This window comes from Trichosurus vulpecula, chromosome 2 (genome assembly GCF_011100635.1).
Source record: "Trichosurus vulpecula isolate mTriVul1 chromosome 2, mTriVul1.pri, whole genome shotgun sequence".
Classification (NCBI taxonomy): Eukaryota; Metazoa; Chordata; class Mammalia; order Diprotodontia; family Phalangeridae; genus Trichosurus; species Trichosurus vulpecula.
Window position 1 is genome coordinate 103,169,892 of NC_050574.1, and position 70,204 is coordinate 103,240,095.

At 40.2% G+C, this 70,204-nt stretch overlaps 2 protein-coding genes across 2 annotated transcripts; one reads left to right on the forward strand and one right to left on the reverse strand.

Moving 5' to 3' along the window:
- The first annotated feature begins 4,447 nt into the window (after window positions 1–4,447).
- On the forward strand, window positions 4,448–14,093 carry LOC118836704 (tripartite motif-containing protein 64-like). The gene is made up of 7 exons (XM_036743914.1): window positions 4,448–4,485; window positions 6,613–6,967; window positions 7,258–7,365; window positions 10,307–10,606; window positions 11,640–11,662; window positions 12,190–12,365; window positions 13,858–14,093. The coding sequence occupies exons 1-7, from the start codon at window positions 4,448–4,450 to the stop codon at window positions 14,091–14,093; spliced, it is 1,236 nt and encodes a 411-aa protein (XP_036599809.1).
- A 38,192-nt stretch (window positions 14,094–52,285) lies between these two features.
- On the reverse strand, window positions 52,286–58,325 carry LOC118835935 (E3 ubiquitin-protein ligase TRIM11-like). The gene is made up of 5 exons (XM_036743230.1): window positions 57,903–58,325; window positions 57,086–57,181; window positions 54,715–54,737; window positions 54,479–54,576; window positions 52,286–52,818 (listed from the first exon to the last, which is right to left on the reverse strand). The coding sequence occupies exons 1-5, from the start codon at window positions 58,323–58,325 to the stop codon at window positions 52,286–52,288; spliced, it is 1,173 nt and encodes a 390-aa protein (XP_036599125.1).
- Between the last annotated feature and the right edge of the window lie 11,879 nt (window positions 58,326–70,204).

Below are 70,204 nucleotides of genomic sequence, written 5' to 3' on the forward strand. Positions count from 1 at the left end.
GGTCACCACCGTGGCCAGGTCTAGGCTGAGGCCTACAATAACAGGTTCCAAAGTCTGCAAAGCACTGTGTGATCTCATTTGAGAGAGACCCTGTAGCTAAGACACAGTGGGTCCTTTTTTGGGGAAGAAAATGGAACCTTGGATTCTATCAGTCCTCCAAGACTATGTGAGGCAGTGAGAGGAGTAGGGTAGCAGGAATGGGAAACACCAAGGTTGGTGGAGGGGGGGGAGCCAGACAGGTTCAAGGAGGTCCCAGGTCCATCTACCTCCTGGGTCAGGGCATGTCCCAGGCACTCCATCAGCCTGCAACCTGGCCCTTCTGCTGCTGGGGGCACCACAACCTAGCCAGAAGCTGGGAAAAGACCACCCATCTGGGCTGGCAGAAGAGGCACAGAGCCAAGAAGTAAGGTCAGAAGTGGGCACCCTGGAAACCACCACCCAGGCCTTTGCTCACTAACCACCAGTGCTAGACTGGGATCAGACCAGGGCAGGACACATGGTGAATGAATTATCACAGACCCTTTGAGGGAGGAGGACCTGCAGTGCCCCCAGTCCCAGGGGCCTTGTGACTGGCTCAAAGGCAGAATTCAGGGGGGACACTTAGGTTATGAGCACACAGCAGAAGAGCTGGGGGCAAGGGGTTGGGGGGCAGCATTAGGCTCCCACCTCTTTCTATGAGACCCCCACAGGCCAAGGACTCTCCTTGGCAGATCACCATCCTCTTTCCCAAGGGGTGTGTGTGAGCTGGCAGGTACTTTAGAGTCCCTCTAAGCAAGCTCCCAGATTACAGCTCAAGTGACTGGACCACAGTCACGCACTAACAGCCAGAGGTAAAATCTGAAGGCAGGTCCTGCTCTTTTCCTTACAGTATCTAGCTCAGCTTCTAACAGCCATGGAAATGGACAGCCCTAGGTCTGTGCTCAGCCGTAGTGGGCAGATGTAACTGTATTGTATTCCAGCCCCAGAGAGTCCATTTGAAACAAGAAAAGCCCCTTGGTCTGTACACTCACCACATCTGACTACCAGCTTTTTAAAAAAACGACATCCCCAAAAAGATGGGGGGTGGGGGGGGGAGGGAGGAGAGAGAGGAAGGGAGATTGAGAGAGAGACACCACACACAAGCCCAGCACACACACTCCGGGGTGGGGTGGGGGTGGGGGGCTGTGGTGGTAGCACAGAGAATACTCAAGGAGGGTTTTCTGTGTTGTTTCGTTTAATGACTGGCACCTCCCTGCAGAAGAGGAAGCAGGCAACTAGGTGGTAGCAGGGAGGATGTTCACTTGAAGATCTTGCCCTGACTGGAGGGTAAAAACTATTTTTGAAAGGCTAATTTGTGTCCCAACATTCCATAAATAATTTGGAAACATTAGAGAAGTTTCATTTTGGCCATTTGCCAAATGTCCGGTGACAGAATTTGCCTGAATTGAACAATATATTATGTCAGCACAGTACCTGCTTTAATAAGTAGGCATTTATTAAATATTTTTGACCAGTTGCTTTCTGCATGTCAGCACCTGCTATAAACATGACTCATGAATCTGTGTCAAATAGCCTTCAGCTTATAAGGCCTTGAATCTTTAAAAGTGTAAGAGCAATGGTATGACTGACTTAACGACTTCCATAAGGTACTATATTGGTCTAGAAGCCCCTTCTAGGTATAGACCTATGGCCATTTTAGAGATGAGAAAGCTGAAGATGAAAGAAGGTAAAAGATTTGACCAGAATCACACAACTACTTACTCGACTAGTGGTAGATCTGAGACTAGGACTGGGGCCACCCCTAATTTCTAGCTCAGATCTTTTTAAACTCTATGAATAGAGAGGTAGTATGATATATAATCACTTGCATTATGTTTTTTAAGGGATTAATAATCCAGGTGTAGTCTAGAAGGTAATTTTTTTCTTAATCAAAGGTTTAATAAGCATCATTTTTTTTTCTTATTTTGAACTGATCTTGAAGACTTTCACTTCCTTGACACTGGCTCTGATACCAGAGGAAAGGCCACAGAATAGTCTCCTCCCCTTTCAAAGCAATTAGCCGGAAGTTTGCATAGTCCTCCTGAAGGCACCTGAGATAATAACCCCCAAGCATGTTATTTTTGGGGGGGATGAAAGTTTAGGAGAAAATAAAGGGTCCACCCTAAAGACAGAGGGAATGTAGAGACTAGGAAACATATTTCTCCCACTTTAAAATTGTGGTTTCTATGGGAACAGGATAGAAGAAGTGAGAACAAGAAGTGTCTGGGATGTAAGTTCTTAGAACAAGGTCTGGAAAAAGTACTTAGATAGAGAGAAGCCTTATTTAAAACATAACTGGAATCTCAGGGATCTTAGGAATCTCAGGGAGGAGCTCAAGGCAAATGACCATTGCATGGTGAAGGAGAAATAAAATATAACAAACAATGGAAGGACATGGAATAGCAGATGGTCGCATCTATAGCTGTAAAAACTATTTACCATCCTTGGAAAAGAGACACTTGCAGCTTTGTCTCATTTCTGCTCTTCCCAATCAAAAGGATTTTATGACAGTTAAAGTTTTTCATCACCTCCTCTTTTCTTTTCCCCTGAATAGGGATGGTTTTCTCATTTGGACAACAAACCCAATAAAAATTCCCTCAGATATTCTCATTTTTATCTTTGCCTGATCCTCCCATCCTCTACCTCACCTTCTTGTGAAATGCTTTACTTAACGATCCTAAGTTGTACCAAAATGCTGCTGATTGAGGCTGTACTATGAGCAGGTCTGAAAATCCATCAAAATCAAGGCTAGGCCCTAAGAGCCAAAGCTGCTGTCAGTGAGCAATCCTTCTTTGCTTGCTAATCAATCTTTTTCTTTTTGGTTTGGATTCTGAAGTTATTTGACACACACCCCCTCCACCAGTTACCCAGATCTAACTATTGAGTAAGATTTTCCTTGTCCTTTGCAGGAATTCAGATGGAAAAATTGCCCAAAGATGGTATTCAGATTTGAAATGGTCACAGTTTTATTTTCAGATACAACTCCACACTTCCTCACATTCATTCTTCCAAGGGCCACAAGCTTATTCCCCTAAACTACATCTTAAAGATTGCCTTGGCAACGAAGCCTGCAGCAGTAGTGCATCAGTGCAAGCTTAATTTTGTCCCTCCAGTATACTCATTATCCTTAGATGCCAAGGCCACATTGCATGCCACCTTCCCCTGATGATATAAGCAGAAACTAGGGACCAAAGGTATCCTTACTTACCCAATGTCAAGTGTCAGAACCATGAAGAACCCAGGCATTCTGATCCTAGATCCAGCAGTCTTTCCATAACACCATGGTAAGAACAACAACAAGAAGAAAAGATAAGCTTGTGACTAAACTTTACTTGAGCACTGGGGTTCTGGTGGCTGGCCTGCTGGCACTGAGTGAATTTCTGATAAAAATCATTCTTTATACCTATATGAACTGATGCAAAGTGAAGTGAGCAGAACCAAGAAAACATGGCAACTAGTGACAACAATACTGTATGGTCATCAACTGTGAATGACTTAGTTATTCCCAGCAATACAATGATGGAAGATGATTCCAAAGGACCCTTGATAAAAAACGCCATTCAAGTCTAGAGAAAGAATGGATGGAGCCTGAATGCAGATCCAAGCATAGTATTTTGCACTTTCTATATTTTTTTGTGTTTTTCCTCCTTTAGATCTGTATCTTCTTTCACAATGAGGGTAATATGGTAGTATGTTTTGCATGACTGAACATGAATAAGCTCTATTCAATTACTAATTTGAAGACAGAAGAGGTGAAGGAAGGAGAGAGAAGATTTGGAAGTTTTGGAAAATTTGGAAATTTTTTCAAATGAATGTTAAAAGTTGTCTTTCCATGTGAATGGGAGAAAATAAAATCTTTTTTAAAATTGCTGTTTTGAAGCCCAGAGCTTCTAAATGTTGTCTAAGGGCCTTACTCTTACTAGGTGCTAAGGAGGTATGTGTTGGAGTCAATTTTGTTCTTGTTTTCTAGAAACAAATTCCAACTTTTGCCAAAGGCCTTTGCCAGCTCCTCTCCTGCTCAACCCTCACTCTCAAGTACCCTTTCCTCAGACATATTATAAGTCCATATTTATTTTCAGATTGTCTCTCTCATTAGAATGTGAGCTCCTTGAGGGGCAGAATCCTGTTTTTGTTTTGATTTATGTTACAAGGTTTAACACCAAGTTCAGCTCTTAGTTATCACTTAAGAAATAGTAGTTGATTGAGTGAGGAGTTAACACCTTCATTGGAATAAGGTGCTAAGAGAGGTTGGGGAGGCTGAAAAGATATAAAAGGGCTTTCCTGGTTGGAAAAGTAGCTTGTGCTTCTGTAATTGCCTCGGCCTAGTGCTTCTTGAAGTAGAGAGTATTTATTGGAGAGGGGACGTGCCTGGGAAACAGAACAGCCAAGCCCCAAGTCATTTTGGTGGTGTTTCCTCCTCTGAGCTAAGATGCTCCACCCACCTGAATTCCTGAGGCAGTACCAAAGGTAAGTTTCCTTCTGGGGAAAGTTCACTTGGTGGAGAAAACCAAGGATTTAGAGCTGGCCGGGAACTTTAGGAATCATCTAGTCTACCACTTCATTTTACCTATGGAGGAGGTGAGACCAAAAGACATTTAAGTGACTTAAGTGTCCAGTGTCACACAAATAGAAAGTTCTGGAGCTAGGATTTGAGCCTAGGCACTCTGAGTCCAAATTCCATGGCATTTCTTTTAAAACACACTTTGGTTTGTTCTCAGAATGTGGAACATTGAGGGAGAGGCTGGTTTAGTGAAAACAGCCAATGCTGTATATGATAGAGTTGTGTAACTTTGGACAAGCTAGTTAACCTCTCTGAGCTTCAGTTTCTCTATCTACAAAATATGAATAATCAATAGTAAGCTACTATATTATTTCACAGAATTAATGGTTAGTAACACTTCATTGTACACACACACACACACACACACACACACACACACACACACACACACTGATGCTTTGTGATCAGCCAATGAGTACTTATCAAGTGCTTGCTTTGTGTTAGCCATTGTGAATCCAGAATAAATACTTGTGATTGCACCTGTTAATAAAAATGAGAGGTATAAACCCAAAAAGAGACAGCAAAGAGCCTTCTTAGTTTGGAGAGTTTGATCGTCAATCTATATTTTTTTAAAGCTCTAGGGGCTTCACACCCAACCAACCTATGTCAGGAAGTTGGGGCTCTTCGGGTGCAAGAGTGAGGAAGTGTATAGTAAAGCTGAGTCAGACATTCTACTTTTAAAAGTTAATGCCAGCAAATGTATCTCTTATTATTGTTAAAAATCTGAATGCACTCAGTGTTTGTTGTTTGGACTTAAGACTTCATCTATGGAGGGAGCTCCAGGGGAAGAAACAAGTTCTCTAACATATACCAATGAAGAGTAGAAACCGACCTGCAATTTATAGTTTTACTGTTTCCTGGGGTAGCTGGATGGATGGCCCAGTGGACAGAGCACTGGGCTGGAAGTCAGGAAGACTCATCTTCATGAGTTCAAATCTGACTTCAGACACTTATCAGCTCTGTGTCCCTGGGATGGTCACTTGTCCAAACTCTGTTAGCTTCAGGTCCTCTTGTGTAAAATGGACTGGAGAAGTTAATGACAAACTAGTATTCTTGCCAAGAAAATCCCAAATGGAGTCACACTAGTGAAATGCCTCAATACTAACTGTTTCCTGCAGTGGAGAGAGACAAAGGGCTTTGCACTCAGGGCAGAAGCGTCCATCTTGGCTGGCTCTACGGATACCAGTGAGAAGTGCTAGGTGGCCTCTCAGTGCTATGATAATAGAGAGCAAGCTTTGGAATTAGGAAGATCTGGGCTGGAATCCTACTTCAGATTAAATGTCTGCCCTGGACAAGTGGCCAAACCTCTCATTCTAATTTTCCTCAATTATAATGCAGATAATAGTAGTACCTCCTTCATAGGGGGTTTGTGTGCTTTGGTAACTATTTGATATGAGCAGAGTGTAAATCCTGGGATTAGGAAGATCAGAGTTCATCCTCATGGCTGATTCTACCTCAGTGCTGAGTAAAATACAGCCCTTGGAGCATACAAAAACAGGTGGCTGGTTGTTGGCCATGGATTGCTGACTAGCTATCTGATTTTGGGTGAGTAACTTAACCTGAGACCGATTTTCCCCATCCCATCTAGGAATATTTCTGTGTGCATCAAACAAGATACTCTATGTAAAGTACCTTAAAGTGCTCTCAGTCTCACTCTCTCTCTCTCTTTCTCTTTCTCTCTCTCTCTCTCTCTCTCTCTCTCTTTGTCTCTCTCTCTCTCTCTCTCTCTCTCTCTCTCTCTCACACACACACACACACACACACTGTCTCTCTCTCTTATTATTGTTATAACATACATTTATTATACATATATACATACATATATATGTTGTTTTTATGATGTATGCCCTAATTGTGCCCATTTTTCCTCTGAATGATATCTACATTTGTGGAAGAGGGGGCCCCAAGTTTATCGGGAAAATTGGTTGTGACTTTGCTTACTATGCTGTTTCATGAAATGTATTTGTTTTGAGCTAAAAAACAAAATGGGAATAGAAGAAACTCCCTCACTGTCTCTCATTGTCTCTCCTCAGGATGTTTGGAGATGAAATTGAAGAAGAGGAAGAGAATTTTTGTTCTGTCTGCTGGTATTTCGTCTCAAAAACAATCACCATTGACTGTGGACATCAAGCTTGCTTGTCTTGTCTCCAGGAAAATAACTTTCTGCCTTTCTGTTGTCCCACATGCTGGGAATACTCCCACCTGAGAACTCTTCAGGCTGACATTGCCATGCACTCTGAAGGAGAAGGCATGTGTGAGCTGCACCGGGAAGACCAGAAGCTGTTCTGTGAGAGTGACAGCATGCTGCTCTGTTTGACCTGCTCTAAATCAGAGGATCATGAGGATCACATCCATTGGCCCATTGCAGTGGCTGCTCTGGGCTATAGGGTGAGTCATGCAAGAGTCAAGGAAATCCTCTAGGTAGCTTGAGGTGTTCATTTGTAGTGACCCCACCATGGCCATTTTGGTTGTTCCTACTTTAATCTTTCCTTTGGAACTATTGCCTGAGTACCCAATTATCCACTGGAGGTCAGATAGATGTTCTTCTTCCTGCTGTGACTCTCCCCTGTAGAGCATTCAAGTAGGACTGGCCTTTCAAGAGTACATGAATTTCTAAGCCCTTCACATTTTATGGGCCTCAGGCCTCCTGATAATATTTATTTCTGTTTCTTTTACAGAAGATGATCCAGACAGATGTGGGAATCTTGGGCTGGCAAATAAAAGAAATTCAGGAACTTCAATTTCATGAGAAGGAGAGACCCTTGGCATGGGCTGTGGTGTGGACTGTAAGTATCTGATTCTGTCTCTTTAAGTAATACTTTGCATGTATTTAATCAATCAAGAAACATCTATATCAAGTACCTACTATGTTCTAAGGCACTGTGCTAAGTGCTGGGATCCAGAAAGAAGCAAAAGATGGACTCTGCCCTCAAGGAGTTTACAACTTAAGGAGGGTGAGGTGAGGGGAGGACAGGACTGGGGACATGTTGCAAACAGATATATGCAAAGCAAGCTATACAGAGGATAAATAGGAACTAATTAACAGAGGGAAAGCATGAGAACTAAGAGGAGTTGAGAATGTTAGCTTTTCAGGAAAAGATGAGGTTTTAGTTGGACTTAAAGGAAGTCCTGGAGGTCAGTAGTGAAGCAGAGGAGGGAGAGCATTCCAGGCATGAGATAGGGCCAGAGAAGAAGACCAGAGCCAACAAATGGAGTGTTTTGTTCATGGAACACTCAGTCTGATGGATTGTACAAGAAGCTTCTCATTATTAACCATAGTTGATGAGGAAATTTAAGGTTCATAAACATTGTGTCACTTGCCCTGGTTCTTGTCTCAAGTGAGTATAGGAACTTTAAATCAAACCCATGTCTCCTAAGCTGAAATTCAATAATGTGTGGCTGTTTTAGCTGGCTTCCCTCTCTACTTTGTTGCATCAGTTTTCTGATTTGTGGTGCTCAGGCTTGAACCCTTCCACCCACCGAAGCAGAGAAGTATGCACTTGAGGTGAGAGGGGTAGGGGAAGAGTGATTAACCAGATACCAGATTTACTTGGCAAATAAGCTTTGAGAAATGAGGACCTTTGTTAATTAAACTGTATGTCCTGGTATGAAAGCTGACCTTAGAACAAAGGTTTGGATTATCTTTCTCCCATTATCATGTTTAATAATCAGTCGATGAGCATTGATTAAGCTCCTACGGTGTTCCAGGCCCTTTACAAACTTATGGGGATCCAAGGAAAGGCAAAATAACAGTCCCTCCTCCCATGGATCCCACAGTTTAATGGGAGACACAACCTACAAATAACTATGTAGAACCCAGAAATATTCTTGACCTTGGCACTTGACTTCTAGTTCAAAGATGTGACATACATAATCAGAGACTAATAGGATGACTAGTGCAAATAAAATGTCTTTGAGGTTTCTGAAGTTCAGGAAGCTTGAGTTGCCCACTGCAGGGAGTCTTCCTGAAGAGTGGTGTTAATGCTGTGTGGGATGGATTTTTCGAATCCAAGAATTAAAACAGAGGCATCTCAAGGCGAAAGTAGAAAGGAAAGTTTTTTATGATCCCGGGAAAGGGCCACTCGGACACCGAAAGTCTCTCAGTGTCAGAGCGCACTGGACACAGAAAATTGGGGTGTTTATATAGGTCCCTAACCGTAATTCCCCCTCCCAACCTCCTTCCTCTCAGCTTGCAGATGTAAGCTTTGAGGGTACAATCAGGACACGATAAATCTACCCAGGGACAATGGCAAGGAACAAACAGTATGGTTATTTTTGACAAGCAGGTGACAGACATAACCTTCCCACTATTCTTATCCCATTCTCCAATTAATCTGAAGTGATAAATCTATCTTAATGACAATAACAATGAACAAATAGTTTGGTTATCTGTGACAGGCAGAAGCCAGTTGTTGGTTACCTCATCTTCACATCTGTGGCCTTTCCCATCACCCATACATCTGTGACGGATATCCCCAGCACCCTTACACCTTGTCTCCCATCATTCATACCTAACTGGTCTTGCACATCTACATTGCACCTGGCTTTCTGGCTTTTCATCCATTTTTCTGCTGAGCTGAGGGTCCCTTATCCTGGGGTCAATGCACAGGGGGTGAGCATCCAGTGTCCTATCCTTACTTTCAGAGAATTTTATGGCTGCTGACTTACTCACCTCAACCCTTCTTTCTTTCAGGCCTCTCACCATTAGGTAAATACACAGGATGTGAGCATCCTGTGTCCTGTTCTTAACCTCGGGGGCCTTATGGCCACTAGCTAAGCTTGTGGAGGGGAAAACATCTAAGTAGAGAAATGGCTTTACAGAAAGGAAAATATCTAAGTAGAGAAATGGGACTCACTATCCTACTTATTTCTATTTATCTAATTTGTTCCCTTTTATGAGAGGTCTTCATTCGTCCCACACAATGCAGTCATTAGGGATTAACATGACCAATGGTATAGAGGGAGAGAAACTGGATGATTACAGAGATAGCCTGAATATGAAAGCAGCTTCTACAAATGTAGGCTGGCATCAGGTTGGGAAGGGCTTCATATTCTTGTCAAAGAAGTGTTAACTATCCTTAACAGGAAAGAGGGAAGCATGACAAGATATTGAAGACAGGTGTGGCTGGACAAGTTCTGAGTAGAAAATATGCCCAAAGCCAATAGATTTGAAAAAGGAGTCATAATCAAGTTTAAATTCAGATGATTTCATGGATTTTAAGAAAACTTAATTACTTGGGAAGCAGAAAAGTAAGCAAAGAAGAGAATGTTGGAAATGATGGAAAATTTTCTGAGTTTGGGAGTTTCAGGGGTTTACTTAGAAATTGAGAAACCAAGTTTGGAAAAAAAAATGGAGGTGAGACTCCAATGTAGTGCAATGGTAGGCAGCAAAGCTTCAATTAGACTGGGTGGAAGACAGCTCTTTTAGCACTAGAAAGGTAGAGGTTAGATAGAGAAAGATAGGTTGGAGTAGGTTGTTTGATTGTCTTAAGTTAGAGCTGGAAGAGCCCATTCACATCTATATATATTGTTGCTGATTTTAGAGCAGAAAAGTGAAGCCAGAGAGCTTCTCCAAGGTCACTCAGGTGGCTGGGACTGGAATCCTGGGCTCTTGACTCCTACTTACCCAAATGTTCTTTTGAATTTACAGCACACTGAGCAGGCAGGGATGGGGTGAGGCCATGAGTACCTTTATGTATATCATTGGAATAACATCCTTCTTTACAGGACCGTGAAGATATATCCATTAAAAATTTTTTGGAAAAAATTCCAGTAATATGGGAATACCTGAAGAAGAAAGAGACGACTGAGACAGCAGAAGTAGAGGAACTCATAATGGGGACAGGCAAGGAGAAGTTGATCAAGCTCTACCAGAGGCTGAAGAAGATGGAGGCTGTTCAGCAACATGACATAATGGAGCAAAAGAAGGAGTGGGAGGCCAGGATGTCCAGACAAAGCAGGTTTCTAACAGACAAAATGAGAGAATTGGAGGAAAAGAGCCAGAAATCGAATGTGGAACTTCTCCAGGTGAGATTAGTGGATCCTCCTCAGGGCCAGCTGTATGTGGGGAGAGGAAATCGATGATATCTTCTTTCATTTCCCTTTCCTAGACTTTTTTTTTTGAGGCAATTGGGATTAAGTGACTTGGCCAGGGTAACACAGTTAGTGAGTGTGTGAGGCCAGATGTGAACTGAGGCCTTCCTGACTCCAGGTCCAGTGTTCTAACCACTGTGTCACCTAGCTGCCCCTCCCTGATTTTCTTTTGTGACTTACTCTTGCATTCTGCTGAGTGTGACTTGTGCTTCCTAGGGGAAAAAAGGACAGGAGTCACTCGTGAGTTTGCCTAGAGGATCTGGCCTAGAGCAATGGGAAGGGCTCTGTGTGCTGATGCTGGGTAGAATGAGTTCATGTGCAAGAATCCTGACCTTTCAGTTTGGCTTAGTCAGCTATGCAGGCAGCAAAAGCTGTAGTGAGAGGCACAAAAATCAATAAGCGTTTATTAAGTGCCTACTCCATGCCAGGCAATGTGCTATGAGCTCAAATGCTGGAAGCATTCAGAGTCCTAAGGAGCTGACTCTAGCAGAATCCCATTCATTCTTATGAAGATTCAACCTTATGAAGAGTCTCAGTAACTCTTGTCTCTTTTCATTGTGATGGAAAATGCCTGAATGGTTCTTATCACACAAGGAGACAACACTGGGACTGCCAAAGCATCAACTCAAAGATATACATGGGGAGACCTGGAGACCTCTTGCTTGACCCCCTTTTGTCTAGCACAACACTGGGAATGCCCAAGCATCTCCTCATATCTTAGAAAGTTGTGTCAAAGTCTAATTTTTTGAGGTTGGGGTTTAGTAAGGGAGTGAGGGAGAGAAAAGGACTGGGGAGAGAGGAGAGACAGAGGAAAAAGAAAAATAGAAAAGAGCAATGAAAGTCCCTAGGGAAGGGCAAGGGGAGGGAGGGGAAAGGGATTCTATGCGCTTCTAGGTGTCTCACAGACAGTCTCAGTGGAATCGATTTATGAATTTCACTGACCTTAATCTTTCTTTTTCCCCCATAGGATGTGAGCATTATGTTTGAAAGGTATGTAACTAGATAATTGCAGAAATTTAGGTCATGGGGCCATGGGGTTGGAGAAGAATGAGTTTGTGTGTTTGGTCACAATGATGAGGGTTTGCGGTGAGAGGTGCTCGACACCCCAAAGTACCAACACACCGGGTCCTGCCGAAAGAATTCGAATCAAGCTTTCTCAGCCAAGGGAAAAGATAAGATTTATTAAGAGTTAGCCAAATAGGCCTGCCCCGAGAGATCCTAACCCTTGCTAAGCCTGTAAGGAAAGTGGGCCAGACCAATCTGAGCTAGATTGGATCTAAGAATGATTAAGGATGGGAAACAGGATTAAGAGTGGGAAACAGCTGGACAATAGAGGACTGGGCAAGGTAGGCATTTGGGCTTAATGGTTATAGCCTCAGGCCAAGGCCAGGTTGAGTGGGAAGATTCAAGGAGAGTTCAAGGGTTCAAGGGGTTCCCAGAGACTGTGCCCTCATCAACAACAGAGGCAGGCAGTTTGGCTTTTAGTATCATAATAACTGATTTCCTTTTTTTCGTAGGACTTACATAGAAATGAATTTGAAACCTTTCATTCCTCGTATGAATACTTATTATCTCCACATGGCAGCCGAGTTTCTAAAACTCTTTCATAGTAAGTGTCAGCCTTTTGACTATGAATCTCTATTTCAGCTTTCTTCTCAGCAGTACCAGGAGGCCCACAGGCTACCTGTCATAAGTGTGGTCTTGAATATCTCTGTTTTATTCACTCTGAAGTCCTTATGTCCTTAACTTGTGAAAGCCTCCCAGTGTGTAGACAGGGCCATTTTATTGGACTATTTCAGAAACTAGAATAGTGTTCCTGGCCAAGGTAGAGTGTTGAAACCCAGCCCCCACTGTGTGAACAGAAACCAGATGAGGGGCCATCCTGAAATTTCACTGGGGTGCATTTTTGCTCAGAGGCAGAAGTAAGACCTGTAGGAACAGAGATCTGTTTCTGTGGTGAGTTGGGGGTACAGGATAGCTGAGCATGGTTCTTTGACATAGAGTAAATGGTTAATAAGGGCTTTTTCATTCATTCAAGAAGGTTGGAAGAAAACTGGAAATGAGGCTAAGAAGGGATTTCTTAGGGTCCAGGCCAATGAAGATTTTACTAAGGAGTCAATCATGTCCCACCTTCCTGAAATATGCAAGATAAAGAAGAAGGCCCAGGCATCTGAAGATTAAGAGTAATTTCAGAGGAAAGAAATCCCTGGGTTGGGAGTGTAAACAATTGTGCTATTCTTGGCACCTGCTATGTCCCTTTTACAATTTCATTTCCATTTATTGCTAAATTCCCTCCTTACTGCCTGGGGGTAGAAAGTTGTTTACTAAATTCTATAAGATCCCTTCCAAATCTATGATCTTATATCTTTTGGAAGTGAAATCCAAATTAAGAATCCTGAGACTAGCACAGTTATCCAAATGGCTCCTTTCCTACTGAGGCTACACTCTACATTTGGCACAAAGAGGAAAGAGATGATTTTGTTTGATTCTCAGACATTGAAACCATAGGAACCGATGAAATTCCTCAGGAAGATCTATGTTTATATGCCTTCATGTGTGTAGGGGGTGCTCACTTGTACATTAAGGACTCATAGCTCCAGTCAACAGACAGATAAATTAGGCCAAAATTATCTTGCAAACTTTCTCCTCTGTGAGATTAACTGATGGGTTGAAGGAATTTGGGGAACTACAGGCTGGGGACCTTGTTTGTCCAATTACTTTGAGATAGCTGGAAAATGTAACTACTGTACCATTTCTTGACTATATTGTTCCTTTAATTAATTACCAGTTATTTAGACCTACGATAACTTGTATTTAAGTAGAAATAGACTTTTCATTAGCCATCCAAACCAGGATAGATGGAGGAATCTAGGCAGGTTATCTTAAAGCCCAGGAGAGTAATTTTTGGCTAAAAAGCGAAGGGGTCATTTACCAGTGAGCAAATATAGGATGTGGAGGTGTCTTAGAGTAAAAAGGAAATGCCTGAAAGTCTGATTCTTAGCTAGAAAAGTATACTGTCTCCTTTCATAAGTATAGTATAGTATACACAAGCTATTCTTCCTGTGGTCACCTGAGATTTTCTTCAGGCCAAGGAGAAATCAGTATACAGCCTATAGAAGGCCTCTTTGGCACTCAAGACCTTATAATTCTATTGTTTTGGACTAATACTTTTTTCTTCTCCATAGCCTCTGGACTGTCAGAGACCTGTAATTCCTACAACTTTTCTGAAGAAAAAAGGAGCGCTATCACTTTTCTACCAGACTCCTCAGGAAAGACATATGCTGTTTACACTAGTGGCAATCTTCAAGGTGACTCCGTTAGAGCGAGAGAATTCTTACTGAAGACTTCACCTCCAGATGGAATTCTTGAAGAAGGAGAATGGACAAGAAGCATCACTATTTTGTGGACTGACAAGTTTTGAAGGATAAATCATCTTCCAATCCTCTTTGCCTCAATTAGAAAAGCAGTATATGAAAATGCCAGTGAACACAGGTTGGAGGATTTGTGAATGGTTCTGAAAATATTTTATCTCATAATCTTTTCATCTTGTCAAATACTCATGTTTATCCCATTCATATGTGGTCATTCATGGAATGACAAACCTAGAGAAAGAGTTCTTTAATCTTGCATATATAGATCCCTCCCCCTCCCACAAAAGTTCAGTGTATAGATATTCAATCTGTGAACTTGAAAAAGAAATAAATAGCATTTTAATTTCAAAATAATTAGTGTTTTTTTTTGAAATAATTGCATCTACTTACATTAATCTGTGAAACTGTCTTCAGGCATCACCAGAGGGTCAGGAGTTTATGACAAACACAAAGATTAATGGCTTCTCTAAATCCTTAAACCTTGGGAAAACATTTGTAAGCTGGTGGAAATTAACAATAATTTGTAGTATTTATGAGAATTGATTCAATATCAGTTTTGTGTTTGTCCACAACACTTGCTTCACTAAATGAGATCTCAGATTATTTTATCTGATATAAAAGGATGCCTTAGTCCAACCTGGAAACCATTCCTGATTTTCTACAAAGGTCACCTCTTCAAATTCTTTCCATTAGCAGTTGGAAGTTATTTTCAAAGTAGGAATGACTTGATGACTGGCACTGTTGGAGAATTCATCTTCATGGAGAAACATATTGATGTATAGGATAACTGAATATTAATGCCTCTAATTTGCAAAGATTTTATTTGGTCCCAGCGAAGTGTTACTAGTTAGGCCACTAGGTCCCTCTGTGGATAGGGCTTTGTATTTGGATTCAGGAAATCTTGAGCTGAAATCCTTACCTCAGACACTCATTCACTTAAAATTCTGGGTACATTATTTAATTTCAGTCAGACTCAGTCTCCTCATTGGTAAAATGGGGTAATAGCATTCTACCTTGTAAAGATGTTATAAAGATAGATAACCTGTAAACCACTTTGGAAACCTTAAATTGCTACACAAATGTTATAAACTATTAGCTGATATTATTAATTCACTCCAGATCAGCATTTGAACTTACCCATTAGAAAGATGCCAACTATTTGAAGCAGTCTTTTGTTAAGAAATGGAGACCTAAACTTGGAGCTGAAAGGTCTGAATCTAACCCGTAAAGCCAATATTGTGTAGATTGTATAAACCAGGCTCTGATATTCTGCGCTTATATTTCTGCGAAGGGAAAGACATTATTCTCCATCTCCTGCATTACCTTGCCTATAATAGGAAATACACCTGAGGTGACAAAACTCTTTGACTTGAAAATGGAGATGGCATCCCCTTCCTGACTGCTTCAGAGGGCTGTAGTGAGGAAACAGCCATACTGAACCCATGAAAGGTAGCTTAATATTTGTTTCTGAGATCTTAATGTGGTAGAGAAGTGAGAAGATCAAAGGTTCTTCTACTTTTATTCAATTTACTAATCAATGTCATCTATGTAGAATGACAATTAAATAATTCCTGCACATGTTTGTTCTCTGTGTCATGCTTTGTGTTGTCCCAGGCTCCTGCTCCCCTCCCTTATGCTCTCGGTTAGGAACAATATAACTATCCCAAATGAAGCAACAACAATCAAACTTATCTTCAACTTTAATAGCTTTTGGGGATGGGGAAGTGTTGCCATATTACTTTATCCTCCTCAAAGCTTTGCAGAAGAAAATAAGATGGGTCAAGTCATACCCCAGTCATCAATCTCACAGCCCCAGGCTAGAGATGAGACAATATTTATCTCTTCTCCATTCACCCAGAACCAGTCCAAATTGTTCTCTCTTCTTCAATCGCTGCTTTCCAGAATCTACCCTAAATCCCATGCTTCTCTGGTAGTCCATACTGAACATTTTGGTAACTGGAAAAGTTGAGGACCTTATTACATTCCAGCTTTGGGTGCTTAGGAACCAAATGACATCAGTATGTTAGAGTCAAGTTGCAGCGTGTCCAATTGTGATTGATCAAACCAATATGAAGTTGGGATGCTCTGCCACAGGCACAAATAGTCCATGTGAACATTTGGGGTAGATTTTCTAAATTTGTGTGTCTTGCATTTCTTTTGAGCTACTTCAATTCTGCTGTAAGGAACACAGCACCTTCTTTGAGGGCAAGCCATCGTGGGCAGTCCTGTGCCTATGTCTTCCATCTCTCACAATCAATTCCCAATTTCTTCAGAGAGACCTTGAGTATATCCTTGCATCACTTCTTCTCACTTCCACATGAGAACTTCCCTTGTGTGATTCCTTCATAAAATAGTCTTTTAGGCCAACATGTTTTTGGCGTTGAAATGACATGGCTATCCCATCAGAGTTGTGTTCTCTGCAGTAGAGTTTGAATGCTTGGCAGTTCAGCCCAAGAAAGGACAACATCATCTGGTACCTTATGCTGTCAGATGGTCTGCAGAATCTTTTTAAAGACAATTTCAATGGAATGAATTCAATTTTCTGGCATCATGCTGGTATACTGTCCATGTATCATAGGCATTACAATAATGAGGTGAGTACCAAGGCTCTGTAGTTTTGTAATCAGTGTAATACCTCTTTTTTTCCCACACTTTCTTTTGGAGCCTCCCAAACACTGAGCTAGCTCTGGCAATGTGTACATCAACTTCATTATCAGTTTGTTCATCCCTGGAAAGTATACTCCCAAAGTAAATGAACTTATCCGCAGTATTTAAAAAATACTTTTTTTTAAGTATTTAAGTATTTTAAGTATAAAGTATTTAAAAATACTTTAAAAAAGTATTTAAGTATTTTAAGTATAAAGTATTTAAAAAATACTTTAAAAAAGAGTTTCATGTACAGATGTCGTGGTGCACTTGTGTTTTCCTGGTGTTAATTTAGGCCAAAAAATGAGCATAAGCAGCAGAGAATTGATCCATACTTTGTTACATCTCACCTTCAAATCATACACCAACTCTCCCTCCACTTTAGTCTTGTCTTGTAGCCTTTTCAAGTTAACCAATTTACCATCAGTGTGGTAGTTGAGCTTGATGCTGTGTTCATCCTCATTGAAAGCAATTGACAGCATTGCTGAAAACATCATGCTAAAAAGCATGAGAGTAGGCACACACCCTTGCTTCACTGCCTTGGTGACTGGGAAGGCACAAGAGGGTCGCCCATTATCCAGAACACATGCAAGCTGCCGTCATGAAACTGACATACAATTCTGATGAACTTTTCTGTGTAACCATATTTTGACATCATTTCCAAAATCTCTCACAACTGACAGTGTCAAAAGCCTTGGCTTTTTATTTAAAAGAGATAAACAGGGAAACTACGTTATGCTAAAAGGTACCACAGACCAAGAAAGAATATCTTTAATAATTACAGAATTCCTCTGATAAAGACATCATTTCTCACATATACACCAAGTATAGAAGTGAGTCAAATTTATAAAAACAAGAGCCATTTCCAAAGTGGTCAATGATCAAAAGGTAGTTTTTAGAATTAGAAATTCAAGCTATGTATAGGCATATTTAAAATGTATAATTCACCAATGATTAGAGAAAAGAAAATTAAAACAACTGTGAAGAACCGTTACCTCACACCTTTCAGAAATAATAAATGCTGAAGGGGATGAGGGAAAAATATGAACAGTAATGAGTGGAGTAGTGAAGTGGTCCAACAATTCTGGAGAACATTTGGAACTAGGTTAAAAGGGTTATACAATTGTGCATACTCTTTGATCCAGCAGTACCACTACTAGGTCTGAAGCCCAAAGAAATTAAAGAAACAGGACCTATATCGATATCTACAAAAATATTTTTAGAGCTCTTTTGTCGTAGCAAAGAATTGAAAATTGTAGGTATGCCTACTAATTGGGGAATGGCTTAACAAGTTATAACATATGATTGTTATAGAGTACTATTGTGTTACAAGAAATCATGAGGGGAGAGGTATCAGAAAAAATGGCAAGAAGTATGTGAACTGATGCAAAGTGAAGTGAGATTAATGAAGAGTTCACTGTGCACAATATCAGCAATGTTGTAGTAAAAGATATGGCTACTTTGATCAATAAAATAATGCAAGATAATTCCAAAAACTCATTATGAGAAAATACCATCCACTTTCAGAGACAGAACTGATTAATTCTTGGTTCATAATCAAGTAAAACTTGCTCCCTTTATCTTTCTTACTTTTTTTTTTGAAACATGGCTAATATGGAAATGTGTTTTGCATGACTTCATAACATTTCTATGTGTGCAGGAGGGTGGAAGAGAATTGGAAACTCAAATTTTAAAAAGGAAAGAATATTAAAAATAATATAAATAAAAATCAAATTACATGTAAGTATGTTTATTTCATGATTCTTAAAATATTTTTTATTTTCTTTTTTAAGCTTAGCAGAGCTTGGTTTTGCATTGAATTATAAAATTTATGTTTAAGTTTTATCTTTCTGATTTATTTTATATGTCCATTTAAATTAATTTATTTTCTTTGTACCTTTTTTTTTCTGACACATGTTTCTCTCTATGGACTGCTTTGTTTTTCATCCAAAATTTTTGCCTGCTATCTCATTGTTGGCATGTTCTTTGAGAATTTACTTATTCTGTTATTTTTCTTTAGCTTCTTATTGCTTTTGGCTTATAATATTTAGTCTTTATTTGAGGCTGAATCTTGAGTGCAAACTATCCTCGATCATCATTATTACTGCTTCACAGTCAATAGATTGAATTTTGGGTTAATGAGTTTTTTATTTGGTTAGAAGCACTTTAAGGCTTAGTATGTGGCTCGTCTGTTTGTTTTTTAAGTGTGTTTAAAGTTGAAAAACCTGTATCTTTTTTGTGAATCCCACCTAGGTATCAGTAGATGTCAAATATATAGTCCCATAAAATTCTTGTCATCCTTCCTTTCTAAGTATTTATCATTCTATTATATTTGTCCAAGTCTTAATGGGCCACATTGAGTTCTCCCAGCTTCAAGTTCCCTCCCAACTTAATACTTGTCATCCATTTTTTCCTATGAGTAATTGAGAGCATTCAATTCAATTTGGCAAGCATTTATTAAGCCCCAGTGATGTCCTAGGTACTAAGGATACAGAGAACAAAATGAAACAACCATATACAAACAAAATATAACTTACATTCTACTGGGATCAAGGGAAAATATATACAAAGATAAAATAGGAAAAGCTACCATGTGTAGCAGGACAAGTAGGTATAATTATTTTCATATAACTGAACACATGCATCCATTTGGCCAATAAGTATACATTCCTTAAACTCCAGAGTGATGTCCACTGTGGAGAGAGGAAGATTTATTCAATCGATGGTAATAGCAGAGTTGTATTTATTACTGGGGATAGGTGACAGGTGTTTAGACCAGGAAGCGGCAATCTATGTACCACAGTGATATTCAAAGAAGTAACTTGGAAGGGTCAGTAAAGCTCCACAGCATAAGGAACAGAATGGTCTTTGGCTTGTCCAGTAGCTGAGATATTGTGTTAGATGCTTATTTTCAATGTCTGGTTCTTTCTGCTCACCTCTTTCTCTGATTCATAAAAAAAATATGACAAGGGCTATAATATATCATATTGGTGATTTTAGATGTGAAATTGGAGTCATCATATGGTGGCTGATTGGTGGACTGTTTGAAGGCTGCACAAAAGGGAGGTAAAGATGAGGAAATTCCCCACATATTTCTTTTCTTTTTTTCTTTCCTTTTTCTTTCTCCTTTTGTCCATTTCCCTCCTCATTTTTCTATCTCTGTCTGTGCCTGGGTCTTGTGTGTGTCCATCCTTTCCTCCTCCTCCCCCTCCTCCTCCTCCTCCCCACCCCCTCTTCCTCCTCCTCCTCCTCCTCCTCCTCCTCCTCCTCCTCTTCCTCCTCCTCCTCCTCCTCTTCCTCCTCCTCCTCCTCCTCCTCCTCCTCCTCCTCCTTCTCCTCCTCTTCCTCCTCCTCCTCCTCCTCCTCCTCCTCCTCCTCCTCCTCCTCCTCCTCCTCCTCCTCCTCCTCCTCCTCCTCCTCCTCCTCCTCCTCCTCCTCCTCCTCCTCCTCCTCCTCTTCTTCTTCTTGTTCTTCTCCTTCTCCTTCTCATTCTTCTTCTTCTTCTTCTTCTTCTTGTTCTTCTTCTTCTTCTTCTTCTTCTTCTTCTTCTTCTTCTTTTTCTTCTTCTTCTTCTCAAACCTATGCAAACCAGGCTTTCCCTTGAGGCAAGGAGGTCATCAAAGACTCCTGATGTAATCAAAAAAACAAAGCCCAGTGTCTTCAAGGGGACCTGATTAAATAAATGCTAAAAGAAAAAACAGCAAAAGAAAGTCCCATCTAATTACTGATACAGAGAAGAATTTCTTTCATTCTGTCAGCTGGTCCATCTCACCCTCCTCCTTGGCCCTAAGCATATTCTTTCTAAGTATGAAAGAACAAACCATTTGAAGTTACCTTCTCCACAATATTTCTCCAGGTAATAAGGAACAGGCTACATTGTGTAAATTATTCAGATTAAGTAACTGGAACCTAATTCTAAGTGAGATGATCTTTAACTCATATTGACTATCCAAATCCCAGAAGATACTCAGGGCCAAAGCTGGGGGCATCTCCTAAGCCAATTTAACCACTTCTCAGCACAGCTTTCAAAAAAGAGAATGCAAAGGAAATTAGCCAGAAGGGGGCCAAGGTGTCCTGTATGTCACTGGGGCAGAAATGATGGAAACCACGGTGGGGTGTGATCCCCTAGCTCCAGATCCCCCAGTTCTAGAGTACACGATAGAAGAAAGGAAATGCAGTCATAGATTCACAGTGGACTTTAGATTTGGAGAAAGTAGATTTTAAAGAGTTCAGGCAAAGAATAGGGGGATCCAATGGCTTGAAGCGCTACAGGAGGAATGGGAGATCCTCAAGACTGAAAGTTTCAACAACGAAAAATAAAACACTGAAAGGTTCCCCATTAGTGAAGAATGATCAAGAATTTAGCTTGAGCTTTAAAATTGTCTCCCCTACACTAACAATATTTGAGGGAACAGGTAAATATCTCTACCCTGGTAATCCCTGTCTGTGAGATGAATAGCCCCTTGTGCCAACCTCCTACTTTCCCTTCTAACAGAAATTAAAGTCTGTTTAAAAAAAAATAAAAGGGGTAAATGTAGGTGATTTTAAAATAGCAAAAATACCCCAATAAAGCTTTTTTTTTGCTAGTGCCTTTATTTATTGGTGTTTGTGCCCCCCACCCCTACTGAGAGCCAGGCTGTCATCCAGTGAGTGTTTAATAAATGCTTATTAATTGAATGACCCTGCCCTCCAGGAGCTTCCAGCCTTTTAGGGAGGCTCTCCTACCCCCACCCAAACACCAGAGCTTTGTCCCCAATTCAGTTTCGAGGAAAGTACCTCAGTCTCCCAGTCACATACATCCACAAGGTACCCAAGGCTCTCCCTTTAACAGGAGCAGTTATGTAGTGCCTACACTCATCTGCCACTGAGGCAACATTTAGGCAGAGAATACATGCATGTGGTTTTCCATCAACATCTGTTCCAGGGCAGGGCCCAGTTTTTTGGCCTTAACCCTAAGCCAGGACTTCTAACAGAACAGACCCAGGACTTAATACAAACTTGTTGGCTGATGGAATTGCCATAGAAATGGGAATTATCAGAATTATTCACAATATTAGAAGCTCCTTCATAAGGCTTCTAAAACAGGGCCAGGTTGAGGGGTTTTTATCATCCACAGCCAATCCCACAATACGGATCAGAAAGTAGAGTGTTCAGCGAACCCAAATTCAGATCCTGCCTCAGAAACCTGAGACTGGAAGGTGTGCACTGGAATGTAGCAGTGAGATGAACTCAGGTCCTGCTTAGAGGCTGCTGGGGAAGCTGACAGGAGGGGTGTACCTGGGGTCAACCTGCCAACTTGAAAGGAGCTGATTAAGGGGAGAAATCAGGGAGGGCTTTTAGCAGCTGGACTAAACCTTCATGGAAGCTGGGGATCTGAAGAGATGTGGGTGAGCACCCCACCTGCCGGTCACCACCGTGGCCGGGTCTAGGCTGAGGTCTACAATAACAGTCTCCAAAGTGTGCAAAGCACTGTGTGATCTCATTTGAGAGAGACCCTGTAGCTAAGACATAGTGGTCCTTTTTTGGGGAAGAAAATGGAACCTTGAATTCTATCAACCCTCCACGACTATGTGAGGCAGTGAGAGGAGTAGGGTAGCTGGAATGGGAAACACGGAGGCTGTAGCAGGGAGCCAGACAGGTTCAAGGAGGTCCCAGGTCCATCTACCTCCTGGGTCAGGGCATGTCCCAGGCACTCCATCAGCCTGAAACCTGGCCCTTCTGCTGCTGGGGGCACCACAATGTAGCCTGAAGCTGGGAAAAGACCACTCATCTGGGCTGGCAGAAGAGGCATGGAGCCAAGAAGTAAGGTCAGAAGTGGGCACTCTGGAAGTCACTACCCAGGCCTTTGCTCACTTACCACCAGTGCTAGACTGGGATCAGACCAGGGCAGGATCCACGGTGAAAGAGTAATCACAGACCCTTTGAGGCAGGAGGACCTGCGGTGCCCCCAGGACCAGGGGCCTTGTGACTGGCCCAAAGGCAGAATTCAGGGGGGACACTTAGGCTATGAGCACACAGCAGAAAAACTGGGGGTGGGAGGGTGGGGTGGGAGGCATTAGGCCCCTCCCCCTCTTTCCATGAGACCCCCACAGGCCAAGGACTCTCCTTGGCAGATCACCATCCTCTTTCCCAAGGGGTGTGTGTGAGCTGGCAGGTACTTTAGAATCTCTCTAAGCAAGCTCCCAGATTACAGCTCAAGTGACTGGACCACAGTCACACACTAACAGCCAGAGGTAGAATCTGAAGGCAGATCCTGCTCTTTTCCATACAGTATCTTGCTCAACCTCTAACAGCCATTGCAATCGACAGCCGTCAGTCTGTGCCCAGCCGTAGTGGGCAGATGTAACCGTATTGTATTCTAGCCGCAGAGAGTCAATTTGAAACAAGAAAAGCCCCTTGGTCTGTACACTCACCACATCTGACTACCAGCTGTTTAAGAAATGACATCCCAAGAAAGGTGGGGGACAAGAGGGGGGAGGGAGGAGAGAGAGGAAGGGAGACTGAGAGAGAGACACCAGGCACCAGCCTAGCACACACACTGTAGGGCGGGGCCGGGGGCAGTAGCACAGAGGCGCTGGTTCCCTAAATGATTTGAGACACTGGAGGAGGGTTTTCTGTGTTGTTTTGTTTAATGACTGGCACCTCCCTGCAGAAGAGGAAGCAGGCAACTAGGTGGTAGCAGGGAGGATGTTCACTTGAAGATCTTGCCCTGACTGAAGGGTGAAACCTATTTTTGAAAGGCTAATATAGCATAAAAAGATAGTGTCCCAACATTCCATAAATAATTCGGAAACATTAGAGAAGTGTCATTTTGGCCATTTGCCAATTGTCCAGTGACAGAATTTGCCTGAATTGAACAATATATTATGTCAGCACAGTACCTGCTTTAATAAGTAGGCATTTATTAAATATTTTTGACCAGTTGCTTTCTGCATGTCACCATCTGCTATAAACATGACTCATGAATCTCTGTGTCAAATAGCCTTCATCTTATAAGGCCTTGAATCTTTAAAAGTGTAAGAGCAATGGTATGACTGACTTAACGACTTCCATAAGGTACTATATTGGTCTAGAAGCCCCTTCTAGGTATAGACCTATGGCCATTTTAGAGATGAGAAAGCTGAAGATGAAAGAAGGTAAAAGATTTGACCAGAATCACACAACTACTTACTCGACTAGTGGTAGATCTGAGACTAGGACTGGGGCCACCCCTAATTTCTAGCTCAGATCTTTTTTAACTCTATGAATAGAGTGCTAGTATGATATTTAATCACCTGCATTATGGTTTTTAAGGGATTAATAATCCAGGTGTAGTCTAGAAGGCAATTTTTTCTTAATCAAAGGTTTAATAAGCATCATTTTTTTCTATTTTCAATTTATCTTGAAGACTTTCACTTCTTTGATACTGGCTCTGATACCAGAGTAAAGGCCACAGAATAGTCTCCTCCCCTTTCAAAGCAATTAGCCTGCAGTTTGCATAGTCTTCCTGAAGGCACCTGAGATAATAACCCCCAAGCATATTATTTTGGGGGGGGGGATGAAAGTTTAGGAGAAAATAAAGGGTCCACCCTAAAGACAGAGGGAATGTAGAGACTAGGGAACACATTTCTCCCACTTTAAAATTGTGGTCTCTATGGGAAGAGGGTAGAAGAAATGAGAACACCAAGAAGTGTCTGGGATGCAAGTTCTTAGAACAAGGTCAGGAAAAAGTACTTAGATAGAGATAAGCCTTATTTAACACATAACTGGAATCTCCAGGATCTTAGGAATCTCATGGAGAGGCTCAAGGCAAATGACCATTGCACAGTGAAGGAGAAATAAAATAAAACAAACAATGGAAGGACATGGAATGGCAGATGGTCGCATCTATAGCTGTAAAAACTATTTACCATCCTTGGAAAAGAGACACTTGCAGCTTTGTCTCATTTCTGCTCTTCCCAATCAAAAGTATATTGTGACAGTTAAAGTTTTTCATCACCTCCTCTTTTCTTTTCCCCTGAATAGGGATGGTTTTCTCATTTGGACAACAAACCCAATAAAAATTCCCTCAGATATTCTCATTTTTATCTTTGCCTGATCCTCCCATCCTCTACCTCACCTTCTTGTGAAATGCTTTACTTAACGATCCTAAGTTGTACCAAAATGTTGCTGATTGAGGCTGTACTATGAGAAGGTCTGAAAATCCATCAAAATCAAGGCTAGGCCCTAAGAGCCAAAGCTGCTGTCAGTGAGCAATCCTTCTTTGCTTGCTAATCAATCTTTTTCTTTTTGGTTTGGATTCTGAAGTTATTTGACACACACCCCCTCCACCCAGTTATCCAAATCTCACTATTGGGTAAGATCTTCCTTGTCCTTTGCAGGAATCCAGGCAGAAGAATTGTCCAAAGATGGCATTCAGAATTGAAATGGTCACAGTTTTAGTTTCAGATACAATTCCACACTTCCTCACATTCATTCTTCCAAGGGCCACAAGCTTACTCCCCTAAACTACATCTTAAAGCTTGCCTTGGCAACCAAGGCTGGAGCAGTAGTGTATCAGTGCAAGCTTATTTCTGTACCTCCAGTATACTCATTATCCTTAGATGCCAAGGCCACATTGCATGCCACCTTCCCCTGATGATATAAGCAGAAACTAGGGCCCAAATGTATCCTCACTTACCCAATGTCAAGTGTCAGAACCATGAAGAACCCAGGCATTCTGATCCTAGATCCAGCAGTCTTTCCATAACACCATGGTGAGAACAACAACAAGAAAAGATAAGCTTGTGACTAAACTTTACATGAGCACTGGGGTTCTGGTGGCTGGCCTGCTGGCACTGAGTGAATTTCTGATAAAAATCTTTCTTTATACTTATATGAACTGATGCAAAGTGAAGTGAGCAGAACCAAGAAAACAAGGCACCAATGACAACAATACTGTATGGTCATGAACTGTGAATGACTTAGTTATTCCCAGCAATACAATGATGGAAGATGATTCCAAAGGACCCTTGATAAAAAACGCCATTCAAGTCTAGAGAAAGAATGGATGGAGCCTGAATGCAGATCCAAGCATAGTATTTTGCACTTTCTGTATTTTTTTGTGTTCTTCACCCTTTAGATCTGTGTCTTCTTTCACAATGAGGGTAATATGGTAATATGTTTTGCATGATTGAACATGTATAAGCTCCATTCAGTTACTAACTCAAAGACAGATGAGTTGAGAGAAGGAGAGAGAAAATTTGGAACTCTAAAATTTTTTCAAATGAATGTTAAAAATTGTCTTTCCATGTGAATGGGAGGAAATAAAATCTTTTTGAAAATCACTATTTTGAAGCGCAGAGCTTCTAAGTGTTGTCTAAGGGTCTTACTCTTAATAGGTGCTAAGGAGGTAAGTGTTGATTAATTGGTCAGATGAGTCAATTCTCTTCTTGTTTTCTCGAAACAGTTTTCAGCTCAAATTCCAACTTTTGCCAAAGGCCTTTGCCAGCTTCTCTCCTGTTCAACCCTCACTCTCAAGTACCCTTCCCTCAGACATTTTATAAGTCCATATTTATTTTCAGATTGTCTCTCTCATTAGAATGTGAGCTCCTTGAGGGGCAGAATCCTGTTTTTGTTTTGATTTATATTACAAGGTTTAACACCAAGTTCAGCTCTTAGTTATCACTTAAGAAATAGTAGCTGATTGAGTGAGGAGTTAACACCTTCATTGGAATAAGGTGCTAAGAGAGGTTGGGGAGGCTGAAAAGATATAAAAGGGCTTTCCTGGTTGGAAAAGTAGCTTGTGCTTCTGTAATTGCCTCGGCCTAGTGCTTCTCCAAGTGGAGAGTATTTATTGGAGAGGGGACGTGCCTGGGAAACAGAACAGCCAAGCCCCAAGTCATTTTGGTGGTGTTTCCTCCTCTGAGCTAAGATGCTCCACCAACCTGAATTCCTGAGGCAGTACCAAAGGTAAGTTTCCTTCTGGGGAAAGTTCATTTGGTGGAGAAGACCAAGGATTTAGAGCTGGCTGGGAACTTTAGGAATCATCTAGTCTACCACTTCATTTTACCTATGGAGGAGCTGAGACCAAAAGACATTTAAGAGACTTAGGTGTCCAATGTCAGACAAATAGAAAGTTCTGGAGCTAGGATTTGAGCACTCTGAGTCCAATTAGGAGCTAGGCACTCTGAGTCCAAATTCCATGGCATTTCTTTTAAAACACACTTTGGTTTGTTCTCAAAATTTGGAACATTGAGGGAGATGCTGGTTTAGTGAAAAGAGCCATGCTGTGTATGATACTGAGTTGTGTGAGTTTGGACAAGCTAGTTAACCTCTCTGAGTTTCAGTTTCTCTGTCTACAAAATAGGAATAATCAATAGTAAGCCACTACATTATTTCACACAATTAATGGTTAGTAACATGTGGCATTGTGTACACACATACACACATATACACACACACACACACAGACACACACACACACACACACAGACACACACACATACCAGTGAAGACTGTAAACTGACCTGCAATTTATAGTTTTACTGTTTCCTGAGGTAGCTGGATGGATGGTCCAGTGGACAGAGCACTGGGCTGGAAGTCAGGAAGACTCATCTTCGTGAGTTCAAATCTGGCTTCAGACACTTAGTAGCTCTGTGTCCCTGGGATAGTCACTTTTCCAAACCCTGTTAGCTTCAATTCCTCATCTGTAAAATAGACTGGGGTCACACTAGTGAAATGACTCAACAATAACTGTTTCCTGCAGTGAAGAGAGACAAAGGGATTGACAATCAGGGCAGAGGCCTCCATCTTGGCTGGCTTTTCGGATACAAGTGAGAAGTGCTAGGTGGCCTCTCAGTGCTATGATAATAGAGAGCAAGCTCTGGAATTAGGAAGATCTGGGTTGGGATCCTACTTCAGACTAAATGTCTGCCCTGGACAAGTGGCCAAACCTCTCACCCCAATTTTCCTCAATCATAATGCAGATAACAGTAGTACCTCCTTCACAGGGGGTTTGTGTGTTATTTTGTCACTATTTGATATGAGCAGAGTGTAAATCCTGGGATTAGGAAGATCAGAGTTCATCCTCATGGCTGATTCTACCTCAGTGCTGAGTAAAATACAGCCCTTGGACCACATAAAAACAGGTGGCTGGTTGTTGGCCATAGGTTGCTGACTAGCTATCTGATTTTGGGTGAGTAATTTAACCTGAGACACATTTTCCCCATCCCATCTAGGAATATTTCTGTGTGCATAAAACAAGATACTCTATGTAAAGCACCTTAAAGTGCTCTCACTCTCACTCTCTCTCTCTCTCTCTCTCTCTCTCTCTCTCTCTCATACACACACACACACTCTCTCTCTCTCTCTCTTATTATTGTTATAACATACATTCATTATACACATATACACATACATATATATGTTGTTTTTATGCTGTATGCCCTAGTTGTGCCCATCTTTCCTCTGAATGATGTCTACATTTGTGGAAGAGGGGGCCCCAAGTTTATCGGGAAAATTGGTTGTGACTTTGCTTCCTATGCTGTTTCATGAAATGTATTTCCTTTGAACTAAAAAACAAAATGAAACTACCTCACTGTCTCTCATTGTCTCTCCTCAGGATGTTTGGAGATGAAGTTGAAGAAGAAGAAGACAGTCTTTGTGCTGTCTGCTGGAATTTGGTCTCAAAAACAATCACCATTGAGTGTGGACATCAAGCTTGCTTGTCTTGTCTCAGGAAAAAAAACTTTCTGCTTTTCTGTTGTCCCACATGCTGGGAATACTCCCACCTGAGAACTCTTCAGGCTGACATTGCCATGCACCCTGAAGGAGAAGGCATGTGTGAGCTGCACCGGGAAGATCAGAAGCTGTTCTGTGAGAGTGACAAGATGCTGCTCTGTTTGACCTGCTCTAAATCAGAGGATCATGAGGATCATATCCATTGGCCCATTGCAGTGGCTGCTCTGGGCTATAGGGTGAGTTATACAAGAGTCAGTGGAAATCCTCTGGGTAGCTTGAGGTGTTCATTTGTAGTGACCCCACCTTGGCCATTTTGGTTGTTCCTACTTTAATCTTTCCCTTGGAACTATTGCCTGAGTACACAATTATCCACTGGAGGTCAGATAGATGTTCTTCTTCCTGCTGTGACTCTCCCCTGTAGAGCATTCAAGTAGGACTGGCCTTTCAAGAGTACATGAATTTCTAAGCCCTTCACATTTTATGGGCCTTAGTCCTCCTGATAATATTTATTTCTGTTTCTCTTACAGAAGATGATCCAAAAATATTTGGGAATCTTTGGCGGCCAAGCAAAAAAAATTCAGGAACTTCAATTTCATGAGAAGGAGAGACCCTTGGCATGGGCTGTGGTGTGGACTGTAAGTATCTGATAATATTTTGCACGTATTGAATCAATCAAGTACCTCCTATTTTTAAAGGCACTGTGCTAAGTGGTGGGATCCAAAAAGAAGCAAAATATGGACTCTGCCCTCAAGGAGTTTAAAACTGAAGGAGGGGGAGGCAAGGGGAGGACAGGACTGGGGACATGTTGCAAACAGATATATGCAAAGCAAGCTATACAGAGGATAAATAGGAACTAAATACCAGAGGGAAAGCATGAGAACTAAGAAGAGTTGAGAAGGTTAGCTTTTCAGGAAAAGATGATCTTTCAGTTGGACTTAAAGGAAGTCCTGGAGGTCAGTAGTGAAGCAGAGGAGGGAGAGCATTCCAGGCATGAGATAGGGCTAGAGAAGAAGACCAGAGCCAACAAATGGAGTGTTTTGTTCATGGAACACTCAGTCTCTGATGGATTTCATAAGAAGCTTCTCATTATTAGCCATAGTTGATGAGGAAATTTAAGGTTTATAAACAATTGTGTCACTTGCCCTGGTTCTTGTCCCAAGTGAGTATTCCAACTTTAAATCAAACTCATGTCTCCTAACCTGAAATTTAGTAATATGTGGCCATTTTAGCTGGCTTCCATCTCTGCTTTGTTGCTTCAGTTTTCTGATTTGTGGTGCTCAGGCTTGAACCCTTCCTCCCACCAAAGCAGAGAAGTATGCACTTGAGGTGAGAGGGGTAGTGGAAGGGTGATTAACCAGATAGGAGATTTACTTGGCAAATAAGCTTTGAGAAATGAGGACCTTTGTTAATTAAACTGTATGACCTGGTATGAAATCTGACCTTAGAACAAATGGTTGGATTATATTTCTACCATTATCATACTTAATAAATCAGTCTGTGAGCATTGATTAAGCACCTACTATGTTCCAGGCCCTTTACAAACTTATGGGGATCCAAGGAGAGGCAAAATAACAGTCCATCCTCCCATGGAGCCCACAGTTTAATGGGAGACACAACCTACAAATAAGTATGTACAACCCAGAAATATAAAGGATAAATTGGAGATAATGAACCCTGGGAAGGGACTAGCCTGAAGGGAGATTCCTAAAAGCTTTGGATTTTTGCTGGGATTGGAGGGAGTACAGGAAGGCAGCAGGCAGAAATGGGGAGGGAGAGAGATGCAGGCAAAGGGGAAAGCCAATGAAAATGCTTGGAGTACATGGACGTATAGAGTATCTTGTTTGAGGAACAGCAAGCAGGTTAGTGTCAGTGGGTCCTTGAGTCCATGGGGGGCAATATGTTTAGGAAGTTTAATAAAATTTAAGAAGACTGGAAAGCTAGGAGCACATTTCCATAGCATTTTTCATGTTTGCATTGGCTAACTCAGTCAGGGAGCTATGCTAGTATCATCTTCATGAAGAAGAGGAAAGGTACAGGTCTCCGTGTGTGTGGATTAAAATTGCCCAAAGTACAAAAAAGCAGAACTCTGAGCCAATGACACTTTCTTAAAGAGTCCATGGTCCCGTCTGATGAAGTAGACCTCAGATTTTCCTCATAAACTGAAATACCTCCTTCTTCTCAGGACCTTGTTTTTACAGGGTTTGATACCCAGATATGCAAAAGAGGCATGGTGAAATACAGAATCTTATTGGATGATAGACCTTGCTTTTGATGGCCAAAAATGACATGTCAGTGGGGTGTCCACCAATTGGGTGAAGCATGAGGCATCTCAACTGACTAAGTGGTCATAAAGTGGTCCCTCGCTCAGGTTGGACAAGAGAAGGAGGTCTGGAGGTCCAAAAATAAATTGGGGGACTTTTCATGTCTAGACATCCCACCCATGCTGGGTTTGAACATGGAATTTGAGCAAAACAGGATGCAGATATCTTGGTCAGCAATCTTGTGGCTGCACAAGTGAACCTCATGACTTGGTAAAGAAGTAGTGAATACTACATTTGAGTTTGAGGCCCACTATAAGAACCTATCTATCTCTGTATGATTTATGTAGAATATCCACCTGACTGGAGTAGACTAACGGTCCAAATAAACTGTTTCTCACTCCTGAGCAGTTTGGGAATCAGTGTTTAGGATTTCTAGCCAGGGAATTAATATGACAATAGCAGCAGTTATACAAAATGGATGGGTTGAATAAGGAAGTCAGAAATAACATTGAAGGGAAGAATTTCTCTAGAATTTAGCTAGCTTATTGAGTAACATGAAGGAGTTGGAGATTATGTTTTCTTCAATATGGCCTGAAGAATGCAGTCAATTCAATGATCTATGGTGTTGAGTGAGAGCCTGTGCCAAATTTTAGAGGAAATAAAAGCAAATTTTCAGAAGACACAGTGCTTGACCTTGGCACTTGACTTCGAGTTCAAAGATGTGACATACATAACCAAGAGTGATAGGATGACTAGTGCAAATAAAATGTCTTTGAGGTTTCTGAAGGTCAGGAAGTCTCAGTTGCCCACTGGTGGGAGGCTTCCTGAAGAGTGGTGTTGCATGCAGGCATTAGGGATTAACATGACCAATGGCATAGAGGGAGAGAAACTGGATGATTACAGAGATAGCCTGAATATGAAAGAAGCTTCTGTAAATGTAGGCTGGCATCAGGTTGGGAAGGGCTTCATATTCTTGTCAAAGAAGTGTTAATTATACTTAACAGGAAAGAGGGAAGCATGACAAGATATTGAAGACAGGGATGGCTGGACAAGTTCTGAGTAGAAAATATGCCCAAAGCCAATAGATTTGAAAAAGGAGTCATAATCAAGTTTAAATTAAGTTGATTTCATGGATTTTAAGAAAACTTAATTACTTGGGAAGTAGAAAAGTAGGCAAAGAAGAGAATGTTGGAAATGATGGAAAACTTTCTGAGTTTGGGAGTTTCAGGGGTTTACTTAGAAATTGAGAAACCAAGTTTGGAAAAAAAAAATGGAGGTGAGACTCCGATGTAGTGCAATGGTAGGCAGCAAACCTTCAATTAGACTGGGTGGAAGACAGCTCTTTTAGCACTAGAAAGGTAGAGGTTAGATAGAGAAAGATAGGTTGGAGTAGGTTGTTTGATTGTCTTAAGTTAGAGCTGGAAGAGCCCATTCACATCTCTACATATTGTTGCTGATTTTAGAGCAGAAAAGTGAAGCCAGAGAGGTTCTCCAAGGTCACACAGGTGGCTGGGACTGGAATACTGGGCTCTTGACCCCTACTTAGCCCAATGTTTTTTGAATTTACAGCACACTGAGCAGGCAGGGATGGGGTGAGGCCATGAGTACCTTTATGTATATCATTGGAATAACATCCTTCTTTACAGGACCATGAAGATATATCCATTAAAAATTTTTCGGAAAAAATTCCAGTAATATGGGAATACCTGAAGAAGAAAGAGACGACTGAGACAGCAGAAGTAGAGGAAGTCATAATGGGGACAGGCGAGGAGAAGTTGATCAACCTCTACCAGAAGCTGAAGAAGATGGAGGCTGCTCAACAACATTACATAATGGAGCAAAAGAAGGAGTGGGAGGCCAGGATGTCCAGACAAAGCAGGTTTCTAACAGACAAATTGAGAGAATTGGAGGAAAAGAGCCAGAAATCGAATGTGGAACTTCTTCAGGTGAGATTAGTGGATCCTCCTCAGGGCCAGCTGTATGTGGGGAGAGGAAATTGATGACATCTTCTTTCATTGCCCTTTCCTAGACTTTTTTTTTTTTGAGGCAATTGGGATTAAGTGACCTAGCCAGGGTAACACAGCTAGTGAGTGTCTGAGGCCAGATGTGAACTGAGGCCTTCCTGACTCCAGGTCCAGTGTTCTATCCACTGTGCCACCTAGCTGCCCCTCCCTGATATTCTTTTGTGATTTACTCTTGCATTCTGCTGTGTGTGACTTGTGCTTCCTAGGGGAAAAAGGACAGGAGTCACTCGTGAGTTTGCCTAAAGGATCTGGCCTAGAGCATTGGGATGGGCTCTGTGTGCTGATGCTGGGTAGAATGAGTTCAAGTGCAAGAATCCTGACATTTCCGTTTGGCTTAGTCACCTATGCAGGCAGCAAGAGCTGTAGTGAGAGGCACGAAAATCAATAAGCGTTTATTAAGTGCCTACTCCATGCCAGGCAATGTGCTATGAGCTCAAATGCTGGAAGCACTCAGTGTCCTATGGAGCCTAGCAGAACCGCATTCATTCTCATGAAGATTCAACCTTATGAAGAGTCTCAGTAACACTTGTCTCTTTTTATTGTGATGGAAAATGCCTGAATTGTTCTTATCACACAAGGAGACAACACTGGGACTGTCAAAGCATCAACTCAAATCTTAGAAAGTTGTGTCAAAGTCTAGTTTTCTGAAGTTGAGGTTTAGTAAGAGAGAGAAGAAGAGAAAAGGAGTGGGGAGAGAGGAGAGATGGAGGAAAAAGAAAAATAGAAAACAGCAATGAAAGTCCCTAGGGAAAGGCAAGGGAATGGAGGGGAAAGGGATTCTATGTGCTTCTAGGTGTCTCACAGACAGCCTCAGTGGAATCGATTTATGAACTTCACTGACCTTATTCTTTCTTTTTTCCCCATAGGATGCGAGCATTATATTTGAAAGGTATGTAAGTAGAGAGTAGATAATTGCAGAAATTTAGGTCATGGGGCCATGGGGTTGGAGAAGAATGAGTTTGTGTATTTGGTCACAACAGAGGCAGGCAGTTTGGCTTTTAGTATCATAATTGATTTCCTTTTTTTTTTTTGTAGGACTTATATAGAAACGAATTTGAAACCTTTCATTCCTCGTATGAATACTTTTTATCTCCACGTGGCAGCCGAGTTTCTAAAACTCTTTCATAGTAAGTGTCAGGCTTTTGACTATGAATCTCTATTTCATCTTTCTTCTCAGCAGTACCAGGAGGCCCACAGGCTATGGTCTTGAATATCTCTGTTTTTTTGACTCTGAAGTCCTCAGGTCCTGAACTTGTGAAAGCCTCCCAGTGTGTAGATAGGGCCATTTTATTGGACTATTTCAGAAACTAGAATAGTGTTCCTGGCCAAGGTAGAGTGTTGAAACCCAGCCCCCACTGTGTAAACTGAAACCAGGTGAGGGGAAGAAGGAAACTCAAGGAGATTTCCTGTCCTACTGTCTGTCCTACTGATGCTCCCTGCATTAGATTAGTCAGGTCTCTAACTGGGCCATCCTGAAATTTCACTGGGGTGCATTTTTGCTCAGAGGCAGAAGTAAGACCTGTAGGAACAGAGATCTGTTTCTGTGGTGAGTTGGGGGTACAGGATAGCTGAGCATGGTGATTGGCATAGAGTAAATGTTTAATAAGGGCTCCTTCATTCATTCAAGAAGGTTGGAAGAAAACTGGAAATGAGGCTAAGAAGGGATTTCTTAGGGTCCAGGCCTATGAAGATTTTACTAAGGAGTCAATCATATCCCTCCTTCCTAAAATATGCAAGATAAAGAAGAAGGCCCAGGCATCTGAAGATAAGAGTAATTTCAGAGGAAAGAACTCTGTGGGTTGGGAGTGTAAACAATTGTACTATTCCTGGCACCTGCTGTGTCCCTTTTACAATTTCATTTCCATTTATTGCTAAATTCCCTCATTACTGCCTGGGGGTGGAAAGTTGTTTACTAAATTCTATAAGATCCCTTCCAAATCTATGATCTTATATTTTTTGGAAGTGAAATCCAAATTAAGAATCGTGAGACTAGCACAGTTATCCAAATGGCTCCTTTCTTAAGGAGGCTGCACTCTACATTTGGCACAAAGTAGAAAGAGAAGACTTTGTTTGATACTCAGACATTGAAGCCATGGGAACCGATGAAATTCCTCGGGAAGGTCTATGTTTATATGCCTTCATGTGTGTAGGGGATACTCACTTGTACACTAAGGACTCATAGCTCCAGTCAACAGATAGATAAATTAGGCCAAAATTATCTTGCAAACTTTCTCCTCTGTGATATTAACTGATGGGTTGAAGGAATTTGGGGAAGTACAGGCTGGGGACCTTGTTTGTCCAATTACTTTGAGATAGCTGGAAAATGTAACTGCTGTACCATTTTTTGACTATATTGTTCCCTTAATTAATTACTAGTTATTTAGCCCTATGATAACTTGTATTTAACAAGAAATAGACTTTTCACTCTTTGTCCAGACCAGGATAGATAGAGGAATCTAGGCAGGTTATCTCAAAGCTCAGGAAAGTAATTTTTGGCTAAAAAGTCAAGGGGTCATTTACCAGTGAGCAAATATAGGATGTGGAGGTCTCTTAGAGTAAAAAGGAAATGCCTGAAAGTCTGATTCTTAGCTAGAAAAGTATACTGTCTCCTTTCATAAGTATAGCATAGTATATACAAACTATTCTTCCTGTGGTCACCCCACATTTTCTTCAGGCCAAGTAGAAATCAGTATAAAGCCTATAGAAGGCCTCTTTGGCACTCAAGACCTTATAATTCTATTGTTTTGGACTAATACCTTTTTCTTCTCCATAGCCTCTACACTGTCTGAGACCTGTAATTCCTACAACTTTTCTGAAGATAAAAGGAGCGCTATCACTTTTGTACCAGACTCCTCAGGAAAGACATATGCTGTTTATACTAGTGGCAATCTTCAAGCTGACTCCGTTAGAGTGGGAGCATTCTTACTGAAGACTTTACCTCAGGATGGAATTCTTGAAGAAGGAGAATGTAGAAGAAATGTCACCATGTTGTGGACTGTCGGTTTTGAGGGATAAATCATCTTCCAATCCTCTTTGCCTCAATTAGAAAAGTAGTATATGAAAATGCCAGTGAACACAGGTTGGAGGATTTGTGGATGGTTCTGAAAATATTTTATCTCGTAATCTTTTCATCTGGTCAAATACTCCTGTTTATTCCATTCATATGTGGTCATTCATAGAATGAAAAACCTAGAGAAAGACTTCTTTAATCTTGCATATATATAGATCCCTCCCCCTCCCACAAAAGTTCAGCATATAGATATTCAATCTGTGAACTTGAAAAAGAAATAAATAGTGTTTTAATTTCAAAATAATTAGTGTTTTTTTTTTAAATAATTGAATCTACTTACATTAATCTGTGAAGGGGTCTTCAGGCATCACCAGATGGTCAGAGGAGTTTATGACAAACACAAAGGTTAATGGCTTCTCTAAATCCTTAAACCTTGGGAAAACATTTGCAAGGTGGTGGAAATTAACAATAATTTTTAGTATTTATGGGAATTGATTCAATATCAGTTTTATGTTTGTCCACAATACTTCCTTCACTAAATGAGATCTCAGATTATTTTATCTGATATAAAACGATGCCTTAGTCCAACCTGGGAACCATTCATGATTTTCTACAAATGTCACCTCTTCAAATTCTTTCCATTTGCAGTTGGAAGTTCTTTTTAAAGTAGGAATGGTTTGATGAGTGGCACTGTTTGAGAATTCATCTTCATGGAGAAATCATATTGATGTGTATGATTACTGAATATTAATGCCTCTAATTTTCAAAGACTTTATTTGGTCCCAGTGAAGTGTTCGAATGACAAATGCTGGAAAGGATGTGGGGAAATTGGAACATTGTTGCATTGTTGGTGGAGTTGTGAGCTGATCCAGCCATTTTGGAGAGCAGTTTGGAACTATGCCCAGAGGGCTATAGAAATGTTCATACCCTTTGACCCAGCAATACCACTTCTAGGGTTGTATCCCAAAGAAATCACACAAGGCGGAAAAGGACCCATATGTACAAGGATATTTATAGCAGCTCTTTCCGTGGTAGCCAAGAATTGGAAATCGAAGGGATGCCCATCAATTAGGGAATGGCTGAACAAGCTGTGGTATATGAAGGTGATGGAATACTCTTGTGCCATAAGAAATGGGGATGATGCGGACTTCGTAACAACCTGGAAAAACCTACATGACATAATGCTGAGGGAGCGGAGCAGAGCCAGGAGAACGTTGTGCACAGCCACAGATATATGGATTCCGTGAGGACCAACCCTGACATACTGCGCTCTTCTCAGCAACCTAAGGTGCAAGGACAACTCCAGGGGACTGACGATGGAGAATGCTATCTTCATCCAGAGAAAGAATTGTGAAGTTTGAATACAGATTGAGGCGCACTACATGCTCGCCTTTTTTGCTTCTCTTTTGTTTTTGTTTTTGGGTTGTTTTTTTTTTTTTTTGGTTCTGTTTCTTCTTTCTCATGATTCATTCCATTGGTCACAATTCTTCTCTACAATTTGACTAGTGCATAAATTAATTCAATGCCAAGTTATACATGATAGTTATATGAGATTCCATGCCGTCTTGGGGAGGGAGTGGGGAGGGAGGGGAGAAAATCTGGAACTCAAAACTATGTAGAACTGTGTGTGGTAAACTAAAAACAAATAAATAAATTAAAAAAAAAAACAAAAAAAATATCTAAATGTGAAAAAAAATTTTTTTGCTTGGTAGTTTATCCTTGTTTGTAGTCCAAGCTCCTTTGTCTTTCAGAATATCATATTCCAATTTTTCCTGTCTTTTAATGTACAAGCTGCAATGTCCTGAGTGATTCTGACTGTAGTTCCATGATATTTGAATTGTTGCTTTCTGGCTGCCTACAGTATTTTCTCCTTGACCTGATAATTCTGGAATTTGGCTACAATATTTCTTGGAGTTTTCAATTTGGGATCTCTTTCAAGGGGTGATTGGTGGATTCTTTTGATGACTATTTTACCATCTAGTTCTAAGACCTTGGGGCAGTTTTCATTGTGAGTTCTTGGAAGATACTGTTCAGGCTCTTTTTTTCATCATGGCTTTCTGGCAGACCGATAATTCTTAGATTATTTCTTCTGGATCTATTTACCAGATCAGTTGTTTTTCCAATCAGATATTTCATGTTTCCTTCTACTTTTTCATTCTTTAGATTTTGTTTGACTGATTCTCGATGCCTCATGTAGTTATTCGCTTCTATTTGCCCAATTCTACTTTTTAACGAACTGTTGTCTTCATTTAGCTTCTATACCTCCTTTTCCATTTGGTTAATTTTACTTTTCAAGGACTCATTCTCCCCAATTAGATTCTGAACCTCCTTAACCATTTTGGCTATTTTACTTTTTAAAGATTTGTTCTCATCAGTGAATTTTTTTCCTTTTTTTCTTTTATCTCTCTAATTTGGTTTTTAAGATTCTCCCTGAGTTCTTACAAGAATGCTTTTTGGGCTTAAGACCAGTTCACATTCTGTTTTGTCATTTCAGATGTGGGTATAGTGTCAATGCTTTCCTCTTCTGACTTGGTATATTGATCTGCCATGTCTCCATAATAAGAATCAATAGTCCTTATGTTTCTGTATTGTTTCTTCAGGATGGTTGTCTTTTGAAGTGGATCTCTTCTTCTGGGGTTCAGGGGGCTCTGTCCCAAGCTTCTTGTGCTGGGAACTGTAGGCCTGGTTACTAGCTTTGTGTGCTGTGGCCTCCGGTTTCATGAGGTGTGGGAGAGGAGTGGTCTGGCTGCTGGAAGTCTCCTCTTCCCCTAGGGCTGCACTACAGCATGGGTGGTCTCAGCAATTGTCTGCACTGGTGTCTGCCAGTTCGCTTGGTTGTGAGAAGGCATGTCTGGGGTCCTGGTGTTGATACCTGCTGGCTCCCCCCCTTCCCCCCTCCCCAGCCCTCAGAAATTCCCACTGTGATGCTGAAGTGGGGCCTGCTTACCTTCCCTCCCTTCCTGCACTATTCTCCTTTTGCCACCACAAGAACAGCACTCTCCCCATTTCCCAACTTAAAAGGCTATTGAAGCCCTACTTCTGGCTTCTCTACCTAAGGGTCTCCCAGGAGAATATCATCTGGGTGAGGAAGGAAAAGGCGAGAGCCATTTTACCCGGTCATCATGGCTCCTAGAAGCTCAAGAAGGTGAGTTTCAAACCTCTAGACTGTGGGCTGAAAGCCTCAGAAGTAGCTGCTCCAGTGGTTGCGGGCTCTGCAGTGGTGTCTCTCCTAGGTCCAACAGACTCCCATTGTGGGCTGAGAGGCCTGGGGATCATCGTGATAGCAGGCACTTCAGCCCTATGCCTGCTCCTGCTTCCACTCAGGTATATTTCAATTCAGTCCTGGGCCTGCCCCTGTTCCTGCTCAGGTATGTTTTAATTTCACATGCCCAGCACTCTCCCAGCCTGGTTCACTGGCTGGGTTCCACTACTGTTCCTGTTCTGGTGTGGTCTGCTGCAACTCTGCACATTCAGTGCTCCTGCCATGCTTAGTCTACTAGTGGCTTCTATCTCTTTCAAATCTGCTCAGATTCACTTGTTTTAAAGAGGTATCTGACAGAATTTGTAAGAGAGCTCAGGTAAGTCCCTGCTTTCACAGTGACATCCTGTTTCTGCCTCTCCTTATCTTCAATTTTAATAGCTTTGGGGGATGGGAAAATTTTGCCATATTACTTTATGCTCCTACAAGCTCTGAAGAAGGAAATAAGATGGGTCAAGTCATACACCAGCCATCAATCCCACAGCCCCAGGCTAGAGATGAGGCAATATTTATCTCTTCTCCATTCACACAGACCCAACCCAAATTGTTTTCTCTTGTTCAATATCTGCTTTCAAGAATCTACCTTAAATCCCATGCTTTTCTTGTAGCCCATGCTGAACATTTTGGTAGCTGGCAAAGTTGAGGACCTTATAATGGTCCAAATTTGGATGCTTAGGAACAAAATGATATAACTATGTTAGAGTCAATTGTGTCTATTTATAATTGATCAAACCAATATGATTTAGGAATTCTTTACTACATGTCAGGCACAAATAATCCATGTGAACATTTAGTGTAGATTCTCTAAATTTGTGTGTCTTACATTTTGAGCAACTTCAATTCTGCTGCAAGGAACACAGCACCTTTTTTGAAGAGACACCATGCTGGGAAGTCCTGTGCCCATGTCTTCCATGTCTCACAATCAATTCCAAATTTCTTCAGAGACATCTTGAGTATGTCCTTGTGTCACTTCTTCTAACTTTCCTATGAGCTCTTTCCTTGTGTGAGTTCTTCATAAAATAGTCTTTTAGGCCAACATGTTTTTGGCATTCAAATGACATGGCTAGCCCATTAGAGTTGTGTTCTCTGTAGTAGAGTTTGATTGCTTTGCAGTTCAGCTCAAGAAAGGACTTCATTGTCTGGCACTTTATCTTGCCAGGTAGTTTTCAGAATCTTTTTAAAGACAATTTAAATGGAATTAATTCAATTTACTAGCATCATTCTGGTATACTGTCCATGTATCACAGGCTTTACAACAGTGAAGTCAGCAGAATGGCTCCGTAGACCTTCCATTTGTTAATCAGTTTGATACTTCTTTTCTCCCACACTTTCTTTTGGAGCCTCCCAAATACTGAGCTAGCTGTGGCAATGTATACATCAGCTTGATTGTCAATTGGTTCATCCTTGGAAAGGATACTGCCAAGGTAAGTGAACTTATCCACAGTATTCAAAACTTCTCCATTTGCTATAACCATGTACAGATGGTGCTGTGCTGGGTGGTGGAGCACTTGTGTTTTATTGGTGTTAATTTAGGCCAAAAAATTAGTATAAGCAGGAGAGAATTGATCCATACTTTGTTACATTTTAGCTTGAAATCATACACCAACCCTCCCTCCACTTCAGTCTTGTCTTGTAACCTTTCCAAGTTAACTAATTTACCATTAATGTGGTAGTTGAGCTTGCTGCTGTGTTCATCCTCATTGAAAGCAATTGATAGCCTTGCCAAAAACATCATGTTAAAAAGCATGGGAGTAAGCACACAGCCTTGCTTCACTCCATTGGTGACTGGGAAAGCACAAGAGGATTGCCCATTATCCAGAACCCATGAAAGCATCCCATCATGAAACTGACATACAGCTCTGATGAATTTCTTTGGACAGCCACATTTTGACATAATTTCTAATATCTTTCACAAATGATAGCATCAAAGGCCTTGGTGTAGTAGGAATTAGGTTTGAGGATCTTTCCCACCCATTAATAGGCCATGTTACCTGCTGCTTAAGTCACAGGAAGCCTAAGACACATGTGAGAGGAGCTTTGTGACAGAAAAAGGAAGTCATGTCACAGAAAATGCTGAGAGAGAGAGAGAGAGAGAGAGAGAGAGAGATGTTATGGCTGCTAATGGCTGTCTTGGTGATTGTAAGAACTGAACAGGCTGACTTAGCTGTACTATGAGTTTGTTTTGGGGAAGACCCAGCAGGGGGTCAGAGAGGTTTTGGGATGGCAAATTTCCAGCTTGTTATATTGTGTGTGTAATATTTTACTGCCGTGATAGACTGGATAAATGGCTTGTGGGATGTGGTTCTGTGGTGCCTGAATAAATGGTTTACTTCTTCTACCTTCTATGTGGAGAGTCTTGTATACTTTGCAATACCAAACTACATAGGCATTTTGACAATTATCACGTAAATTGTTATTATTGCTGTAATGTTTCACTTGGATAGGTCAATGAGCGTTCTGTACAAACCTCTGTTCTGCTCCTGGCATTTCTCCTGGTGTTGTTGGATAGCAAACACCACATCAGCCATTCCTCAGTCTTTTCTTAAGCCATACTGGCTCTCAGGTAAATGACCATCTTCCAAGAAAAGGATCACCCTATTAAGGAGGACTGGCAAGAATTTTGCAAGCAATGACTAAGAGAGAGGACCCCCCCGCCACACACACACCCCATGGTTGTCACAGGACAATCTTTTTCCTTTACCTTTATAGAGATGGACGATAGAGGCATCCTTGAACTCCTTGGAGATAACCTCCTCTTGCCTTGTGACCCAGAAAATTTTAATTAGCTTTTGTGTGAGTAATGGATCCCACCTCCCATCTTGTAAACCTCAGCTGGAATAGAATCACCCCAGGTGTTTTGCAAAGGAGAGGAGCCTAATGGCATTCAAAACCTCTTTTTCAGTTGGAAATTTGGCTAGAGAGGGATTCGAACTGAAGTAAACAGTCAATGGCTTCAGCATTGAACAATGAGTCTGTTGAGAACAGTATAGAAGTGTTCAGCTCACGTCTCCAGGATCATGTCTTTATCATGAATCAATGTGGCTCCATCAATACTGAGTAGTTGAAATTCACCATATATCTCTACTTTTTAACAATTTTAGCAAATAGTGCCCCCTACCCCCCAAAATCTTCATGACTTGAATGTGTGAAATCCTTTTGAGAAGGAGTAGGTTAGAAGATAGAATGATAGATGAGAAGTTTATGCTTGTGTTGATAAATGTTTCACAATTGACTCTGGAAAAAAATATATGCAGGACACACTTTTAAATCCAATGTACATTAGTAACATTTTCTCCATTACTTTTCTAAGTCTAGACAATCAACGGAGAGTAAATCAAACTCCAATTTATAGTATTTGGAGGGTTCTGAGGTATAAATGCTCACACTGAACATTTAATAGTCAGTTCTCCTAAGCTAGTATAGAGCTGGCTCCAACACATCTTGATTATCTTGATTGGGTGCCAGGAATGGGGGAGGGCAAGAATGAGGAAGACCTCATTGATTTTAATTGAATAAGCTTTTTTTTTTTAAATCCCCTATAGTGCCCAGCACAGTGTAAGGCACAGATACAAGCCATAAGTATTTGTTGTAGAGGACAACATGGCACGCAGAATGAGAAACACCCATCGGGCCGTGACCAATGTGGGTATTTGTTTTGCTTGACTCTGCATATTTGTTACATGCATTTACCTTTGCCTTTCTTTTCCCCTTCCCTTCCCTTCCCTTCCCTTCCCTTCCCTTCCCTTCCCTTCCCTTCCCTTCCCTTCCCTTCCCTTCCCTTCCCTTCCCTTCCCTTCCCTTCCCTTCCCTTCCCTAGGGAGTTACTGGATTATGTGAGTTACTGAATTATGACTAACATGATCTGCCCTTAATGAAATGGACTTCTGTAGCTGTGGAATGCATGGGTTGGAGTCGGGGGAGACTATAGATATTGTGACAAATTAGGTCAGGGCAATTGTCTAGGCAAGAGGTGAGGAGGGCCTGAACCAAGGTGGTGGATGAGTAAGAGGTGAGAAGGGGACATATGTGAGACATGCTACAGAGCTAAAACCTGCTGCATTCCTCCCTACTCTGGGATTATCTTCAAAACAATGAATAGGTAATTCATTTTAAAGTCTCATTTTCCCTCCTCAAATAAACCATTGTCCTAACCACATATCATTTTTTCCTCTTCTCAGGATATGAAAAGAGAATTAAACAGGTAGGTTCCTGTAGGGAGTTAGTGCTGACCCTGGGGCTGCTCGGACCCTAGCGCTTGGCCTTTTTCCTGGGTAATACCAGACAGGCTTAGTAGGAGTTGGAACAGTAGGCGCCCGGAGGAAAGACTTCTGTCCCTAGCAGCCCCCCTAACAGCACCCCCCTCCTGCTCTGATAGCCATCCTTTCTCATGCAGGCAGAGTCCATTTACCAAGGACTCACATGCCCAGTAGGAGGAACACAGCTGGCCATTACCAAATGCTCTTGAACCAGTGCCTAACACAAACATGCTTTAATTAATGGAAACTTCTTGGATACTTTACAAGGGCATCCTGCCCCGTGCCTCACATAGCTCATACAGTATTGATACCAGTTTGTATCCTGCCCGAGCCTTCCCATGCCTCTTTAGATACTGTAGAAACAGCACTCTCCTCCTGTTCCCAGCCTTCCCTGTCACTGTAGAATAGCACTCCCCTCCTCTTCCCATACTCCTATGGAAACCACCTTACCACAACCCTAGTTTTCCCATATGCTTGTAGGCAATATAGTTTATAATAATCCAGATTCTTCCCACCAGATATCGCTACTTACATCTAATCTAAGTGCAACAATACATTACTGAAGTGCATCTCTTTTTTCCCATGCTTTCATCCCCTTGAACACCTGCTTCTGCTTATGTAGTGCAAAAACCTACAAATATAGATAATGGCTTCCAATAAATCAGAGTTATAACCATCTTTGCTCCCGCCTCATCATTGCGTACTGAGATAGGGCAACTTGCTGGTCAAGGACCCTAACAGGTTCCTATCCTTATTTCATTGGGAAAGCTCTCCAAAAATGTAAAATGATGAAGACTGTACCATTGAATCTTTGACAACTGGAGAACTAAATGTGTTTTTTTTTTCTATAGGAATGAATCATTGCTCCAAAAGGAAATAGAAACATTCCCCATAAAAATTACTGTCCATTCCGTTCCTGGAATTACAGAATTACTTTTGAAATTCAAAGTTGAGTGGGAAAATCTAGAAGAAATTTTAGCATAACTCCATGTTCTGTCTAACTTTCCTTTTAGTCAGAACCAATTTAAATTTCACAGGATCCCAGAATCTCAGGGTTGGAAGGATCCTACCTCAGTGACCATCTATTCCACACTCTCCTGAGCGATGATTCTCTCTGTAAAGTATTTGACTAGTGGTCATCCAAGCCTTGTTTAAAATTATTCAGTGAAGAGAAGCCAGATAATTCCAAATACAGCCCATTCTGTTTTTTAAATATGCCTGTTATTTATTTCTCTAAATATTTCCCAATTACTTGTAAAAAAATTTAAACATTTTTTAAAATATTGAGTTCCAAATTGTCTCCCTCCATCTTGCCCCTCCCCTTGAGAAGGCAAGCAATTTGATATTGACTATACACATGAAGCCATGCAAAACAAATTTCCATATTAGCCATGTTGCAAAAGAAAACAGATAAGAATTAAACAAGAAAAATAATGGAAAAATGATTCAATCTATATTCAGAATTCATCAGTTCTCTTTCTGGAGGTGGATAGCATTTTTCATCATGGATCTTGTGGATTTATGTCTTGGATCACTGTCTTGATCAGAATAGCTAAGTCTTCCACAATTGAGCATCCTTACAAAATTGTTATCACTGTGTATAATGTTTTCCTAGTTCTTCTCACTTCACTTTGCCTAAGTTTACATAAGTCTTCCCAGGTTTTTATGAAATGATCCTGCTCATTATTTATTACACCACAGTAGTATTCCATCACAATTAAATACCACATCTTGTTCCCCAATTGAGCTTATTCTTTTCTTTTATTTTTTTTAATTTCTTTTTTTTAAAATTTATTTAACATATTTAGTTTTCAGCATTAATTTTCACAAGAGTTTGAATTACAAATTTTCTCCCCATTTCCACCCTCCCCCCCACTCCAAGATGGCATATATTCTGGTTGCCCTGTTCCCCATTCAGCCCTCCTTTCTGTCACCCCACTCCCCTCCCATCCCCTTTTCCCTTCCTTTCCTGTAGGGCAAGATAAATTTCTACACCCCATTTCCTGTGTATCTTATTTTCTAGTTGCATGCAAAAACGTTTTTTTTGTTTGTTTTTGAACTTCTGTTTTTAAAACTTTGAGTTCCAAATTCTCTCCCCTCTTCCCTTCCCACCCACCCTCCCTAAGAAGTCAAGCAATTCAACATAGGCCACATGTGTATCATTATGTATAACCCTTCCACAATACTCATGTTGTGAAAGACTAACTATATTTTGCTCCTTCCCAACCCATCACCCTTTATTGAATTTTCTCCCTTGACCCTGCCCCCTTTTGAAAGTGTTTGTTTTTGATTACCTCCACCCCCATCTGCCCTCCCCTCCATCATCCCCCCGCCCCCATTTTTATCTTCTTCCCTCTTCTTTCCTGTGGTGTAAGATACCCAATTGAGTATGTATGGTATTCCCTCCTCAGGCCAAATTTGATGAGAAAGATTCACTCATTGCCCCCTCACCTGCTCTCTCACCTCCTTCCACAGAACTGCTTCTTCTTGCCACCTTTATGCGAGATAATCCACCCCATTCTATCTCTCCCTATCTCCCTCTCCCAATATATTCCTCTCTCATCACTTAAGTTGATTTAATTTCTTTTAGATATCTTCCCTTCATCTTCAACTCACCCTGTGCCCCCCCCTCTTTATAGATATACACACACACACAGACATATATACATACATGAACATTCACTTTTATATATATATACATAAACATATATATATATATTTATGCATATTCCTTTCAGCTACTATGTTATTGAGGTCTCATGAATCATACACATCATCTTTCTATGTAGGAATGTAAACAAAACAGTTCAACTTTAGTAAGTCCCTTATGATTTCTCTTGCTTGTTTACCTTTTCATGCTCCTCTTGATTCTTGTGTTTGAAAATCAAATTTCCTATTCAGTTCTGGTCTTTTCACTGAGAAAGCTTGAAAGTCCTCTATTTTATTAAAAATCCATATTTTGCCTTGGAGCATGATACTCAGTTTTGCTGGGTAGGTGATTCTTGGATTTAATCCTAGCTCCATTGACCGGAATATCATATTCCAAGCCCTTCGATCTCTTAATGTAGAAGCTGCCAGATCTTGGGTTATCCTGATTGGGTTTCCACAATACTCAAATTGTTTCATTCTGGCTGCTTGCAGTATTTTCTCCTTGATCTGGGAGCTCTGGAATTTGGCGACAGTATTCCTAGGAGATTTCTTTTTGGGATCTATTTGAGGAGGCGATCGATGGATTCTTTCAATTTCTATTTTGCCCTGTGGCTCTAGAATATCAGGGCAGTTCTCCTTGATAATTTCTTGAAAGATGATATCTAGGGGGGGGCGGAGCCAAGATGGCGGCTGGAAAGCAGGGACTAGCATGACCTCCCTGACGAGTCCCTCCAAAAACCTATAAAAAATGGCTCTGAACCAATTGTAGAACTGCAGAACCCACAAAACAGCAGAGGGAAACAGGGCTCCAGCCCAGGACAGCCTTGATGGTCTCTGGGTGAGGTGTATCCCACACGGAGCTGGGAGCAGTGGGGAGCTGTGGAGAGCCAAGCCCAGCCGAGCCCAGTGTGAGCTGCGAGGACTAACCAGACCAGAAGCTGGGCGGAAAGTGCCTTAGCGCCCTGAATCAGTGAGCTGTGGCAGTTACCAGACTTCTCAACCCAGAAACACCAAAGACAGCAGAGGTTAGTGGGAAAAGCTGCGGGAGTAGAAGGAGTTCGCGGTTCGGCTTCCAGCCCCGGGGGCAGCGGAGGTGGGGCAGCTACAGCTACTGCTGCTTCTGGCCCCAGGCCCACCTGATGGGAGGAATTAAGTGGCAGCTCAGAGCAGGAATGCACAGCCTGCTGAAGGTCTAAGCCCAGTCTGGGTTGGTGGTTCTTGGGGAAGGAGGAGTACTGGTGTGACAGAGCTGGCACCTCCCCCCCCCCCAAAACATGGAACATAGAACTCTTTAGTCTACAAGCAGTCATACCCCACTGAAAAACTCAAGGGTCAAGTTAGTTGGTTGGGAATATGGCCAGGCAGTGAAAACACACCCAGATTCAGTCTCAGACTTTGGAATCTTTCTTTGGTAACAAAGAAGACCAAAGCATACAGTGTGAAGAAGTCAACAGAGACCAAGAGCCTACACCAAAAGCCTCCAAGAAAGACATGAACTTGTCTCAGGCCATGGAAGAGCTCAAAAAGGATCTGGAAAAGCAAGTTAGAGAAGTAGAAGAAAAATTGGGAAGAGAAATGAGAAGGATGCGAGAAAACCATGAAAAACAAGTCAATGACTTGCTAAAGGAGACCCAAAAAATACTGAAAAAAATATTGAAGTAAACAGCACTTTAAAAAAATAGACTCACTCAAATGGCAAAAGAGCTCCAAAAAGCCAATGAGGAGAAGAATGCAGAATTAGCCAAAATGAAAAGGAGGTCCAAAAGACCACTGAAGAAAATACTACTTTAAAAATTAGATTGGAGCAAGTGGAAGTTAGTGACTTTATGAGAAACCAGGATATTGTAAAACAGAACCAAAAGAATGAAAAGATGGAAGACAATGTGAAATATCTCATTGGAAAAACCACTGACCTAGAAAATAGATCCAGGAGAGATAATTTAAAAATTATTGGACTACCTGAAAGCCATGATCAAAAAAAAAGAGCCTAGATACTATCTTTCAAGAAATTATCAAGGAGAATCGCCCTGATATTCTAGAGCCAGAGGATAAAATAGGAATCGAACGAATCCACAGATCGTCCCCTCAAATAGATCCCAAAAAGAAAACTCCTAGGAACATTGTCACCAAATTCAAGAGCTCCCAGGTCAAGGAGAAAATACTGCAAGCAGCCAGAAAGAAACAATTTGTATATTGTGGAAAAATAATCAGGATAACACAGGATCTGGCACCTTCTACATTAAGAGATCAAATGGCTTGGAATATGATATTATGGAGGTCAATGGAGCTAGGATTAAAACCAAGAATAGCCCACCCAGCAAAACTGAGTATCATGCTCCAAGGCAAAATATGGATTTTCAATAAAATAGAGGACTTTCAAGCTTTCTCAGTGAAAAGACCAGAGCTGAATAAAAAATTTGACTTTCAAACACAAGAATCAAGAGAAGCATGAAAAGGTAAACAAGAAAGAGAAATCATAAGGGACTTACTAAAGCTGAACTGTTTTGTTTATATTCCAACATGTGTATGATTCATGAGACCTCAATATCATAGTAGCTGAAAGGAATATGCATATGTGTATACATACATATACATATGTGTGTGTCTATGTACGTATATATGTAGGTATATATATGTATATGTATATATATATATATATACACACAAAGGGCACAGGGTGAGTTGAATATGAAGGGATGATATCTAAAAAAATAAAATCAATTTATGGGATAAGAGGAATATATTGAGAGCAGGAGACAGGGAAAAATAGAATTGGGTAAATTATCTCGCATAAAAGTGGCAAGAAAAAGTGGTTCTGTAGGAAGGGAAGAGGGGGCAGGTGACGGGGAATGAGTAAATCTTGTTCTTATCGGATTTGACCTGAGGAGGGAATACCATACACACTCAATTGGGTATCTTACCCACAGGAGAGAAGGAGCAAGAAGATAAAAAAGGGGGATGATAGAAGGGAGGGCAGATGGGGTGAGGGGGTAATCAAAAACAAACACTTTCGAAAAGGGACAGGGTCAAAGGAGAAAATTCAATAAAGGGGGATAGGTTAGGAAGGAGCAAAACATAGTTAATCTTTCACAACATGACTATTGTGGAAGGGTTTTACATAGTGATATGCATGTGGCCAATGTTGAATTTCTTGCCCTCTTAGGGAGGGTGGGTGGGGAGGGAAGAGGGGAGAGAATTTGGAACTCAAAGTTTTAAAAACAGACATTCAAAAACAACAACAACAATAAAAAGTTTTTGCATGCAACTAGGAAATAAGATACACAGGCAATGGGGCATAGAAATTTATCTTCCCCTACAAGAGAAGAAGGGAAAGAGGGATGGGAGGGGAGTGGAGTGACAGATGGGAGGGCTGACTGGGGAAGGGGGCAACCAGAATATATGTCATCTTGGAGTGGGGGGGAGGTAGAAATGGGGAGAAAATTTGTAATTCAAACTTTTGTGAAAATCAATGCTGGAAATTAAATATATTAAATAAATTAAAAAAAAGATTTTAGTTTACTTTAGGAGTTAATATGCAGCACTTTCAAATATGGCTATCTGTCAGCCTCAAGGCTTACAGTAGCCAGTGTTTTTCTGGCTTTGGGATGAACTAGGATGTATTCACTGCATGTGTGTGTGTGTAATCATAGAATGTGATTTTTCCTTAATTTATTACTATCATGTCTGTTCCAGCTTGGATTTAAACAATAAAGGATGAATAAAGCTTGAGTGTGTTTTGTGGTATGTTAATTATTATTACAGCAACATGAGAAAAATAGTAATAGCTGCATCTAATCTGGGACTAGGGGTTTAAGGTAAAGTCTCTTGGGACTGTAATTTGATATTGTTTGGAATTTTGATTTCTGGTGTGACTATCTGAATTGCCATTAAGCCAATTATCAACCATTTAAAGGAAATGCTAAGTGCTGCTCAAAGTGAGCATGATCTGAGAACTGATAGAGGAAGATGTATGTTTCTGGGAAGGTTGAGAGGACAATCTTGCAAATATGATAAGAGCCTCTTGAATCAGTTTCCTCATTGTGCTATTTCCATTCTGAATAGGAAATTTTCCTACCTGGTTAATTCAGAGTCTGGCTATGATATGCTTTCAGTAATCTGGAATGCTGAGGTATGGTTGCATGTTCCAAAATAAAGTCTGTCATCTAGAATCAAACAAAGCTAAGAAAACTTATGCTTATGTCAGGTCATTCTGAAGGGACAGTCTTCATATTATTATGACCATATGCCTCCTTCCTCATTTTATAGCAAATATTTGTAACAAGGGCAAGTAAACTACAAAAGTTTATATTTATGATGAATCCTGTTGTTGTGATACTAAACAACTCTGAGTTACTGTGATAGGATGAAAGTATGAAAGACCTTACTGTTTTTAATTTTACTATTCTGAATTTGTGGTTATTAGTGGCTATGGATTCATGTATAAGATTAAGTTCTTAAAACATCTCATTCTTTCTGGAAGACTGGAGGATAATATATTCTCAAAGGGGAGAGGGGATAGGACAATGAGGACAAATATGGGATCTGATAAAAATGTAAAAGATTTTAAATTAATGGAATAGTAAACTTCACTTTGAGAAGAAGCAATAAGATTAGATTGTCTTCTCTAAGGACTAATTAATACACAATATACACAAACACCTATGTATATACATATTTGTGTATAGAATACACACAGATACATATATAAATACTTATGTATCTATATATCTATCTATCTATCTGAAGTCTGTCTTCAAATGTTTGTATTAAGGACAATGATAAAGAACAAATATAAGGATATATCCATAAGATCTGAACTGGTTTTCACCACATGATCTGGTGATTATGGAATCAAATTTAAAAGGAACATATCTTTGAGAACTTCCCTGAAAAATCAAGCCTATTCCATAATCTCCAAGGGAAAATGTTTCCAAGCATCAAACAGCTATGTGGGACAGGTAAGACCTAAGATGAAATAAATTGTGGTTAAATGTAATTTAATGTGTAATCTGCTTAAGTAGCTTGTTTCTTTCTCTTTTTTGCATTTAACAATATTTTTCTTCCAATTACATGTAAAAATAGTTTTCAACATTCATTAGTCCATCATTCTAGTCTATTGAAATCTTTCACTGAGAGTATCAGTAGACCCAATCATCCAAAATCATAGTTCAAGTATTCGTGTTATCTACACCAAACACCAAATCCTTGATATAATGTTGAAAGACAAAGAATGAAGGAGAAATTCCTGTGGCAATTCATCAGCAATATACCTTTAAATGGAAATAAACATATTGATTACTATTCTTTGAATCCAAGCATTAACTCATATGTCTCCATGGAGATAGCATATATCTCCACTGGAATAAAACAAAAGATTTTCACTTCAATGAAGTGTAGGAATACTAGGGAAATGTCAAATCCTTTTGAAAATTTATCTTGCATGGCTTGTTATGAATGAAGCTATGTCCTCTATACTTGTGTACCTGCCGTTTACATTGGCACAGAAAGAAAAACAAGTAGCTGAGATCTATGCTCACAAGCCTTTCATGATAAAGATCTAAAACAACTATTAGGGTGCAATATCAACATGAACCACCAAATGGGACTAAAAGATCCCACTTCCCTCCAGTCTTCACTCTGAAGCCCAAATATAACCAACCCATATGGAAGCTTATATTATAGTTAGTCTCTATTTGAGATTGAATCTTGACTTCAAGCTCTCCTCATGGATCCTAATATTAATGCTTCATAATCAATAAAGATTGAATTTTAAATTAATCAGTTTTTTTCATTTGTTTAGGAGCTCTTTAAGGCTTAGTTTGTGGTTGTAGGTTTTCTTTTAACTGCATTCAGAGTTGAACAACATGTATACCTCTTGTGAATACCACTTGGGAATTAGTAGATGTCATTTACATTTCTCTCTCTCTCCCTCAACAAGTGCATATGGAGCACTCATCCTTGAGTGCACATGCACATGTGTGTGCTCACGCATACACACACACACACACACACTTTCCCATAAAATTCTTTTAAAGTCCTTAATTTTTAATGATTTATCATTCTGCTAAGCTTGTCTAGGTCTGAATGGGACACATCGAGTTCTCCCAAGTTAAAATTTTCTCCCAGCTTAATACCTGTCATGCTATGACTCTATGAGTAATTGACAATATACAATCCAATTTGACAAGAATTTTTTGAGCCCCAGTAATGTGCTAAGCACTGGGGATACAGAGAACAAAATGAAACAATCACTGATGTAACATAGCTTATATTCATTCAGATCAAATGAAAACACATACAAAAATGAAATACAAAAAGTTATCTGTACCAAGGCAAGTAGATACAATTATTTTTCATGTAAGAGTACACAGGGATTGGGGAATATAGTGCCTGCAGTACATTTGGCCTTTAAATATGTATTCCTTGATCTCTCTCAATTAGGGACAGATCACGAGAGAGCAATCATTTGTCAGGACTTTCTTGGAAAGACAGAAGAAGGGTGTGAGTGGTCCTGAGAAGGAAGTGGTAGGGAAAGTATAAATCAGATATCTACTTTTCACATGATAAAATGATATCTCTCCACATTCATAATCAAGGAAAATGCCAACTTTTAAGTTGGGCACACTGATCTGGCGGTATTTTTTATGGATTTGGGAATTGAGATTGTTCTGGGCCATGGCATAAATAAGGTAGCAATTATGCTTCTGTACAGTCATAAGCATAAAGAAGTTGTGAAAATCTTTTGAATTTGTACGGATGCCAACACACCAGGCAGTGTTATTTGGCACCTCCACCTCCCAGTAACATCTTGTTGAAATAAAGGACTGAGTAGCAAGAACTTCGGCAAAATCTACAAGTCTCCGTCTATTGTTGGGCACTACCTCCTGGACACCTCCATATCTCACACTCTTGAAATCCTCAGATATGATGAGACCTGGATCAGCTGTGTTGCAATCCAGAGTGATATCCACTGTGGAGAGAGGAAGATTTGATTCAACCAATGGTAACATCAAAGTTGCATTTTTAGTGGGGATGGGGGACAGGTGTTTATACCAGCAAGTGACCAACTATGTGTCACAGTGATATTCAAAGAAGTAGCTTGGAAGGGGCAAGACAGTTTCATAGTATGAGAAACATAATAGTCTTTGGTTTGTCTAATAGCTGAAAGATTGTGTTAGATGCTTATTTGCAAAATTGTTTTTTTTTTTCCTGCTCTCTTCTTGCTGAGACTCACAAAACAAACATATAGCCAATGCCAGAGCTATCATAGATCATATTGGTGATTTATGATGTGAAACTGGAATTATCATATGCTGGTTCATCTGAAGATTGTCTGAAGGCTACACAGGAGGGAGGTAAGGATGACTCCCTTTGAGCAGGACCTTGGAAAATTGACGAGGATATTCCCTACATCTTTCTTTTTTCTTCCCTTTATCTTTCATCTTTTGTTCATCTTTCTTCCCTCATTTCTCTTTCTGTAACTCCATCTTTTTCACTCTGTGCCTGTTGTTTGTGTGTGTGTGTGTGTGTGTGTGTGTGTGTGTGTGTGCCATTCCCTTCCTCCTCTGAATTTCTCTCTCTCTGTCTCTCTGTCTCTCTCTCTCTCAAAAACCTTTCCTTTGGTTCATTTTTTTTCTTGGTGGGGATGGTATGCGCCAGTAAATTCCCATCACCTTTCTCTTCTCCAAATACATCATACTTTGTATTCTCTACGTCTTCCGGTTTGATGACTTACTCTCCTAAATGGTAGTGTCCCTGTCATTGTCTAATGGAAGGAGGCTTTGAGCATTCATTAGACTCACCTGTGTATCATTCCCAGCTGGCAATGAAACCAAGACATGGTGCAATGTTTGGATTGATTCAGATAGGGAAAACTAGAAGAGTCTGGAGAATAAGGATACTATTATGGTTCTCTACATTGTCTTCCTTAGCAACCCTGTTCATTCTCAGGGATTTAACTTTCATGCAGATGGACCACTCCAAAATTTATCTAATACAATTTCTGTTCTGAGGTCTAGATCTGCATATTCATCTACTTGCAGGAAAATTCTGCTCCAGGATCCCACTGACATATGAACCTCAACATGCCTAAAATAGGTTTCATCATCTTTACCCCTATCCTTGAGATCTTCCAGATAAGCCATTTGGGCATGAGTTGTAAGGATGGGGAATATTCATTTTGGAGAAGAGAAGACTTAGGAGGCAAACAGTAGCTGTCTTCCAGTATGTAAATGGTTTATATATGAAAGGAAGATAAAATTTTCCCTGTTTGGCCTCTGATGCTAGATCAAGGAGAAATGGTTAGAAGTTGCAAAAAGGCAAATTTAGCCTCAATGTGAGGAAAACCTTCCTAGTAATGAAAAAATTATAAAAAAGAATGGCCTGTGTTTGGAATTATCAGGCTTCTCTTCACGGCATGTTTTCAAGCAAGGACAGCTAGATGAACCTTGTTAAATATTTTGTAGAGAGAATCATTGTTCAGGTAAAGATGGACTATCTAATGATCACTGAGGTTCTTTCCAACCCTGACATTTTGGGACTCTGTGAAGGCAAAATGGATTCTGACACAAAGGAAAATTAGACAAGACATAGAGATGTGCTGTCTCTTTGTTATTGATTTTCCCACTCACCTTTGAAACTGACAATCCTGTCTATAATTCCAGGCATGGAATAGAGCATTGTGCCTACATGGAAGGTTTCTATTTCCTTCTGGAGCACAGATTCATTCCTAGTGAAAACAAATATCGAGATTAGGTCATCCGTTGTCAGGATCAATGCCACGTGACTCATTGCTCCAATCAGTCAAAGTCCTTCAGATCAATTTTTTTTTTTTGCTATTTTATAATGAAGTAAGAAGTAAACTTACCTGGTTAATATTCCTTTCATATCCTGAGGACAGGAAAAAAAAGTGTTATATGGTTAGGACAATAATGGATTTAATTTAAGAAAATGAGACTTTGGAACTGATCGCCTATTCATTGCCTTGAAGAGACCCAGAGAGTAGAAAGAATCTTGGAGTTTCTAGCTCTGCAACATGTATCTCCTATCTCCTCTCACCCAAACATCATCTTAGTTTAGGCCCTCCCCTCTTACCTAGACTATTAGTGTGACCCCCTAATTTGTCTCAATATACTTCCTGTGTTCTGCCTAAGGCTTAGGTCTGTTAAATCCCAGTGTCTCTCTATTATCTCAATAATAAAATATTGGCACTTAATGACCTTCTCTTTGGTCATTAAAACTCTTCACAACATGGCTGCGACCAATCTTTGCAGGCTCTTTTTACGTTACTATCCTTCTTTCCCACTATGTTCCAGCCTCGTTTTATATTACTATTTCTTTCTCTCTGCGTTCCAGACTAACTACTCTTTCTGTTCCCTGACTTGAGCATAGAACATAGGATAGAGTCGAACTTATTATTTTTTTAATTTAGTGTATTATTTTTCCCCAGTTATATATAAAAACAATTTTAACATGCATTTTTAAAACTTTGAGTTCCCAATTGTCTCCCCTTCCCCCTCGCCCCCCACTGAGAAGGCAAACTGTTAGATAAAGGTTATGCATGTGTAGTCATACAAAACATTCATAATAGTCACATCGTGAAAGAAAACATAGACGAAAAATCAAGAAAATAAAGAAATTTTTTAAAAAGTAAGCTTCAATCTGTGTTCAGACACCATCAGTTCTTTTCCCGGGGATGGATAGAATTTTTCATTCCAAGTCCTTCAGAGTTGTCTTAGATCATTGTATTGCTGAGAATAGTCAAGGCATTCACAGCTGATCATCTTACAATATTGCTGTTACTTTGTAATAGTATATTTCACTTTGCATCAGCCCATGCAAGTACTTCCAGGTTTTTCTGAGAGTGTCCAGCTCATTGTTTCTTATAGTACAATAATATTCTATCATAATCACATACTACAACTTGTTTAGCCATTTCCCAATTGATGGGTATCCCCTCAATTTAAAATTCTTAGCTCCCAGAAAAGCTGCTATAAATGTTTTTGTACATATATGTCTTTTTCCTTTTTTTTTTTTTAAATTTCTTTTGGCATACAGATCTAGTACTGGTATTACATAGTCAAAAGACTATGCACAGTTTTACAGCCCTTTGGGCATAGTTCCAAATTGCTGTACAGAATGGTTGGAAACAGTTCATAACTCCACCAAGACTGCATTAATGTCTCATTTCCTCCACATCCCCTCCAATATTTGTCATTTACCTTTTCTGTCTTATTAGCCAGTTCAATAGGCATGAGGTAGTATTTCAGAATTGTTTCAATTGGCATTTCTCCAAACAATAGTGAGTTGGAGTATTTTTTCATATGGCTATAAAATTGAACTTGCTACCCTATTGGGTTAAGAAAGGGAAAAGAGAAGAGACTAGATTAGCCTATGTACTATGAACGACTGGGAAAAGTCCAGAAGAGTAATGGAATATATCATTTTATGTTTTGTTTAAGACATATATTGTTCATGTTGTCATCTCTTGACTTTATCTTATCTGTTTCTTTATCTTATTTTCTGTGGCTTTACCTGGAACAAATCTACATCTGGTTTCTTGAACTCCTCCTCTAACTCTATGATCCTCTTCCTTAATTCTTGACTCTGGTTGGAAAGTTCACTTATTCTCTTCTGCAGGCCATCCAAACAGGCTCTCCCCTGTGTTTCCACACATGATAGATACTTATCCTTTTCTTCATTTAGGGATCGTTCTATTTTCTGGAATTCAGACAAAATAATCCTCTTTTGAATTTTTATTTCCTCCTATAAAGAAAAAGGCTAATGAAATACAGAAAATGATACCACATTAAATGGCAATAGGTGAATGAGAACCTTTTCAGTTTCCAATTGGATTCTGATTTTGTTCATTCTGTGGCTGAGGCTAGCCATGCACAGGAAGTGCTCCCTCTGTACTGTCCCCACTGCACTACGTGTAGTACTCCAAGCACATTCTTGCCTTCTCCTGCTTGAAACCACTACTTTCCCTCCCATGGTGTTCTCTGCCTGCTATAATGCAAAACATGATTGATTTGAAACCTGAGGCCCTGGCTATGAATGCCCCTTGTGCCACTTACCAGTTATGTGCCTTTTGGGAAAAAAACAGTTAGCTACTCTGACTCTCAGTGTCTCCATTTGTGGGGACCAATATATCTACTACCTCTCTCAAAAGGAAGCTTTGAGGGATGATAGCAGACAGTGCAATTCAAATGCTAAAAGATGAAAATACAGATACTTACCTCCAACCGAACAAATTTAATCTTCTCATTAGACCTCTGTTTAACAACGCTATCAGTTTTCCTCCACAAAAGAATCAAGGTTTCTTGGAGTGTCCCCTATAATAATAAATTTTAAAAGAAAAGAAAAACATCAATTCTTATATCCCTGAGAGATTTAAATTCTAACTATCCAGACCTATTCACATTTGAATGGCTGAGATCAATTAATAATGAGACAGTAATGCTCTTAGTTTTGAAGCTACAGGTACAAGTCAAAACTTGGAAGACCATGGTCTATGTGGGCAAGTGATTTCAATGCCTTAGTCTTTCAGAAAGAATAATTCTGAGATATAACAGTAGTCTCTTTTTGTCCTGTCCTCCTCCAGAAGGAGGAAACTTTCCAGTGTCAAAAGCGAAGTATAAATGTTGCTGAACTTTCTTGGCCCTCTCTGTAGTAGATGAGGACATGAATATGATACTAATTGTTGTATCAGGTGAAGATGGCCCTGACAATCTCCAATTCCCAGAACCAATTCTCTAAAAAGAACAGTGGTTTTTCCAGAACATAAAACCATGAGACATTTCAATCCAAACTAGAATAAGTTCTTGAGCATCAAGGAAAACTGTTGATCTCAGTCTATAAGAAAAGGCTCAGGCTGAGGCCAAAGAACACAGCACATTTCAATTCACCAAGAGCATTTTGAGTACTTAGAGTGCCCAACAATATGTAAATATGTAAATCTATCGGCATATGTAAACACCACATCTCCTAGGATTATCTTTGCAGGCTATAGTTTCAGAATGAACATGTGGATTGAGTGATGGATCCATTACTCACCCTGAAGTTCTCAGCAGCCTCATCTATGCCACAGAGCTTGTGAGCCTCATGCTCTTGGGATTGAGAACAGGACACACAGACTAGACTCTGGTCATCCTCACAGAACAGCTTCTGCTCTTCCTGATGTGCCTCACACTTGCCAGGTCCTTCAGGGTACTGCGAACAATGGAGTCTTAGTTTTTTTGCAACACAGACCAGTTTCTCAAGATGAATATTGGTTTTGAAATCCTTCAGCTGGGAGACATTCTCGCACTCTGGACAGGAGAAAGAGGTAGAGGCTGCTTCTTGCCAGCCGTCAAGGAGGCAACAATGGCAAAAACTGTGACCACAATCAATGGAAATTGGGTCTGTGAAGTACTTCCTGCAGAGAGAGCAGATGAGCTCCTCCTGGAGGTCATGAATCAGCTCTGGAGAAAAGGCCATGTTTCTGAGGAAAGTGAACGGGAAAATTCAGTGACTCGGTCTTGAGGCAGAAGGGCCCTTTTTAGTTGGCTACTTCTCATTTATCAAATTTATCATATCAGAGATGGGGGTGGGGTGGGGGGGGCAGAGCCAAGATGGCTGCATGTAAACAGCATCTTACCAGAGCTCTCTCACAAGTTCTGTCAGATTCTGATAAAAAAAAATGAATTTGAGCAAATTCGAGAGAGTTAGAAACCGCAAGAAGTCTGAGCAAATTTCTCAGCCAGGAGAGTCTGAAAGGCTGAAGGAACGAATCTGTGGGCTAGGAGAGCACCCAGTGTGCAGAGCTGCTCCAGACGGGACCAAAGTGGAAGCGGCTGGCTGGGAAACCCACGTGGGAGACAGGCTGGGAGAAAGCCAGGCACCCGAAACCAGAGGAGATCCCCAGGCCACCCAACACAGGAGAGCAGGAGTCTGTGGAAGCGATGAGAGGCAGCACAACGCCACCTGCCGTGAGATACCAACTCCTGAGCCTTGCAGCCGAAAGGTATGGAATGCTTCTTGAACTTCTGGGAGACATAATGGCCAGGTAAACAGCTCTAATCCCTCCCCTCCCCACCCAGAGAATTCCTTGGGGGAAAAAGAAAAACAAAACAAAAACGCTGGAATAGAGGAGACAGAAGTGGGGCTTCAGTGGCCGAGTAGTGGGAGTACCTAAGTCTCAGAGGGGCAGAGCCAGCAGGGGTCAACACCAGGAGCCCAGATGTACTCTTGCTCCCCCAGGGGAAGTGCCAGACACCCAGCTAGAACAACAAAGAGCTGACACCATTGCTGAAGAGCAACAGTGCTGGAGAACAACCCCAGGGGAAGAGGAGATTTCGGGTAGCCAGACCCCCTCCCTCATACCTCAGGAAACTGAAGGCTATAATTCACAAAGCCAACAATGAGACTCACAATCCCCAGAATAAGAAATCTGGGACAGAGAGCCCTGAGCCCCAAAAGCAGATATTTATTGTAAAGCCAGGAAAAGGCTAACCAACATGAAGAACACAAAAAAACCGAGGACCATTGATTCTTTTTATGGAGACAGGCAGTATCAAAATGCCAATTTGGAAGAGGATAACAATGACACTATACCCACATCTGATACCTCAAAAGGTGATATGAATTGGTTTCCAGCCCAAAAAGCATTACTGGAAGAGCTAAAGGAAGATTAAAAAAAAACAAATTAGGGAAGTAAAAGAAAAAATGGAAAAAATAGAAAAAAAAATGGAAAAAATGGAAAAAAAATCCACTGACAAAATCAAGTCCCTAAAGAATAAAACTGGCGAAATGGCTACGGAGATTCAGAATCTAAATAGAGAAAATGACACCCTGAGAGGTAAAATCAACCAACTGGAAAAGGAGACTCAAAAGCAAAATGAAGACAGTAACTCACTAAAAATTAGAGTTGAGCAAGTGGAAGCTAATGACTCATGAGGCATCAAGAAGTAGTAAAACAAAATATAAAGAATGAAAAAATAGAAAAAAATGTGAAATATCTGATTGGGAAAACAACTGACCTGGAAAGTAGATCCAGGAGAGACAATTTAAGAGTTATTGGTCTACCGGAAATCCACAATGAAAAAAAGAGCCTTGCCAGTATCTTCGAAGAAATTATCAAAGACAACTGCCCAGAGGTCCTAGAACCAGAGGGCAAAATAGTCATTGAAAGAATTCACCGATCACCTCTTGAAAGAGATCCCAAACTGAAAACTCCAAGAAATATTATAGCCAAATTTCAGAATTACAAAATCAAGGAAAAAATACTGCAAGCAGCCAAAAAGAAACAATTCAAATATCGTGGAACTACACTCAGGATCATGCAGGATCGTTCAGCTTCCACTTTAAAAGACAGGAGAAACTGGAATATGATATTCTGAAGGGCAAAGGAGCTGGGACTACAACCAAGGATCAACTACCCAGCAAAATTAAGCATAATTTTTCAGGGAAGGAGATGGACATTCAGTGAAATAAGGGAATTCCAGACCTTCCTGATGAAAAGGACAGAACTCAATGGAAAATTTGATTTCCAAATACAAAAGAGAGACATAAAAATGTAAACAGGGGGAAAACCCCCCACAAACTTTATTAATCAATAAGGGCAAATTATTTGCATCTTTATACAGAATTACATCGTCTTATGTATCTTTTATATGTATACATATATATGTCAATCTTGAGAATAAGTACAGCTATTATGACAATTGAAAGGGATACACATACACTGTGAATGTCTGTACAAAATAACTGATATAAGGATAAAAAACATAATTAGGAGATGTAAAGGGAGGGCTTTGAGAGAGGAGGTAAGGAGGTAGTAGAAAAGGGTAAATTACACCAAATGAAAAGGCACAAAAACACATTTTAGTAGAGGGAAAGAAGGGAGGGAGAAGAGCAGTATTTGATCTTTACTGTCATCTGATCTGGTTCAAGAAGGGAATAACATACTCTGATAAGTTTAGAAATCTAACTTGTCCTACAGGAAGTAGGAGGGGAAAGGGAGAAAAGGGAGGGGGGTGGTCAGAAGGGAGGGGAGAAGTAGAAAGTGGGAAACGGTAAGACAAGGGAGGGGAATAAAGAGGGAGGGTAAACTGAGGAAGGTGGCAGTCAAAAGCAAAACTTTGTTGAGGAGGAGAAGGGGAAAGGGAGAAATAAAAGCATAAACAGGGGGAAATAGGATGGAGAAAAAGACACGGATATAAATCATAACTGTGAATGTGAATGGGATGAACTCTCCCATAAAACAGAAGCAGATAGTAGAATGGATTAAAAACCATAATCCTACAATATGCTGTTTACAAGAAACACATTTGAAACAGGGGGATACACACAGGGTAAAGGTGAAAGGCTGGAGTAAAATACATTGTGGCTCAGCTAAAGTAAAAAAAGCAGGTGTAGCAATCCTAATCTCAGACAAAGCAAAAGTAAAGATAGATTTAATTAAAAGAGATAAGGAAGGACACTACATCCTGCCAAAAGGCACCATAAACAATGAAGCAATATCATTGTTTAACATTTATGCACCAAGTGGTATGGCATGCAGATTCTTAGAGGAGAGGTTAGGGGAGTTACAGGAAGAAGTAGACAGCAAAACTATAATATTGGGAGACCTCAACCTTCCCCTTCCTGAACTTGAGAAATCTAACCTCAAAATAAATAAGAAAGAAGTTAAGGAAGTGAACAGAATTTTAGAAAAGGCAGATATGATAGACCTCTGGAGAAAACTAAATGGGGATAAAAAGGAATATACTTTCTTCTCAGCGGTACATGGCACATACTCAAAAATTGACCATGTACCCTAGTACATGAGCATAAAAACCTCACAATCCAGTGCAGAAAGGCAGATGTAGTCAAAGCATACTTTTCAGATCATGATGCAATAAGAATTATTTGTAACAAAGAGCCATGGAAAAATAAGCTAAAAATAAATTGGAAACTAAATAATCTAATTCTAAAGAATGAGTGGGCCAAAGAACAAATCAGAGAAACAATTAATAACTTCATTCAAGAGAATGACAATAATGAGACAACGTACCAGAACTTATGGGATGCAGCAAAAGCAGTTGTTAGGGGAAGTTTTATATCTCTAAATACTTACATGAATAAAATAGGGAAAAAGGAGATCAATGATTTGGGCATACAACTGAAAAAGCTAGAAAAAGAACAAATTGAAAACCCCCAATTAAACACCAAATTAGAAATACTGAAAATCAAAGGAGAGATTAATAAAATTGAAATCAAGAAAACTATTGAATTAATAAATAAAACAAAGAGCTGGTTTTATGAAAAAACCAATAAAATTGATAAACCTTTGGTCAATTTGATTAAAAAAAGAAAGAAGAAAATCAAATTACCTGTATCAAAAATGAAAAGGGTGAGTTCACTTCTGATGAAGAGGAAATGAAAACAATAATTAGGAATTATTTTGTCCAATCATATGCCCATAAATTTGACAACCTTAGAGATATGGATGAATATCCACAAAAACATAAATTGCCCAGGTTAACAGAAAAGGAAGTAAAATTTCTAAATAACCCCATCTCAGAAAAAGAAATTGAACAAGCCATCAATGAACTCCCTAGGAAAAAATCTCCAGGGCCAGACAGTTTTACATGTGAATTCTATCAAACATTTAAAGAACTATTAATTCCTATAGTTTGTAGACTATTTGGGAAAACAGGTGAAGAAGGAGTCCTGCTAAATTTGTTTTATGACACAAATATGGTACTAATACCCAAACCAGGTAGAGTCAAAACAGAGAAAGAAAATTATAGACCAATTTCCCTAATGAATATTGATGCAAAAATTTTAAACAAAATATTAGCAAAAAGATTGCAGCAACTTATCACGAGAATAATACACTACGACCAGGTAGGATTTATTCCAGGAATGCAAGGCTAGTTCAATATTAGGAAAACGACTAGCATAATTGACCATATCAACAACAAAACTAGCAGAAACCATATTATCATCTCAATAGATGCAGAAAAAGTCTTCAACAAAATACAACACCCATTCCTATTAAAAACACTAGAAAGTATAGGAATAAATAGAGCCTTCCTTAAAATTATAAATAGCATCTACCTAAAACCATCAACAAGCATTATTTGTAATGGGGAAAAGCTAGATGTGTTCCCAGTAAGATCAGGGGTGAAACAAGGATGTCCATTATCACCCCTACTATTCAATTTGGTACTAGAAACGTTAGCTGTAGCAATAAGAGAAGAAAAAGAAATTGAAGGAATTAGAATAGGCAAAGAAGAAGCTAAATTATCACTTTTTGCAGATGATATGATGATTTACTTAGAGAGTCCTAGAGAATCAAGTAAAAAACTACTTGAAATAATAAACAACTTTAGCAAAGTTGCAGGATATAAAATAAACCCACATAAATCCTCAGCATTCCTATACATTTTTAACAAAGCCCAACAGCAAGAGATACAGAAATTCCATTTAAAGTTACTGCAGACACTATAAAATATTTGGGAGTTTATCTGCCAAGACAATCCCAGGGCCTATATGAACATAATTATGAAACACTCTCCACACAAATAAAGTCAGATCTAAATAAATGGAATAATATCAGTTGTTCATGGTTAGCTAATTAGCTGAGCTAATATAATAAAAACGACAATTTTACCAAAATTAATCTATCTATTCAGTGCCATACCAATTGAACTACCAAAAATTATTTTACAGAGCTGGATAAAATAATAACAAAATTCATCTGGAAGAACAAGAGGTCTAGAATACCTAGGGTATTAATGAAGAAATATGCTAGAGAAGGTGGCCTATCCATACCAGATATTAAACTGTACTATAGAGCAGCAGTCATCAAAACTACCTGGTGCTGGCTAAGAAACAGAGGTGTGGATCAATGGAATAGGATAGGTACACAAGATGGAGAAGTCAATGACTATAGCGATCTACTCTTTGATAAACCCAAAGAGGCCAGCTTCTGGGCTAAGAATTCACTATTTCACAAAAACTGCTGGGAAAATTGGAAAATGGTAGGGCAGAAACCAGGCATAGATCAATATCTTACACCATATACCAAAATAAAGTCAAAATGGGTTCATGATTTAGGAATAATGGCTGAAACTATAAGCAATTTGGGAGAGCAAGAAATAGTTTACCTATCAGATTTATGGAAAAGAAAAGAATTCATGACCCAACAAGAGATAGAGAGCATTAGAAAATGCAAAATGGATAATTTTGATTATGTTAAATTGAAATGTTTTTGTACAAAAAAAGCCAATGCAACAAAGATTAGGAGGGAAGTAGAAAATTGGGAGAAAATCTTTACAACTAGTGTCACTGATAAAGGCCTCATTTCTAAAATATACAGGGAACTGAACCAAATATATAGGAATACAAGTCATTCCCCAATTGAGAAGTGGTCAACGGATATGAAGAGACAGTTTTTAGAGGAAGAAACTAAAGATATCTATAGACATATGAGAAATGCAAACCAAAACAACTCTTAGATACCATCTCTCTCCTGTCAGATTGACTAAAACAACAAAACAGGAAAATGATAAATGCTGGAGAGGATGTGGGAAAATTGGAACATTGTTACATTGCTGGTGGAGTTGTGAACTGATCCAGCCATTTTGGAGAGCAATTTGGAACTATGCCCAAAGGGCTATAAAAATGTTCATACCCTTTGACCCAGCAATACCACTCCTAGGGTTGTATCCCAAAGAGATCACACAAGTGGGAAAAGGACCCATATGTACAAAAATATTTATAGCGACTCTTTTTGTAGTAGCTAAGAATTGGAAATCAAAGAGATGCCCATCAATTGGGGAATGGCTGAACAAGCTGTAATATATGAAGGTAATGGAATACTATTGTGCTATAAGAAATGGGGATGATGCGGACTTCATAACAACTTGGAAAAACCTACACGACGTAATGCTGAGTGAGTGGAGCAGAGCCAGGAGAACATTATACTCAACCACAGGTATATAGATTCTGTGATGACTAACCCTGACAGACTTTGCTCTTCTCAGCAACACAATATGCAGAGACAGCTCCAAAGGACTCATGATGGAGAGCGCTATCTACATCCAGAGAAAGAACTGTGAAGTATGAATGCAGATCAAGGCACACTTCATGCTCGCCTTTTTCTCCCCGCCCCCCCCCCCTGTTTTTTTTTTTTTCTCTCTTTTGTTTTCGTTCTTGGATTGTGTTTTTTTTTTTTTGGTTCTGTTTCTTTTTTCTCATGATTCACTCCATTGGTCATAATTCTTCTCCACAACTTGACTAGTGTGTAAATTAATTCAATGCCAAGTTATACATGGAAGTTATATGGGATTCCATGCCATCTTGGGGAGGGAGGAGGGGAAGGAGGGAAAAAAATCTGGAACTCAAAATTATGTAGAACCATATGTTGCAAACTAAAAATAAAAATTAAAAAAAATAAAAAAAATTATCATTTCACTTAGTTTTTTTTCTAGGACAGAGAGTGCGTGAAGGGAAAACAAATTTTTCACATTGTGCAGTTGGGGAAACTGAGGTGAGAAATAGGTGAGCATTTGATTACTCTCTAATCTATCAAACCTCTCGACCAGCTAACAGAACTTCAATGAAACACTATTCTCAATTAGATTCAAAATTTTATTTAGATGAAATTTGCTGTTCTCTCACCCCAACACTTGTTGACAATTTCAGTTATGATATAAATAACTTTTTCTCCCTCCTGCCATATCTTTCTTCACTCTTCCTCTACCCCTTTTCAATATCTTTACTCCTTTCTATCAGACCTTCACTTATATGAGTGAACAACCAAAACAACAGTTCTTCTAAGCCAAACAACATATAAATCATGTCTTACAAAGAAATGAAGTAGGTCCATTTTCTTAACTTTTCTTTGGGGCTCAGATTAGTCATTATAATTACAGTTTTGTTTCATCCTTTGCATGTGCATGGCTGTAGTACCTGTTTATACTGATTTTCCTGGTTGTGTTTATTTTAGTCTGCATCAGAGCTTATGCCTTCCTTGTTTCTCTGATGTAACAATACTGTTTTATACTACTCAGTTACTACAGTTTATTATGCAATCTCTAATCTACAGGCACCCATTTTGTTAGAAATTCTTTGCTACCAGGAAAAAAAGCTGTGATGAATTTTTTGGCATATGTGGCACTACCTTTCCTTTCTTTAACCTCCTTAGAATATGTGCCTAGGATTGAGATCTTTGAGTCAAAATGTATGGAGTCTGGACAGTTAAGCCCCATTTTTGGGGATAATTACAAATTGCTGTCCAGCATGAGTGGTTCAACTCACAGCTCCATCAGTATTGCCTTAGTGTACCTGTCTTTCCCCAGCCCTTCAGCATTGTCTATTTCCATCTTTTCTTATCTTTGCCAATTTTAGGGTGTGAAATGAAACCTTTGGAGCATTTGCAAAACTCATAAGGGGAGGAATTTGGGATAACCAGATCGTTGAAGGAAGTTACTAACCCTCTCTGCCACCTACTCCTTTTGGCTGAGCCAAATTCAATTCTCCACTTGGCCTGTGTTGTTACTGCCTAAACCCATCAGCATGCAATCTATCCCTCTTCTCCCTTTGCTGGATTCAGATAACTGATTCCCATGGTAGTTTTTTTTTTTTAATTCCTCACAGGGGAGCATACCCCTTCATCTCTATTCACTCCATGGCTCAGGGCCCAGTGCCTACATCCTTGACAATCAAATGCTGTATCTCACTGGGAAACTTACCTTTGTTTCTCCTGAGATGTTTTCTTCAACCTCAGAGCTCCACCTTCTTGTCTGCTTACACTCTGAGTCTGCCTTATCTCAGTCCTTTTATGTATCCCTGGAACTCTGAAGCCCCTCCCCTCCTTCCTTCAAAGTGTGAATTCCTGCTTATTGCCTTGGCCTGAGGCTTGTTCATACTTTAGTAACTGCTCCCTAGTACAGTTGAGAACCAAGGCATTCACAGATCAAGGACGTAGGATGAAGCATAAACACTGATCACCTAGCCCTTTCACTTCTCTAGTCCTCAAAAATTTTAAAGTAGTATTTTCATTGCCCTTTGAAAGCTTTCAGGAAAGCATCAGGAAAACTGATGTCCCACAAATAGAATTGATGATTGATGATTAATGACTAAACTAATCACATTTGTTAACAGGGAGATGGGCCATGTTTACGGAATAAAAAGGAAACACTTTGAAACACTTTCAGAATGAGGATTCTTTTGAAAGAATGTTGTTTATCAACATCTTTTATTTTCAAGTCACCTTAATTTCTGAATCTATTACATATTTTCTCTTAACCAGCAAGCTATTTTGAGTAGCAGAGAATAAAGAAGATGGAGAAAAAGGGAAAGGTAGTTCTGACAAACTAACAAAACTCCCATCAATATGATCAGTATTTCATGCCCATAGTCTCTGACCTCTGCAAAGAAGGTTCTCCTTTCTTCTTTGGAGTTAAAGATGATCAACAAAATTCTAGTACCTTCAATTTATCTTCTGTGAGTCTTTCTAATTCCATAGTTGTCTTTACATATTGCTTTCCTGGATCTATTTACTCATTTGATATCAGTTCATATAAGTTTTCTTTCGAGTCTTGTATTGGCAATGAGGGAAGGCTTTTAACACAAACTCAACCAAGTACCCTTGAAGAGTTCGGCTTTTGTTTCTTTGATTAAATTAGGAGTCCTTGATGACCTCCTTGCCTCAAGGGAAAGCTTAGTTTACATGGGTTTGAGTGACATGTTTGTGACATCAGAGGCTTTTAGACCACGTGGGTTTAAGTTGCATTTTTGTGACACTTTTAGGTCACGTGGTTGAGTCCCATGTGTGACTCCCCTTTGACCCTGAACAAGATACATAAACCCAGAGGTTTAGAGGTTGCTAGCTGTTATTATTTTATCCCCTTCACCTTGTGGCACAGTAACATTCCATTACATTCAGGTATGGCAATTTGTTAACCACTCCCCAAATAATATGCATGTCATTAACTTTTTTTTTCTAGTTATTTGCCATCAGAAAAATGTGTTGTTATTAATATTTTGTCACATGTGCCATTTTTTTCTTTGGTTTTCCCCTCTTTTGTGTGTGGGCCTTGAAGCACTAGGACATCTGATGGACATTTTAGTGTCCTTTAAAGTTCATCATTCCAAATTTCTCTGTAGAATGGTTGACCCATTCTAAAGGTCCACCACCAAGGTTACAAAATTTCTGTCTTCTGTCAGCACCTCTTACACTGATTATTTCCATTTCTTTAATCTTGCCAATATGTTGGATGTAAAATGAAAGCTCAATAAATCAATCAACCAATACCCAGTTGTTTTAATTTGCATTTATCACATTGCTAAATATTTTGGGACATGGATATGTTTCTAGTCTGTAGGGAAGCATCCCATAGAAAGGGAGAGTTTGAAGGTAAGTGAGAGAGAGATGAAAGAAGAAGCAATCTTATGGAGAAGAAAGGACAGAATGAAACCACTTGTACATTATATGAAACAAGAGAGATGGCAGAAATATGGTCTTAGAAGTACATAAGTGATGTGAAATAAGAAAGAAAGAAGACGGAGCTTTTATTGAAGGGCCTTGGGTTCCCTGCCCCGCCCCTGCCCCACCCCACTCCAGTGAAGTAGGAGGAAAGTTTTTCCTTTTATGACAGCAGAGTGAACTGGAATCATAAGACTTCTGGGTAAGAATGAAATACTTTGACAAAGCTTTTGTGATGAATGGGGGAAAAATGGATTAGGAAAATTTAAACGGACTACCTTGCCATAGTGAAGGCCTAGTTGATATTATGTAACACAAATGTGTAATTGACTTAATCACGATTTTCACTAGCTTCATTCATCAGCACAAGAGTTGGAGCAAAGGCAGAGGTAAATGGTAGTAATTTAAGACTGATGTTTGGCAGGGCAAGATCACTAATGTTAACATGGGCTCTGCAACCCAAATGGCCGCACTTGAGGACCTATAGGGTCTCATGGCCGCAAGTTCCCCACCCCAGTCTGAGTGATCCACTGGGCTGCCACTGACCCAGCAATTTGCTCTATAGGCCTCCTTGCTCACCTTCCAAAGCCAGAGCTTCCCATGGTGGGCCCCACCCTGGGCCACACTGTCTCTTCCTTCCCCAATCTGCGGATGTGGGATGGCAGGGACTCAGAGGCTGACCAAACCTCATCCTGACCATTGGCCCCTCCTCCGGGACTCTGAAGATAGATATTAGACCCCCTTCCTCCTTGACCTCTTCCAGGGTAGGAGGAACCTAAAGGCTGGAAGCCCAGGGGCCAGGTATGGTTGCTGTTGAGTCCTTTCAGTCGTGTCTGCCTCTTCGCCCAGAGACCACACCCACGTAAAGGCTTTTATTTGTTGCCAGAGAAGGTCTCAGGTGGGGATGAAGGAATCAGTGGAGAGTAATGTTGTTGTTCAATCGTGACCCCATTTGGGGTTTTCTTGGCAAAGATATTAGAGTGGTTTGCTATTTCCTTCTCCAGCTCCTTTTACAGATGAGAAAACTCTGGCAGTGACTATCCAGGGTCAGCTAGTAAGTGTCTGCAGTCGAATTTGAATTCTGGTGTTCTATCCTCTGCACCACCTAGCTGCCCCGTGGGAAGTGATAGTGATGTAGAAAAAAAAGCACATCAATAAAATGTTTATTTTATAATAAAGAACATAGCTGAAGAAGACATGGGTACATCACTGGGTGGGAGAGGCTGTGAACAATTTTCCTGAATCCATATTTCTGCTGTATTGGAAAGAAAAATTTGAGTTCTCAGGTTGCTTTATAGAAACTATTTTACAGAAATTACTTTTTAGAAACTAGGCAAAGATAGGTGATTTTCCTAGCCATTGTCAGCCTTGGAGGTTGCCCCAGGTGTAATCCTGAATTCTAGACTGTCCATGTTCAAGAGGTGGTCATGAGTCCTTCTAGAACACTACTTCTCAAACTTAGGTCTCAGTACCCCTTTGCTCTTTTAAAAATTATTCAGGACCTGAAAAACAAAACCCAACGACATAGATATGACTTGTTATTGTTCAGTAAGTGTCTGAGTCCTCATGACCCCATGGACCATATCATGCCAATATTGTCCATGTGGTTTTTTTGGCCAAGATGCTGGAATGGTCTGCCATTTCCTTCTCCAGAGGCAAACAGAGGTTAAGTGACTTGCTCAAGGTCACACAGCTAGTAAAGTCTGAAACCAGAAACTTCCTAACCCCAGGCCCTGTGCTCTATCCCTTGAGCCATCTAGCTGCCTCTAATTCATGGGTTATTTCTATTTATATTCAGTATTAGAAATTGTAAAAGAAAAAAATAAAATATTATTTTCAAAACAAAAAATTTAGTGAGAAAAGTGATGTTATTTTACATATTTTTGCAAATCTCTTA

What these genes read in the sequence shown, in the direction of transcription:
- LOC118835935 (XM_036743230.1), bottom strand. Translation starts at nt 58,325, where the DNA reads ATGGCCTTTTCTCCAGAGCTGATTCATGACCTCCAGGAGGAGCTCATC. An exon ending in AGGCTGCTGAGAACTTCAGG is followed by an intron (nt 57,182 to 57,902) that starts GTGAGTAATGGA and finishes TTATTATTATAG; the next exon opens with GGGACACTCCAAGAAACCTT. An exon ending in ATGAAAGGAATATTAACCAG is followed by an intron (nt 54,577 to 54,714) that starts GTAAGTTTACTT and finishes TGTTTTCACTAG; the next exon opens with GAATGAATCTGTGCTCCAGA.
- LOC118836704 (XM_036743914.1), top strand. Translation starts at nt 4,448, where the DNA reads ATGCTCCACCCACCTGAATTCCTGAGGCAGTACCAAAG. An exon ending in TTCCTGAGGCAGTACCAAAG is followed by an intron (nt 4,486 to 6,612) that starts GTAAGTTTCCTT and finishes GTCTCTCCTCAG; the next exon opens with GATGTTTGGAGATGAAATTG. An exon ending in CATGGGCTGTGGTGTGGACT is followed by an intron (nt 7,366 to 10,306) that starts GTAAGTATCTGA and finishes CCTTCTTTACAG; the next exon opens with GACCGTGAAGATATATCCAT.